At 41.8% G+C, this 71,026-nt stretch overlaps 2 protein-coding genes across 7 annotated transcripts; both read left to right on the top strand.

Annotated features, from left to right (window-relative positions):
- The first annotated feature begins 44,339 nt into the window (after positions 1 to 44,339).
- HAO2 (hydroxyacid oxidase 2) lies at positions 44,340 to 54,780 on the top strand. Of its 2 annotated transcripts, none has more exons than XM_066175521.1 (8): positions 44,340 to 44,427; positions 46,159 to 46,210; positions 46,933 to 47,084; positions 47,852 to 48,135; positions 48,520 to 48,735; positions 50,469 to 50,627; positions 52,254 to 52,323; positions 54,026 to 54,780. In XM_066175521.1, the coding sequence occupies exons 3-8, from the start codon at positions 46,952 to 46,954 to the stop codon at positions 54,079 to 54,081; spliced, it is 918 nt and encodes a 305-aa protein (XP_066031618.1). In that variant the 5' UTR covers positions 44,340 to 44,427; positions 46,159 to 46,210; positions 46,933 to 46,951; the 3' UTR covers positions 54,082 to 54,780. The 2 variants fall into 2 exon arrangements, with proteins under 2 accessions (XP_066031618.1, XP_066031617.1); XM_066175520.1 differs by having other exon boundaries at positions 46,057 to 46,210.
- Positions 54,781 to 59,478: 4,698 nt separating this feature from the next.
- Positions 59,479 to 69,994, top strand: HSD3B1 (hydroxy-delta-5-steroid dehydrogenase, 3 beta- and steroid delta-isomerase 1). 5 transcript variants are annotated; one of them, XM_066175516.1, is made up of 4 exons: positions 59,479 to 59,534; positions 59,783 to 59,992; positions 64,787 to 64,951; positions 69,007 to 69,994. In XM_066175516.1, exons 2-4 carry the CDS (start codon positions 59,839 to 59,841, stop codon positions 69,819 to 69,821), a joined length of 1,134 nt encoding a protein of 377 aa, XP_066031613.1. In that variant the 5' UTR covers positions 59,479 to 59,534; positions 59,783 to 59,838; the 3' UTR covers positions 69,822 to 69,994. The 5 variants fall into 5 exon arrangements, with proteins under 5 accessions (XP_066031613.1, XP_066031611.1, XP_066031612.1 ...); XM_066175514.1 differs by having other exon boundaries at positions 59,480 to 59,534; positions 59,779 to 59,992; XM_066175515.1 differs by having other exon boundaries at positions 59,485 to 59,517; positions 59,779 to 59,992.
- Positions 69,995 to 71,026: the final 1,032 nt, after the last annotated feature.

The following is a 71,026-nucleotide window of genomic DNA, read 5'->3' as shown; positions in this document are numbered from 1 at the left end:
GTGTTTTCCTAAAATGGGAATAAATTTCTACTGTGCTTTTTCACCTCATTTCATGCTGCTAATTCACACTATTTACCTGTGTGTCCTGTGACAGGTAGTATTTTGGTTTGTTTCTTTTGCTAAAGGGATTGTGTATCTCATCCTTTGTCTATAAAAATAGCATATTTGCATATTAAGGGACCCAAATGTGAAGACTGAAAATATAGAAAGTCATAACAATTTATTATTTTTAAATTTATTTTATGACTTTTAAGTAAGCCTAACAATCTTCTTGCACTTGAGTTGTGGTTTCTGAACTCTTTGATGGGCAATGCAGTAGCCTGAAGCTAAAGGGGCATTTTTTTCTGTTAGCCTTTATAGGTGCAAAGCTATACCACTACGTGTTACTGCTAATAAACCAAATTTTATTTTGCCTATATAAGCTGCCTCCAAATATGCTGTGTGCACTGAGCTGATGAGGGAGGGTTTTATGTCATTTTTAAAAAGACACATAGGAGGTCTCAGGTGAAAAGGAAGGAAGGAAGGAAGGAAGGAAGGAAGGAAGGAAGGAAGGAAGGAAGGAAGGAAGGAAGGAAGGAAGGAAGGAAGGAAGGAAGGAAGGAAGGAAGGAAGGAAGGAAGGAAGGAAGGAAGGAAGGAAGGAAGGAAGGAAGGAAGGAAGGAAGGAAGGAAGGAAGGAAGGAAGGAAGGAAGGAAGGAAGGAAGGAAGGAAGGAAGGAAGGAAGGAAGGAAGGAAGGAAGGAAGGAAGGAAGGAAGGAAGGAAGGAAGGAAGGAAGGAAGGAAGGAAGGAAGGAAGGAAGGAAGGAAGGAAGGAAGGAAGGAAGGAAGGAAGGAAGGAAGGAAGGAAGGAAGGAAGGAAGGAAGGAAGGAAGGAAGGAAGGAAGGAAGGAAGGAAGGAAGGAAGGAAGGAAGGAAGGAAGGAAGGAAGGAAGGAAGGAAGGAAGGAAGGAAGGAAGGAAGGAAGGAAGGAAGGAAGGAAGGAAGGAAGGAAGGAAGGAAGGAAAAATTGCCTGCTTGGACAGAGGCTAGATTTTGCTTTGATGAAGCCACAAAGAATGTGAGCACGTACGAAGAATGTCTTATGAAAGTTTTTAGAACCCAAATAAGACATACTACACTTCTCAAAGCACTGACACAGAGCAATCCCTCATGTCCCATTTAGTACATCAGTCACAGTGCATCAAGCACCTTCAATTCATTGCTCTGGCATCTCTCAAGTACCTTCTCTTCAATCCCCTCCTTCAGCCTAGGCAGTTGTCTTTATTCTAGCACGTCTTTAAATGCAGGAAGACTAGGAATGAAGGAAGTCTCGAAGAAATTTCTCTTAAGAAATGCAGGAAGGCAGAAGTAGGACAAAAAACGCTGCAGCTTATATCATGCTAGTGACAATTATTTTAAAGTGATAGAAAATGAAGGACGAAGCAGGAGACTGAGTGAAAGCAAATGTAGAGCCCGTCATCAAAAAAAGGAGCAAGATTGATGCTAGTGAATGCTGTGGCTGTCTCAGATGGCATGCAGGCTACCAGCTGGACTATTAGCTGTGTTATAAATACTTTGTTGAGGGTTTTTTTAAAATATTCATGGTAACTTTTTGAAAGCATTCTTCTCATTTCTGGAGTCACACTCTATGAACTGTAAAGTCACAGTAATGTGCTCGTAGGCCAGGAATTGTTTGGAGCTGGAAGTAGAGCTGGTAGATATTTTTCACTTGAAAACAATTTTTTGAAGAAAAATGGCCTCTTTTGTGAAACCTTCTGTATTTAATGAAAAACAGAAAGCAAATATGTTCCTTGACTCTAAGTTAAGAGTAAATATCATCCCAAAGCAGTGTGAGCTCCACATGAAGGGGGAAATCAAAGAGTGGGAAAGTGCACACACTCCCTAGAGCTTCTTTCACTCAGAACCTGTCATTTCCTCCATAGGGGTGCTTAATTGAAACTGGTGCAGGATACGAATGTTGAATACAGAGGAAAATAGCACTTGCAGGAGGAGGACTGCAGCTGTATGCCTTATCAGAGACTATCAGCTAAGGGCTGATATTGTTGTCCTCAGATTCAGAGTCCATGGTCTACCTGTTTGAAAGATTTGCCCATGCAATGATACTTTCTGGTCACTTTTCATCTTGGTGTTATTCACAGTCTTCCAGTGATTCTGGAATATTTATGGTCTTATGTGGGTTCACAGAGTGAGCCACAGTTGAGGCATTTTCACTCTAAACATAATTACCTTCAAGTTGTCATCATTTCCTAATGTGCTTAGTCTCTGGAGCTAGTAATAATCTGGATTCATCTCCATCATTCAAGTATTTAAGCAGTAAACAGTTTTGGAGTCATATGTCATTGAACATCTCTGTACTTGAACATATGCAGACTCTCAAGGACTAAATTTAATCCCTGGCCTCTTGCTTTGCAGGGAATGTCAGTCTTGTGTGGTACAAGGGAGCTTATTTATTGATTAACTTGGTGCTTCATTCCTTAAGCACGTGGCAAAGACAGACTGATGCTGTGACTGGTTGCATTTCAGTGATGTACTTCTATAAGCTGATGTCTTAATTACATTTCTTGTCAAGGTAAAGGGTTACAGACAGTCCCCAGAGGCAGGTATTTTGAACAGGACCTCTGTGACTTGAACATTTCTTATGGGAAGTTTATCCCAGATAAAGGTCCCTCTTTGGAGGAGCAATAAGCAGAGGCCATGGATCACCTAGGAATTCAGCTGGCAGCTCTGACAGCTGTGAAATTGTCCTATCAGCAGTGTCATTGAAGGGAGTGCCACACAGATCTTGAAATCGAGCTAAATGACTAGGGAATCGCCTGTTGATTTCCTCATGGTGCTTCACATTGGAATAAACTTTACACTTTTCCCTTAAATCTGATCTGGTCAGAGAGCACTGAGAACCCACTGTGTGAAGAAGTGAAGAGAGGGAGGGTGTGGTCCCTTAGGGGTTATCCTGTGCCCACTGTAAAAGGTCCTCACTGCTCTGCAGGGCTGTGTCCCACTGGAAAGCAAGGAATCAGACAAACTGAGTCTGGGAAGGGAAGTCTTCCTTGGTAAGAAGTTTTCACAGCTTGTGGGCAAGGAAAAATCCTAGAAAAGAGGTAGCTACCTGCCATTGTCCTAATTTTTTTTCTTGATTCCTAAATTAGCACTTTTGATGTCCCGGGTTGTTTCTTCTGCACCAAGGTGAGTGTTAGATAGCCAGGGGAGACATAGGGCCTTATAACAGATTGCTATTGCACATCTGAGCTTGTGCTCCAAGGTGATTTTAGTTCAACTTGGCTTGAGGAGTCATGTTATTTCTTTTTTATTTCTTTTTAATTATGCTGATAATTGAAAGGGAAAAAAGCATGTTGTTCATTTCTAAAGGAGGAACAGTTGCAAATAAATGACAAAACTTATCAGTTGAGTGAGAATGATTGCTGAAGCAGAATATGCAGAATTTTTTTTTAGTTCAAAGGCTCTCTTTAATTAGTTCATGACCATCTGTATTTTTCACCTACGAGACTCAGATTTTTAAGTCTGAGCACTGGTCAATTTTTTTTTTAAGTGTGAGAAAAAGTGATTTAGTAATTCCTAAGTATGAGGCAAAGTGCAAACCCCATGCTTTCTGAGTAAAAAGGGATGGAAATGTTCTTATGATAATACAGCTGGAGACAAAAACTTCAAAACAGGCAAAAAAATGTGTCTTCACTGAAGACAGAAGCTTGTGGATGTCTTGGAGAAAACTGTTTTGCTTTTTGCCTGTGTAACAAGCACTCAGGGATCACACTCAGCCTAGGCTCAGTTTGTTTTAAAGTGCCCTTGTGGTACTCTTAAGAAAAAATGCCCACTGGAGGCTTTACTGTGTCCATTGAGTTTTCTGTATATAAATTATTTTTGTGAACTGTTTGTCTGGCACGTGCAGTAGTGCAGGGCACTGTGCATGTGTATTTGAAGTAGAGAAAATGGTATGGCAGAAGCAGGCAGATTTCATTGGTGCTGTAGCATTATGATCACTGCTTTAATAAATGCCATGGCATTCTGAAGGATCAAAATGCTACGGAAATACAAGTTATAATGTAGTTATATAAAATTAGAGCGGCAGTAAAAATGAGAGTGGGCTAGAGCCAGGAGAGGATACATGAGAAAACAGTTCCTAAAGTGAAACATGGATTAAAGGTTCATTTAAACAGGTTGCTGTGTAGCTCTGGACTGACCACAAGCATGTTAAGGCAGCATTCAGCTCCTCTGTAAAACATTTGCTGGTCCACAGGAAGAGTTTGTTGCATTAAGTAATTTATGGGGTGCTAAGAAGTTCCTTAAGCTATTATTAAAAACATACAAAATCTTCCCTGGTTAGGACTCTAGTAACTCAAACTTCTAACTAAGCAGAACTGATAGGGCAGGCCTTTTGATGTTTAATGAGTTCTGAAGCAGATGTGAGATGTGATAGACAGGGGAGCCGGGATGATTTAGTGCTCATGGAACAAAATGATGAGATCCCCTCCTGAAAAAGAAAATGTAGCTAAAAAGGACAGGTTTTCTGGGTTTTCATTTTTTTTTTCTTCTTCCCCCCTTCTTTCCTCTTGGTGCATGTGTTTTTGATTTCCTCACCCCGTGCCTCTCAGTGCTGGCTTGTTTCCATTCAAACACACACAGAACACTGAAAACTAATTAGCCCTGGATGCAGCCACAGGAAGTTAGCCTGCCAAGTCCCCTTTCCCCCACAATTCCTCAACTTTCTTAGCTTGCCTCAGGCCAAGGGCCTTGCACTGGGCCTCTCTGTGTAGGTTGCCAGGTCTAATTTTACAATTTCCCTTCACCTTATCAAGTGTGCCCCAGGCCCAACAAGGGGGAAAGGATCAGAGCCAATGTTGTGTTGTGGGCCTTTCTCCCCCACACCCAGTCCCCACCCACTTCTTTCCTTTTCTGCATCAGTTTTGGGAGTCTTGGTTGTATCTAGTTTCGGTGTTGACTTGTTAATCTGACCTTTGCTAATGCTTTTTAAAGGAACTAAAGAGAACTTCACCATCTTGTAAAACTTGAAAGTCCCTCCTCTCCAAGAACTTTTCTTGGAGGTTAACAAATTTTCCTGAGAGCCAGAGGAGTACAGGTGTCAACCATTTTCAGGCATCTCATTTCAAAGCAGAGCCCACCACAATCCCAATGTGAGAAGCCAGAGTCTGATTAGAGGAACACAGCAGGCTGGATGCCAGCCTACAGTGGGCAGAGTCATGACATGTGCAACTCAACTAGAAATTATCAGTATGGCTGCAAAGTTATCACAGGCTGGAAGCATCTTGGGGTTCTCGACTTGATTCTTATGCTTGGTTGCTGTGGGACATTTAGGAGAAGTCACTTCAGCAATTTTGACATCCCTTTGTAAGCTGGTTATACAGGCTGTAAGCCCTACAGAGAGTACTTTGAGCTTCGTGGATGAAAGGCACTGAAATACGACACCTATTATCAAATAGTGAAAGAGTTGGAGAAGACATCAGGGAACTGAAGCCCCCCTTCCTTCTTCTGTGGTATAGAGGAGTGGAAACTCCTGGCCCTGTTGGATTGTTGCCCATCCAGTCCAGTGTCCAGAACCCAAAAGTCTTCAGAGGAAGATCTGAGGATCCTGTGATACGATAGCTGAGGAAAGAGAAGAGGGTAGTCTGACCTTGTGTCCCAGTGCCATTCAGATCTCCAGGAATTAGGAAGTGCCAGAAGCCCTCAAGTACAAAATGTTTGCTGTTGTTTCCTGTGGCAGCTGTGGATGTTCTTAGTCCTTTTTAATTGTTGTTAGGTTTTGAGCTGTGCCTGTTTCCTGGAGCGATGAGTTCCACAGTGTAATTGTGTGTTCACATCCTCTTTCCATTGATGGGCTCTGTTAGTATTTGGAGAAACTCATGCAGTGTCTGCTGGTCCTGCACCTGCTCTGTAGACAGAGAACTCCAGCAGGCATGACTGAGAGAGAGGGGTCATCTGGGAACCAGCTCTAATCTAAGTGCAGTGCTAGGAACGGCTGCTGTAGGAAAGGAAGAATATCCTATTCTCATTTCATTCTTCCCTGATACAAGACTTGAGAAGAGTTTTGTAGTTAAGTCACATTTTAAACACATTTACCATCTTGCCTTGAATTTCCATGAATGTTCTTCCTGTGGAGCAGGTGGTGGCATCTGACATGGAACAATGTGTGGGGAAACATTACTTCTGCCAGCCTCTTTTCACAGCCTGCAAAATGCCTGTTCTGCTGTTTTATTTAACATTTCATACATTTTTGAAGTGTTAGAGACAACCCAGTTACAGAGAAGTGGCTTCACTGTGTAGGCACACTGTTCTGGAGTGGAGATCAAGCAGAAGCACAAAAATATGATGTTCTAGAATCCAGTTTGGAGCATTCTTAAATGTGTGGTGTGTAACATATGAGTAGTCCATTAAAATGAAAGGGACTACTCTGGTGACTGCTGTAATGCTAAGTTCAAATAGCTTACTGAGCTCAGGCAACCTAGATTATTTTTGGGGAAAAAAAAAAAAAAAACAACTGTCTTCTTTGGGTACAGACAATCCTGCTCATCTGATGTCAGAGATAGCAGGATAGCATAAGTTCTGTTGGGCAATCTTTTTTTCTTCTGCATCTGGACCTGGCTCAAGTGATTCCCAGTGTGTTTGGCCTGTCCCTGTTACAACACTGTAAAATGTAAATTTGGCAGGGTAGTAGAACTAGCAGCTCAGTAACTGACCTATATGCTCTCCCTCTGACTCCAAGCTTTAACACTTCTTGCAAGAAAACAGCCTTTTAGTTTTTTGATCTCTGCCTGAGTGTCAGGACTCTTGGCCAAGATTATCACATCACTATTGGTTGCTCTGAAGGAATCTCTAAACCCCAGTGAGAACAAAACAGCAGGACCACGTGTGTCTTAAAGGAACGAAACAAAGACCAAAGCACTTTTTATGCAAACACCCATATTTCTTTTAGCAGGAGCAAAGCAGTGCAGAAATGGAACACTTGATTAAGATTATTTCTGATTCTTGCTTTGAAGTTTTCTGAGAGGTATTGCTAGTTGTAATAACTTGCAATCCTGGAACCACAGCACACCTGTGTTGTGTCGATTTTCTGAGACTGGATGCCTCTAGTTCAGCTCCTTTTCCAGAATTCTTCACTTTTCCTGAAGAGCAAAAGGAGGAAAACAGAAGTCCAATGTGAGAAGTTTTTCTTCCTTTCATATCTGTGACTTCAAAGAAGAGCTTATATTTTACTAGAGTCCTAGCAAAATGAGCCCATGTGGCTGGTCCTAGAGCTATGACATTTACCTGATTGCAAGTAGAACAAGCTAAAAAATTTCTATCCAAACTTCATTTTGTAAACCTAAATAATAGTTTTCTACTGAAAATGGAAGATTACTCGAAATAATCCTTATTTCTTTAAGTTGTTCACTTTTTCTTCTTTAAACCTAAACAAAAATTTTCAGAGGACCATTTCTGAGTTCTTTGTGGCTAGGATTTTTAACTCTTTGCCAATTGTTAAAAAATTTGTGCCTTGCCTTGCCTCTCTAGTTTGTCCTTTTTTTCAGTGATAGGCTTTTAAAAAGTAAATGTTTAACATTCTCCTGTCAAGTTTCTCCTTCGGAAATCTTCACATTTCTAAAGGTATTATTGCAAAAGTTGCAGTCTGTCCCCTTGTGATAATTCTGTGAAGGATAAATACAAGTGTAGCCATTAGTGATGCCTGAGCATGGTGAACAGCTTCAACTGAGTGCACATGGTTGAGTCCAAGGAGGTGAAATTGCCAGATTTGAATGCTTTAACACAAGAATCAAATTTTAAAACGTGTGAGGAGCTGATCTCTCACCTCTGAATTTGTGATCAACTATAGTCTCTCTCCAGTTAAACAGACCTGAATATACAAGATCTTAATTATCTTTCTGTGTGGTCTTGCAAATTAGTCCAGGTTCCTTCAAGATTCCTTGTATCTAATACAGATGATGGTGATCTCTGAAGCCTTTTCTCTGAAACTGCATTTCTGAATGTCTTTACAGAGACTCACCAGAATAAAATTTCTGCTACATTTTGCCATTAAAATCAGTGTGTAGGAATGGTCTGGATCAGGACTCCAAGCCTGATGAACACCCTCACCTGCTGCTACTGTGTCTTGGAAGATAAAAGGAACAGGAAGAAAGGCAGATATGTTTGTTATCCTCCGTGCTCTCCCCATCACATTTGGTGATGTCTCCAGGTTGGGATGCTCAGAGTTTAGTTTCTGGGTGTTGTTTGGGCATTAAAAACTAGCAGCCTTCTCAGTTTCTCTACTTTCTTTATCCTGTTCCTGCCCTCCACTCCATTTCTGTGCCATCTTTCCTTCATGTGTCTTCAGGCTTTGATCCCCATGTCCCTTATACAACCTGCTGTTTAACACAGGGAAGGACAAAATTCATATTCCCCAAACTTATCAAGCCCCTCCTCCCAAAATCAAGAAAATTAGATAATAATGAGCATGAATCACTTTCAAATTGCTGTACTTGGATGTAATTTCTTTTTTCTCACCCTCTCATTTTAGTTGTATACTAGATCTGGTTGAGTGTTGAATTTTATTTGATTTGGGCACTTTCCCAAGGAACTTGTATTCTTTCAGTAAAAAAACAACATGTGCACAGAAAATAAGACTTGCAATGCAAAAGTACTGGTTTACACAGTTTGCTTGATGCCTCTTTTCTCCCTAATTTTCAGATTTTTGTCTCTTACAGCACCTGTCTCACCACCAGCCCTTTCCTTGGGGCATGATTGTGCCAGAGCTTTAAGTCATCTAGGACTTCCCACTAGAGAGGCACAGGCGCCTGAGTGACCCAACACAGGTCACAGCCAATATTGGCCAATAGAACTGTCATTAATGATGATTCTGATATCTAATATCCTATTGGTATATTAGATACCCACAGATGAATACATTATATTTCTGGCACTTAGTCACAAAAGAACAATTTCATGGTGTACAGTGTACAATGTGGCAGATAGGAACTAGTGAGAGAAAAATATTTAAGCTGGTACATGAAAAGCAAATAAATAAAAAAAATATTTCTCAAAAAAGTGAAACAGATTAATTACTGCTACTCTCTCAGTGGAAAACAGAGACCTCTGTAGTGCAGCTGACATCCTCAGAAAGTCTTTGATGTCACTGTCATCTTGGGTTCCCATTTCTGAGAAGCTGTCTGTCTCACTCTCAAATATATCCATGCATATAAACATGGCTTTTTATTTTTGAATCACATGAAATAATTTAGTATAAACTAGAAAATAACTTCCAAATGCCCTTTTTTGCCTGCACTCTTCTGAGAACACATGGGGAAGATAGTACATACTTTTCTTACAAAGAAAATGAAAATGTCATTGTTTTCCCCCAAATGAACTTGGAAAATTGATTTTGAAAAAATGCATCTTTGAGATCAACCCCTCCCATATCAATACATCAGAAGAGTAACCAGTCACCTCTGCAGAAACATTTATTAGTTTCCATCATGTTGCATTGTTTAAAGATGAGACAGCATACTCTGCAGAGGGCAGAACTTCCTCTTCTCTCCACTTTAATTGCATTTCTGTTCTCTGTATTACATAACTTTAAAGGCATGTTATAAATATTGCTCTGCATCATATATCATGTCTATAATTTATACAGCAGTTTCATGTAGACATAGTCTCCTCAAGAACAAGTTAAACATGGGAAATTAAAATAAAAGAGGCCAATGTGCCCGTTTGAAAGACATTTGGTGCTTCTTTTTCCCCCTGAAGCTAATTTGATGTATTTTGCATTACATGTAGTTGTTCAAAGTCAGATTAGAAAAGCCTGATAATTTTGTTGGAGTCATAAAAAGATTTTTAATGGAATTCTCCCCCCATGTCCATAATTTCACATAATGATTTTTGTTGTATTATTTTAAATTCTAGATGAAATCATGTCTGATTCCCACCCACTGTGAGGTAACCAGATTAACGATAGTGGGAAGCGCCACACTAAAAACAAGGCAGATGTGTGAGCACAACCAACTTCATTCCTCCAGTTTTACATAGTAGAGCAAGAAAGAGGGGTGCTACAGGTACAGATGTTTGCTCTTTTCACAGTTTGCTTCAGCAAGGTAAAAGTTAAACTCCTGTGGCAGAGAACAGGGTCATAATCCAAAGACGTCTTACTCCTTGTTACAAATTCTGCTCCTTGGCAACCTTGCAATCCAGCCTACATTTTCCCATTTGTTTACGAAATTATAGCTATGCAAACTGTCACTTTTATCATTCAGTGTATAAATATATTATCATTTGTCTTCCAGTTGAATCTTTTTAAGTCTACTGTGGATGATTCACTGTAATTTTGAACATTAGTAAAGAATGGAAATACATATTTAACTTTTTTTTTTTCTAACAATAGCCTTACCATTAGCATATCAAATGCTCAGACCATCCACTTTCCTGCAGAGTGGAAGTTCTGAAAAGCTTTATCCAGGAGGATAATTTTTTTGACATCTTCATTTCTATAACACATTGCAATATCCCTGAATTATGCTTTCTTTGGTTTTTGGGGGGTCTTTTAACCATATTTCATTAATAAAATAAGTTTGTGTACTGCATTACAAACTATGTAGTTCAAGTTCCTGTTCCCTCTTAGAGGTTGAGTTCCCTGGCTGGACAACATTTTTCCATGATGTGCTCAAAATCTAGTGATTCCCAGGACAAACTTTCTCAGGAAAGGAAGAGAGTGGGCAGTGCATATGGAGATGGGATGGATCTCATCTAATGGATTCAGTAATATACAAAGCATAGAAAAGCAATGATGGCTTTGTTGATGGCACAGACCTGGGGACATCATGAGCACAAAAAGGGTCGTGTTTTACCCAGGAAAAGCAAAAGGCTGTAAATATTGGTGCATGGAAAGGGGAGGGCAAGATTGTTTCAGAGCAGGAGAAAAACTGAGGGCTTATTTGGTTGCAGGTTGGCTGTGAGTTGCCAGTGGGATATGAATGTGGAGAAAACATATGTCATCCTCCAGTGTACTGAAGCATTTCTACCAGATGTTGACTTTTAATATCATGACACAAGAGTTTAGTGAGAACACAGCTCACGCCTGGCAAAGCCTAAACTGGAAGTAAAACTGCAGAGGATGCCTTGCTGGCATGACTGTGAGTAGAAAACCTGTCTTATGTGTGGACACCAAGATAATTTGTCTTTTAAAACTGAGTTTTCAGAAGACCAGGAAGAAAATACTAACATTCTCTGTGCATAATCCAGGACTGAGCAGCCAGGGTACAGAAGAGCCATATAAGCAGAGTGACCATCCTGGCACAAGAACAAATGGCTCTGAGCAAACATGTGCTATGAATTGGAAGTGTGAGGAAAAGCATCAGTAGAAATAATGGAAACTGGAAGCTGAACAAACTCTAAGATGGAGCTGGTAGATATTTTAAAAGGATTACATGATGTGATTGCCTGCTTTGGTGACTGGGGAGGTTCATTACGGTTCTGCTTTCTGCTTCCTTTCAGTCAGTGTAGCCCTTTCCTGGACACAGCCCTTGGAAACAAAGGCTGAGAGAGAGAGTTCATGGGATAAGACATCTGCCCACACATCAATCTCATGGGCTGTGCCAGAGGTGCCTTTGCACATCTGAAAGGATGGACATCATCCTGTTGTGTCTCAGTGGACTGTGTCAGGCAGTCATGGAGCATCCCCCACAGGTTTGCCAGGAGCCAGGAGTTTGCCAGGGTAGAAAACTTCCATTTCATGTTCTCCATATGACTGCTGCATAGCAGATGACATCACCTTAATGCCCGTGGTCTTGGCTCTCCCCTCGAAAGGCAGAGTGATTAGGGAAAAAATAAACCAAACCTCCTCCCTAATCCCCCTCATCCCTAAAAAAAGTGCAAAAGTCCTAATGAATTTTGTCAACTGAGGAGCAGCAACCCATCCTCAGGCCTCATAATTTGTTACGGATACTTAATTGCAGGGTTGGTTTTCTGTGTTTTTGCTTGGGTGGGAAGCCTGCAATTCCTCTTAAGGCTCTGTAACATACTTTGTGACATGTGGTAACGCTGGGGAGAATAAAGACCAGGAAACATATGTGGCTAGACAGGCAGGGCCAGTCATCCTCCTCCTGCCAAAGTAGGCTGCCTTCATATGTGTTTCTGGCAGGGAGCTGCATGACACCTCTGGTTCCCTCCCATGTCTTTCCAAGAGTAACAGAGATTTTCTTCTTTGCGAAGGAAAAATGAAATCATGACAAAAAGTAATAAAAGCCATCGTCCCAAGGCACTCAGAGGAGTTTAAGACAAGTTGGTGGGTTTCTAGCACAGAATTATTCCTTTGCAGATTATTACTTGTGACTGTATTTTATCATTTTGTATTTTATTTTGAAGTGTTTCATTTCTTTAAGGTGGTGACCTTCAGCATGCTGAAAGCATAAGTGGATGATCTTACCCTGTTTTGTATGGTCCAGTCATCCTTATGCATGTTCCAAACACTATAAGCTGCTCCTAAGGTATTTTGACACCATAGTTTACTAATTAAATTTTTGACTAATTAAATGTTGACTTATCCCTTTAGCAATGCTTGCCTGGGTGTACTCACAGGAACAGTGGTAGTTTCCCTGAAGTGCAGAAGGAGCTGGCAGCAAGGTGGGTGGTGGTGTACCAGAGCTTTCCTGCAGTACAAATCCTGGGAATATGAGTGTCCCAAGCCCTCAAAAGTGATTAGCCCGTTCACTTTTAAATATTTATGGATCTTTGATTCTTGCAAAGGCATGAACTATCTTTCCCTTCACTTTGTTTTGTGATGTCTCTAGTCATTAAATTCTCTCTGAGCAAATAACTTTTTATTTCTTTCTGTTTCCTCAGGAAGGTCTTTGCCTCCCCAGCCTCTCAGCATCTCTTTTTTCTTTCTCTTCTGACCTTCACAGTCCCCTACGGTCCTTAAAATCCTACAACATCACAGTCTCCCCTGAGATCCCTGTCAGCCTTTCCTTGCACACAGCAGGCACAAAAGTTTTTGTAACTACTTCCTCTTTATTCTCTGCGGTCTCCTCACACATCCCTATTTTCCTTATGTCTCATCCTCCTCCTACAAGTTTCATGATCTCTTTGCCAGTGCAAAGTAGTCCCCAGTAACATATTTACTACTCTTTTAATAATTTCTAGTGATTAAAGTGTCATGAGAGGCAGGACTTGCCTAAATAAGTGATAATTCAAAGATGAGACCCTAATTCTCTCTTTAAAAGTACAATCCAATTTGTCTTCCTCCCTAGCTTTGCCAAAACTACAAACCAGTCTGTCTTACATTTCATATATGTGATCTCTTGTCAGAGCAGAAGTTTTCTGGAAAATTTGAGACAAATTGGATGAGGCATTTTTGGACTTGTACAGAAACTAAAGCATTCTTTCAAACAGATTTTTTTTTTTTTACACAATTTTTTGGCATGTCATGACTCAAAAGCACATGGGCTGGAAAATTCCAGATCTGCCAAAATCATGGGTTTTCTCCCCACAGTCTAGGTTTTCAGGTTCTTCTTGGGGCCCAGAGAGTAAAATCAATCAAAGGCACAGCCCTTTTTGGTTGGTTCTCTTTCTCCCTTCCCTGCCTGAGCTGTGGTGTGTACCAAGGGACAGCCTTCCACGTAATTAGTCATCACCTCTCAATTCCAGAAACTGAGGGTTAGAGAGAGACCTGGCCAAACTGAGTCAAGCCCACGGGTGCTCAATGTCAGCCTTTTTTATGGTTACTGAATGGTGGTTTTTGAATGGTTCATCAATAGGTGGTTTTTCAGCTTGAATTCTGAGTCAATAGCACTGAAAGTATTTTTTTTACTAATACAAATTTAATTTTTTCTCCCAGCAAAATAAAACATTTTTTCAAAAGGCCTTTTTTTTTTCAATACTAAAGCAGAGAATTCATTTAAATATTGGGAATTGATTTTTAGTCTTAAGACTATTACCTGTAGGCAAATTTCAAAACAAAAATATTTTGTGGAAAAATCAAAATGTTTATCAAGAAAATGTCAATATTGTTATTTTTCTCTCCCCTCCCCCCTCTCTCCCCATTGCAAAATTTCTGTAGACTTGCTAAATTCAGTATGGATTTATGAATAGTTTTGATTAACCCCAAATGATATTTTTCTGGGCAAATGCGTTAATTATTTGCACCAATGTGCTTCATAGCTCCATTTTACAATCTTTTTCTCTGATGATCTCATCACTGACTGTTGCCTATGACCAGTTTGGTTAAACTTTGAGGTTGAAATAAAGCCATGGATGCCTTTAGAAACTTTGCTTGCTGATTTTTATGAGCCTGAAGAAGCCCACCCCAGCCAGCTATGACATATTTAAGTTTTTTTGTAGCTTCCCTTTTTGGATACAGCATAGGTGGAATTCTCAGTGGATATGGGGGAGTTTACCCTAGCAGTTTTAAACATGGAGAAGGTGACTGGGAGCTCTGTATTTCCTTCATGACAACACCATCAATCAAAAGATTCAGAGTAGTTGAAAATTTCAGGTGCTCTCTCCCTGTGCAAGCAGCCAGCTATTACTATGGGTTTTATTCTTGCCAAGATCAGTTCCAATCAGAAGAACAGGAAATGTTGCATAGAATGCTAAAAAACAAAACATAAAATACTATAAAATGTGCATTGTTTTATCTTGGCTGTGAGAACAGTGGAGAGGAAAGTCTCCATCTTTTCTTTCTCCCTTTTTTCTCTCCCTCTCTTGCACAAACCCTGGGACAACTTATGAGTGGCATGGGTATGATCTGCCATGAGGGCCAGAGCCTTGTGAGGAGTAAATCTGGAAGCAAGACTTACATGAAATTTTTATTACACACAAGTTGACAGTGATGGGCAGTGTAGTGCAATGCTGCCAGGAGAATAGTGTGACTGTCAGGGCAGAACATGATCACAGCTGCCAACACAGATTTCATGTCCTACCCTGGTGTATAAATCGGGCCCTGCACTGGCCTTTTGCATAAGATTAATTTGATTCTAGAAAGGAGTGACATTTCTTCCACAGAAAAATGAGCATTCCAACAACCTAAATTAAATTAAAATTAAGAAAATACCATTCATGTCTGAAGAATGAAAAATAATGGTGAAAGACTAGAATTTAAAGTAACTAGGCTTAATGGAAATTCAGTGAGGTAATGTACAAATCTGAAACCTCAGCAAGTTCAAGGTCTCAACAATCTGTAGCCTGTTTTCCTCTTGTTGCATGTCTTCCATTTGCAGTAATGAAAACAACCCACACAGATCTGCAATCCCTGTGTACATTGACAAGATGAGCCATCAATGTGCATTATATGTGATTATTATATGTGAACATCTTAAGCTCCCACACAGGACATGTGGACATCTACACAACCAGAAACTCTCTTCCAACTCTTGTATCTATGGCAAAATCTTGACCTTTACAGCTCACCAAAGGAACAAAGATTCCCAGATTCCCATTTAAATTCCCCTCTCCATGTACTGAAAATATTAAAACAATTTAATCTCCTTACAATTCCCAGTAGTGCCCTTTAAAGCAGTTTTTCATTGGGAATTGAATACGTACTTTCTGTAACATAAACTGAAATCTGGGAATTGTATGCTGGCAGCATAATGTGAAGGTATGCTACATTTGCTCAGATATATAAGATATGACAAAATTTAATATGTATTAAATTTAATAGGTGCTATGATCTCCTGTGTAGATACACAATATTCAAAGGTCTGCTCCAGAGAACTCTACATTCCCTGCTGGTTCTGCATTTCTGTCCTTTCCAGCATATTCTTATCTCTAATCTTACCTCCCATTTCTTACAATCCAGATTCATTTTATTTTAGCAACATTATCCATATTTTTATCAAGTTCCTAAATTACAGGCAACATATGCAACCTTAGCTCTGGCTTCCCAGAGGTGTCAGTTGGGGTAATTGCAGACTGTTTAGCTAAGCTTTGAGAGAAACAGAACGAAACTTGGATGTCACATTTCTCACCCGGTCAGAAAAGCTGTTTCTTTCACATGCTTACCACTTGAAACTTATATGTAGAAATTACTAGGGAAAAGGTGGATGGGAAGAAAGGATATTTTTATATTTGTGAAAACTCCTTAGACAGTGAAGAGTCATCTATTGCTACCTCAATCAGGGATGTAAAGCATGTCAATGTGTCCGCATTCTAAAATTTACACAACCTAAAGATTACAGGATTTTCTGGGAAGACGTGCTTCTTGATTGCCAGTTACAGCACCCACACGTTGATTCCACTGGTACAGCAGGCTCTGTGTCCCAAACAGTGACAAACTCTAGTTCGTTTAAGGTCTCACCCACTCAGGCATTAATAGAGACATCATCCCCACCTGCACACACACAAAAATTCTGTTTTCTGAATGTACAATGCACACCCTCATTCACTCAGCACTCCCACATCCACCAGTCCTTCTGCAGCTCAAGGAAGTCACAGTGAGCATTCCAGGCCAGTTTTCAGTTGGGATCTTCCAGCTGATGAGAAGCAGGTTCTCTGAAAGTTTGTTTTCTCTTTTCTGTCAAAAGAGGATGTTGAAATATCACTTACTGGGAAAACTATGTGAGAGGAAAATGTCATCATCTCAGTGTGCGAAAACGAACCGTATTTTGCTCTCTGCCTGATTCAGTATTTTTAAAAAGGAGCAAAATTTTCCGTTGACGATGCACTGTTCACAGAAGGAAGGAGGCTGCTCAAAACAAAAAGAGACACACTTTTAGACATAAAGAATCTGCATGAGGTTAAAAGCCTATTTAAAAGAGAAGAGGTAAAATAAAAACTAGACCCCCGTAAACACAGGACACTGATGATATTCCCAGAGATCTTAAAGCCAGAGTAACCCCTGCAATATTGGTAGTGTAGGCTTCACCATAAGACAGGCCAAGGAATTGCACTTGGTTGTTCCATCAATAGAATGGTATCTTCTGCTTTATCTCTAAATTAGCTGTTAGAAATATATTTTTTCAGTTTTTTATTTGAAAGCGTCAGCTTATGAAGTGTTGCTTGGATAAGTGGCTTCAATGGCTATTTTCATGGACAAAAATATGATCTAATTTATACTCTGAGATGATCTTCCTTAGTTTCCAGTCACTCAATTTCCTTTTGCCTTTATCTGTCTTTCACTGGGTATCTTTTCCCCATCAACATACTTCCAAGAATTGCATGACACACAACTTCCACTTGTATCAATTAACCAGGATGATGTCTTCTTGTTTCAGAGAAGCCCATGTCACCAAAGTTTTTATGAAATATGATGGAAATCATTGAGGTTTCCATTCCAAACATAACTTCCTACAATTCTGTGGTGAACAGTACTTCAGCTGAAATCTTTCTATCAAGATGCAGTCTCATTCTAAAACACTGAAGTGTCTTTGTAAGAAGTATCTTGAACAACAGAGAGAACCTGTTTTAAAACCTACAAACAGGAACTAAGCACTTTTGAAATGTGTTAGATCATGCTCCATGGTCAGAATGATAAGTCAAAAAGAGTTACTGCCACCCCACGTAGTTGTCCAGCAGAGGGCCTGGATACAGATATCACTAGTTGCCTTGAGAGGAGAAAAATGTTGATCTGAGAATGCACATTACATGAGGAGTGTGGAGGTGTATAAATTCTGTATGTTGGATGCATAAATTGCATCCTTTTTGTGGGAATCTGGTGCTTCTGTGGATTTCATTGGATAATGTGAACTGGTGAGTCCATTTACCGCTGCAATGGGCCAGTTTCGGGCCTCTGCAATCCTGCTGGGAAAGGTGTCACATATATTAGCTACCAAAAAAGGAAAAGCAAAAGAAGTTCAAGATTCCTTAATGCTGGATCCAGCCAAGGTAATTTCAGAATCAGCAACAATATTGCCAGCCATCTGTGGAATACACACACCTCTGACAGCCAGAGGTGCACTGGTCCAATCACATTTCAAATTTATGAAGCTTTCCTCTAGAAATATGAGTTTTCCATAAAAATTTCTGTTAGCATTTTGTAATAAGGCATCAACCTTCATATATACAGCAGAGCTGCTCAGTCGTCTAAGGGATTAGCTTAAGTTGAGCCACAGTAATACCATTTCGATTTTAAAAATCAATATGGTGTGTATTTTAAGGAATGCATCTTGTATGATAGTTTGCAACTCTGGCACAAGAGGTGTTTGAAAGCCAAATCTGGTCCAGTTGAGACTGGGTATCAACATATGCATGGCTGTGGAATCAGTTAACTACTGAAGTGGCTTATTTAGGCACATGGTGGAATTTCCAGTAGTTGGAGACTTTAAATCAAGACTTCGAGCACATGGAAAGGTTGAGTATCAGGACTGGTGTAGAGAGAAATGGTTTAGATAATTTGTTTTGTCTTTACATTCAAGGAAAACCTACAAGGGAGAAGGATGACAGGAAATCAAGCCAGCCTCATTTGTTGGGAAACCACAGTCCACCCAGAATGAATAAACATCCGGTGGTTATGAAGTGGGAGAAGGAGAGAGAGTGAGGATAAAATGTGGAGCAAAATCTTGCTTTTTCTCTTATTGTTTTGGTGGGGTATGCCTAGGCAGCATAGGGTGCCTACTGTGTAAAATAAATAAACTGAAAGAAAGCATGGTATAAACAGCTGTGTCCAGTGTGCTGGATATCCCTGCAATGTGGAGAAATGAAATTTGTATTCTGTGATATAATTTGCTTCTGTCAGGTAGATGCACTGGTTTTGGAGCTTGAGGAGATGTGTGGACAAAGCACCCACAGCTCTGATGCCTGACAATTCCCTACAGGTTCTCACAGACCTCCTATCTGGGCATTATTTTGTGGCAGGATTTACAGCCATTGTAAATACTCCTCTGAATGGTGTATTTACACCTCCCAGCCCATCACTCACACACTGCAGGTGTGTGATGGTTCCATCATGGACAACCAAAAGACAAAATGGGAACGCAGCAGAATTTAATCATCTGTAACACCCTCAGTGCTATTTTCTGTTGCAAAACACTGATAATCAAAAGAGCAAAACACAGATAATCACTGACTAAACCAGAAGGAATATACAGGGTATATATAGTTAGCCCTGAAATTCTCACTGTCATAGCATATTCACATTGTGATGCTGCCCTGTCAAATATCTTGTGTCTAAATCCTACACCTGTTTTCCAAAGTGAATTTTTAATGCTGCAAATTATGCATCTTTCCATCCCAGAACTTGTTAGTTAATTGAAAAACGATTAGTGTACCATGGAGCTGCACAAAAATGGTAGCAAAATTGAGTGAGAAGCTGAGATTACTGGAAAAACGAATAGATATGGATGGAAAGCCCTCCTGACACCCAAAGTGAATATATTACTTGTCATCTTGAATGACATTTGGCACTCCAAGACCTACCAGTAATTGCTTGAACAAAGAATGGGAATGCTGCATGCAGGGAACTTGAGAACATGGCCTGAGTGCTGGGGGAAAGACAGGTATTATACTAAAATGAGCACTTCAGGAAAACCTTCCTAAGGCAGAAGAAAATGTTGCATAAGAGGCTTATGAATTAAGCAAATGGATGACTCCAGAACAGGAAATGTAATGGAAACGAGTACACCACTTCTTAATTGAAAGTAAACAAACAAACACATCCACAAGAAACTCACATAAGGAGAAAGTTTTGTGGTTGGTATTCTGTTACATCTATCAGGACCCACAGAAGGCATAGATGTAGCAAGTCACAATGTAAATCTAGAGACAAATTCTCTGTCTGAGGAGTGTGGGTATCCAATTAAGAAACTTTACTGTGCTGCTATTAATTATGAAAGAATTGATGGCGGTTTTCTGGACTCACTTCAACAGGGATATGCAGAAGAAATGTTTGTTAGCCAGTATTTTCGGTGTTCCCTTTGTCTGCTTGACAACATATGTTTAAGTAAGAATAAAAATTACAGAATCATCTTTGGTTGATCTTGAATATTACCTAGCACAGAGACTGCCAACAAGCTAAGAGGTTTTTGGCAGAGTTACAAAAAACTGTAGGCCTCTACAGGATTTAAGATCAAAGTTGTAAACCTAAAGGGTTTAGAATTTTTTTTTCAGTGACTTTAGTAGCTTGTGGTTGAGTTATAGCATATCCTTTACAAATCTTTTCAGTTTTGATGTAAGGCATTTTTGTAATGGAAAATCCCTCATGTCTCCGAGTAGGTGATTTCATTGTTTAATTAGAAATCCTTTCCAATCCAAATTTCTTACTCTCATAGCCTTTTTTCTTGCTAAACTAAAGAGCTCTTTCTTATCAGATGCCTCTTCCCCACATACATATTTGTAGTTATAGTTCAAATCTCATCTCAAAACGTCTATTGGAGAATGTAGGTTTGCATTTCTTCCTTTCTCACTATACAGCAGATATTCCTGACCTCCTTTTAGTCATTAAATTATTTTCTGGATTTTTTTTGGAATCCATTCCAATTTTGACCATTCCATCATGGGCGTGGACAGCAGAACTTGAACCATTACTCCAATCACAATATTTTAGGTGTGGGTACAAACTGTTTGGCTGCCCATTTCTGTGCAGAAATTAGAAAGATGAGAGACACACAGTTGTGTAGGCAGCTCCAGGAAGCAATGAAGAAGTGCTCAATCTCCAGTCCTCCAGGGTGCCTCTGGGAAAAGCCATCCTCTTGTTAAAGTGATAGAGGGAGCCTAGGGAGACCAGCTTCCCTAAGATGAGGTTAGCCTTAGTAAGAAACCTTGCAGCTAAAAATTTCTTTGCCCATATTGTCACTACATGATTATCTAGCAGTGTGTAGACAGATTTTCTCAGGCAGCTGATTCAGACAGAACCAGATTTACTCTTTGGCCATGAACCAGGTTCCTGGTTCAAGAACTTTCCTGACAGTTTTCCATGTGGGATGTTATTCTGATTCATGTTTGGTCTGCAGCAATAATTCAGTCCCTCCATACAGTAATTTTATGCTTTTCTAGCTTGTTTTCTTGGAAGATCTCAAAAATGCTATAAATATTAATTGATTTACATTCAGGATGATCCAAGGAAAAAAGTAAATATGACTGCCTTAATAAGATTCTTCTGAGCCTTGTTTTAATGTTACATGTGAGGTCAGTTTCCAAGAGGGAAATAGAGCCAGTTTCTCATGCAAACTACTGAGTCCATCATATGTCTCTATTTGATAATAGAATTATTGTGCTCTGCACTGAAAATTATCTCCTCCTTTGCCTGTGTAAGTAGCCAACCCTATTGCTGTAGTACACAAATACAGCATATACAAATACTGTATTTGTATAGTACACAAATATATATACTTGGCTATATGCTGGAAAGGAACCTCCAAGTATGTGTTGAATAGGGCTCCTTTTTTCAACAGCAGGGTTTTTTTCCTCTCAGCATTCAAAAGAAGAAGGAAACGTGGAAATAACTTCCCCAAAAGCCTAATGGAATATTCCTAGTTCATACTTTTCTCCTTTTGGACCACTCCCCCTTGGTTTGCAGAGGAAAAACTTCAAAAGGAGAGGGTAGGGAGTACTTTTTCAGAATGTTTGTCTAAGCTGTGGTCCTTCGTGCTATGAGAAACCTCTCAAGCAGCTTCAGCAAGAATCTTCTTTCTGCTCCCTTCCACATCCTCCTTTATTCCTACGTCCTCCTCCCCCTCCTCACTTTCTTTCATGTGGATCAAGGCCTGGAAAATGACAAGCCTCTTGATTAATAGATACAGAAAGTCTTCTTATGTAATTTATTTGCTTTCTGCACCTGACTAGAATCACTAGGTTTATCTGGAAAGGAAAATATATCGTCCTTCCTGACTCCGAGTGGCAGCAGAGAGAGCTGAGCATGTGATATCAAGCTGCGCATGGAAAGCAAACAAAACGCCATTTCTGTATTTTGTAAGCATCTCAGGTCATAAAAGTGTCAGCACGCTATATTTCTTGCTGGGATCCTCTCTGTTTTATTATCTGAGCCCTTTCCATTGTGTTGAATGTGCAAGGAGAGTCTCCAAAGCAGGCAACATCTGTTTCCCTGCCATGTTTTTGATTATCAGCTCCATATTCCTTGCAAGTCTCTCACTCACATATTCCAATCAAGCTCAATGGGGGCTTCAACAGTGAGGGCACTTCCTTATCTCCCTTCCCCCAGACTCTCCATCCATCATTCTCACATGCTGGCTCACTAAATGCTGATGCAAGAGGCCTGTTCTTACACTTAGGTAACACACTCGTGACCTCTCCAATTTGTTTTGTTTGCTTAAGTCTAATTGCTGTAAGGATGCCTGCCTCGTGGTCCTTGATGGGGGAGAGGTCAGAGGAAGGAGGCAGGTGGGATAGCTGACTGAATTTTGCTTTGGTACCTGTGGAGAACAGTTTTCTAATGCAGTTTTAGATGTGTTTCCCAGTTTTCTTCCCTCAAGAGGAAGTTTCTTCCCTCATTTCTCAGTTCCCAATTGCTAAATCAATCTCTCTGTCCTTTGCCAAGAAATCTGTTTTACCATTTATGCAGGAATTTCAATCTGCAGATGGGGAGTCTGACAAAAAGAATCAATTAAACCAATTGTCTTTTGCCTACGGTATTACACTTAAAGGATATCTGGCACACTGAGATTTGGGAATGCAGAAATGTAAGTTACATTGAACTATGAGTTGTTCCTCCAGTGATGTTTTGTATTCATTTTCACAGAACTGTTTGTGTCCTTGTGCAGAACAGCATTGAACAGTCAGAGGGTGATGCAACCAGTGTTGCAGTTGGGATACAGAAGTGGCATTCTGTACAAGATAATTGCATTTATTTATTTAAACTGTAGATTTCTACCACCACAGATAACTCATCCATCCATCCATCCATCCATCCATCCATCCATCCATCCATCCATCCATCCATCACAAAGCCATGTTGTGAACCCACATGGCAAAACATCCCAAAATATCTCCTAGATCTGGGGGAGACTGGGCTTCATACTTGCCTTGATTCTTGACAGTTCCTCTTGCAGCTTGATTAATAGGTGTGTGAAAGAGATCAAGGGTTCAGCAGGTCAGTAACAGCACCAAAATGACTCCATGATGAAAGGCGACAAGGACTGAATAAAGAAGAAAAACAAAAGAAAGTGGCTCCTTGCAGAGTACCTGTCACTAAAGATGACTGCAGGAAACAAAAGATAACGGTGAGGAAAAGTGGGGAGAAGAGATGGATGGACACAGATCAGGTAGAAGCCAGACATGGAAGACCCCAGTCTTTGTTGGTGGGCCCACAGAGCAAACTGTGAGTGCAAAGGCAGACTGCTGTGAGAAATTGCAGTGCTCAGGCAGCTGCAAAACAGAAAAGGGAGTGTCCTAGAAAAGGGAGTAGGAATTCCTGAGGAAATAAAATGTGGGGGAGAAGAAAGGGAGCTGCAGTAAGGTGGGATACTGTCAGAGTCAGAAGGTGCAGGGTGTGAATAGCCTGAATGGGAATCATGGGCAGGGACAGAGAAATAAAAACAAATGATAAAAACAAAGGAAGAGAAGGGGGTGAAAATAGAAAATTGTGGTGGAGGAGATTCAGAGTGCTGTGTAGGAAAAAGAGATAGGACAGGTGAGGAAAGAAAAGAGTGTGAGTGAACATGGGGGTGCCCATAAAAGGCAAAATGAGGAGGGGGAGCAGAAATCACAAACAGCAGAAACTTCCTGTCAGGGATCCAGGAACAGAACACACAATACCACAGCTGAGGTTACTCATCCAAAGCCTTAGCTTACATTTCATGCACCCTTTATTTATTAGACATTTTCTTCTTTTTTTTTAATATGAATGCTACCTTCCCTACCTTCATGATCAGAAATGTATTTACATAATATATAATTTCCTGGTTTTCTTAACACTGTATAGAAAATTTTGTGTTATTTTAGTATTTACTGCATGCTTGTGTATGATTGGAGCTAGCTAAAATTATTTCCTAGACTGGCTTCTTAATTCCAATTCCACTACATAAAAGTGTGAATTGCCTCATTAGTTTTATTGGTGTAATTTGTCATAATGTTTTTAATAAATTCATTGGGACATTTTTAGTATTAGACTCTTCTATTTAATACAGGATTTTTTAAAAAGCATAATAATTAGCTTTGCCCTGTAATAAAATACATAGCAGCAAGTTTGCATTAATGAAATCAAATATTTCAGCTTGAAAGTTCGCCTAGAGAAAAGTGCCTAAAGAAAGCCTTTCAGTTATCCTGAATTAAAATTTGAGAGGCGTGGTTGGGGAGGGGAATGTCCCGTCCTGCCCTGTTTTAAAACCATAGGGTAGGAAAAACAGCATGAAAAACCTCGGATTGGATATCTGGGCACCAAAAAGCATCCGGGAGGACACTGCACTTCTAAAATGGGAGATGGGAGAGAAGGTGGCTGCATGTGACTGTTCAAGCTGAACATTCAACAAGAGGCTCTTGAGCATGAATTAGTTAAATTTGTGAAGGATTCATTGTCATTGTAGAAGAAACCACTTATCTAGACAGTATCAGGAACTGAATGAGATTATAGGAAAATGTAGATTATGTTACTGTGAATTAGTGACTTCAGTTTTCATTCATGGATATTTCAGATGTGCTCGCCAGGAAACACAATCCGATAAAAGGCAATGTACTGTGCAGTGGTACAAGGAGAGTTGCTTGAAAGATAGATTAACTCAGGGCTTAGTTCTGCAATGGGTGTAAAAGCAAGAGCCAAGGAACATTGAAATTAAAAGTGCAGTTTGGCCTCAACTTGCTATGTGGTCCCTTACACAATATAAAGGTGCCACAAGGTCTGTCTTGATCTCACGTGCTTGACCTTCCCAGTTTTCTGCCTCATGCTTTGACAACTCTTCTGCCCTGTCTTCTGCATTTGGGAACCTCTATCTTGCTCCTGCCTTCCACACAGCTCTCTTGCAATGCTCCCCCCTGCCTAAGAAGTTTACAACCTTCCTGTACACTTTGTTGTCCCTTCATCTTTTCATCCTTTATGGGTTTCTACATCAAATTTGCACCAAGGGGTAGGTGCAGTGCTTTAACTGGGAGATGTCATATCACCAGTTCTACTGTCTGGGCCTGGTTATTGATTAATATTTAGGGTAGATTTTTATCTGCCTGTTCATTAATATTTAGAGTGATTAATATTTAGGGTAGGTAGGGCAGGCTATGATTATTTTGCAGGAAAGTTCCCATTCAATTTGAAAATACAGTTTCTATTGAGTATGCATGATTGATAACCGCAGAAACAAATTTAGAAAACCTGACAAAAGTAATCATAATGCTATTAAAAGCAAAGAAAGTGTTCTTTGTGTCTAATTTCTATTCTGTTTACACATATTTGCTCATAAGTCCTATATGCCGGTCATTTGTGGTGCAGCATCACAACATCTGCAATTTTATAGCCCAGACAAACTAACTCAGACTGAGAGAAAAGCTCTGGCCATGTTTTGCAGTTGTCGGTGTGCCGCCTTATGACCTGTGCCATTTTATGAAGGGCTCCTGGCAAACTTTCTGTGCTTCTGATCTTGCCTTCTGCTGCAGCTGCTTCCCCACATCATCTGACTGCCTAAATCCAGTGCTGTCTTTGAGCCTTGATGCTGTGCATCTGATCTCACCTGTCAAAGGGTAAGTAGCAAGATCTACAGTATGGAAGCATGAAGAGAAAGTAGATTTTGTCAGACAGAAGCTTTTAAAATAGATTTCAGTAGTGTGTGAGATGAATGGGAAGAGGGATAGCAGTAGGTGGAGCAAACATGACATGAGAACTTTAAAACAGAGCCAGCTTCAAATGTGCCTTACATGGCCCTCTGAGTACCCCCTGTTCCTGTCCTGCACTGCAGGAAGCCACTCACACTGCCTGCTATTTTGTCCCTTCTCCAGGTCACCAATGCAACCATGTCACCTTCACATTCTTCCTGTCCTCACCTCATCTGGCTTCCACCTGCCTGAGGTCAGTGAGATGAATCAGAGCAGCCTTCAAGCAGTTTTGACTTTTAGAGGCACACAGGCAGCCAGACTGGGAAATGCTAAGAGTGCTTTGCTGCTAAGGTTCCACAGTGCTAAGCTGCTTTATCCTGTCTCTTTTTTAGGATAGTGTCAATCATGTTGTAACTCTAGACTCGGGCCTTTGGTTTTAGTAGCACAGTTTAAAATGCTTTGTCAGTAACAGGCAATCTGAAAACTGCCTGAAAACTGGCTTACAATCCGTAGCTCTCCAGAATTTTGCAGAACACATTGCACATTGAACAATTATGTTGATATTTTCTAGATCTTTCGGGCAAGAGGGTGAGGCTCAACTTTCTCATGCCTGCAGGCATGAGAGTACTACCTCAGGGTGATGGGAATGGAGAAAAGCCCAGGAATCAGAGAGCAGGTCACTGGGTGGCAAAATGAAATCCTACTCGGGAAAAGATAAAAACCAAGACATATGGGGAAAATTATCTAAAACACATTATTCACCAAGGGAGCCATGGAAATATGTAGACTAAGAAAACGACCTAAGTTTCAGAGCAGTCTGTAAATTAAACATGAGTTTCCAATGTGTCAGCAACAGAGTTTGGATACACAAAGGCACCACATGAGAGAACATGATAGTAAACTCCCTCTCTACATGCCTGATGTGCCCACACCTGAAAGTTTTGGGGACTTTGAAGTCAGTGGAGTTGGGCCAATGAACACCAGCTGAGCATCTGCCTGTTGGGTTTGGTTATAGCAGCAACATTAGAGATCATTATTGACAAATTGGGTGAATCCAGTCAAAAGGAACAAAATTTATGACTCAGATGGCAAGGCCCACACCTGTAAATGTATATATATATATATATATATATATATATATATATGAGATATATATATGAGAGATAGAGATATATATGTGTACAAATGATTAAGTAAACTCTGTATGATAAATGTTCAAATGTCAGGGAAGTGTCATTTATCCAAATTCCAAACAGCTGGCTAGTTTGGCTGCAGCTTATGATGCACTCTAGGATACATTCCCTAAGGATATTTGTGGAATGGTTGGTCTTTGCATAGATTTGCATAAGAACAAAGGTCTGTGAACAAACATGGGTATGGGAGCAATCCTGGGGCAGCATCCTTGGCATGTCTTTTGTGGTTGCAGCGTCCCTGGACCTCTAGACTTTTTGCATTTATCAAGCCTAACCCTATAAGCTTGACTTCTCTCCATATCTATTTTAGTTATATAGAAGTTTAGCTTGGATGTTGAGCTGGGGAAATGTACTCTCTCAGCATCAGGCCCATCTCATGCATCTCTTTTACTAGAACCTCAACCCAACCCGGGTGGGTCCTTTCTGAGGCAGGCTGTGGGGCAGAGTCAGGCTCTGGGGTATCATCCCTATTCTGTGGGGTAGGTATCAGGGTGGTTATCCAGGTCAATCTTCTCTTATCTCTGAATGCTAAATAGAATATGCCTATTAGCAGCACCAGCCATTGTATGACATCATTAGCATTCAGAGAGGATTTAAACCCTTCAAAAACTGGTGGGGCAGACTCAAAGAGGTGGGTAAAGGGTTGGGAAAAAAACTCTCTCGGTGTCATTTCCTCACAGTAGGTACCATTGTTAAAGTAACTTCAAAAACACACAGTTAGTGTACGATAGCCCTGAATCCATGTGTCTGCCTTCCAGAGGAAATTAAAAATCCATGAGTTCTTCACCTTATTAAGCCATAAAATACACTAGATGACAATCACAATAGCCTTAGTTATAGGACTTATGTTTAGATAAGGGCTTGCAAATGGAAGGAATACAGCCACAACCACATGCCATCCAAACCAGGCTAAGTTAGACCACATGATGCAGCCTAATGAGGTTTTTATATTCAATGCACACAAAAGAAAGTACTAGGTTAGTTAAGAACTGCTATTTCTTTTCCCTTTTTTTTTCTCAGTGCTCTCAAGCCGCATGTTGGGCACCAAAATCTGTCTTGGTTTGGGAAGTTTCCTTCTACTTTTGTCTTCTTTTTTGTTTCGGTTAAGTACTCTCAAGTATCTAACACTTGGGTTTTTTGGTAACTTATGGGGAAAAAAATTTTTAGAGAAAGAAGGAACAAATAATGCAAGTAAAAAACAGAGCTTGAAGCAGCTGCGGGCTCTTCTTTTTTCCGGCGTTCAGAGAAAGAAAGAACGGCTGTTGCTAGCTAGAAGAGTTTCACTGTGGCCAAAGGGATCCAGTCCTAAAAAAATCTACTATCACCAGTTCGGCCTAAATCCTGAGTTTTCTCTGCCACCTGCGAGAGCTGGGCCAGTTCTGCCTCGCCTTCGGCTTCTTCAGCGCTGCTCCTCTTGCTACAGTGTGACCCTGCACCCCCTGCGCTGCCGAAACATCCTGCCCCTGCCTGCCGAGACACCCTGCCATTCCAGCTACCAGCCCGGGACTTTTCCACTGTTTCAGCTTGGTGCTCTGAAGATCCTGCAAGGACACCAAAACCAAACTGCCCTGGGTTTTGTGAAACAAAGCCCTCAAAGTTCTTAGTACTGTTTTCGTTTGTTAATAATGCTGTAGTTGTTTAGTGAATTTTTTTTGTGTTTGTTTGCTTTGTAATACATACTAGTAAAGAACTGCTATTCCTATTTCCCAAATCTTTGCCTAAGAGCCTCTAATTGTAATTTATAATTGAAAAATAAAAAAAAAGGAAGAAGTTTACACTCTCCATCCCAAAAGAAACTGCAGTTGGTTTTTTTTTAATTACCTAGCAGATACCTGTCTTCCCAAACCAAGACAGATGTATGCATCTCAGTAGAGGTGTCTAGATGATTTTTGTTGCTTAGTGTATGACAGGTGAAGTTGCCATGAAGTTCCAAACATTTTCCATTTCCTTTTTACAGATACACTGGCTTTTACAGTTAGTCAAGGCCATCTAATGCCATGTTCCTTGAAATGAAATCCTTAAGATGAAAGTTCCCTGTCATTCTGTATAAGACTATCCAGGACCTGATTCAGAGCTCTGGAATTCAGTTAAAATCTTTCCATTGACTTCAAAGTGTTTTCAGTCATTCCTAGATAATAGCACAAATGTCACTTCTTTCTTTCTTTCTTTCCAACTGGGTTGTCTGAAACTGCACAGTGTATGATTGAATCCCTATGTCCCTTGCATGTCTTGCATGCCAGCTCCCTTTAACACCTTCTGTGAAGCCCGTGATATTAAATGACACACTCAGTTGCTGAAGGCATCTTCTTTCCAATCTGGACCCCAGCTGCTTGAGGTCTAACAGATTGTTCTCAAAGGACAATGTGAAAGCAACATTTGATGTATCTACTCAGTTTAGCTAAACACCTCTAAACAGATGACTATCAAAGTTGGAGAGTTAATCTAGTTTTAGGCACAGAAGCCTCAGCAGCAGACAAGTGATTACAAACTTACCTATTCATTAAGCTTGATAAAGTAGATACTTTTCTTGTTTCTAGTGATTACAATACAGAAGACTCATAATGCTGAAGTGCCTACAGAGTATTTAACCACTTTACTGTCAGAGACCCAGATGACCCACATCACATACACAGATGAATATGAATACATGGCCAGTTCTGCAGGGAGGCTTTTACTCACAGAAAATTACAAACCTTATGAAGTCTGCACTCAAAAAAACCCCATGCTAAAGACAGATAAGCTTCATATGGTGAAAACTCCTGGAGTTTCTGTCATGTTTTGTTGCCACCAGATGATGCCAGAGGTCAATATAGGGTTATTCATCTTTGTATGTGAGATGGGAAATAAAAATCCTGGAGCTACCTCTCTCGTGTCCCTGAAGCTGTTCAGTCTCTCCACCACCTGACTGATGCCAACATTCTCCAGATAGTTTTTAGCTACTATTTAGACCCTATTGTTAGTTCTGGAAACACAAAGTCTGCTAGTTTCATTAACATTTGGTATCCTTATAACAAAAACTTGAAGAACGTGGAATTATCTATCACAAATAAATTATGTCAGTGTTTTTTCAGGGGATTCAATCCCATCCCTGAAGCTGATCTAGCCTGTGGATTGTTCTCTTAAATTCACAGACACCGTTTCTCTCTAGCAGTGTACAATCTACCTGTGCCACCAGCCTCCTCACTTGGATATTTCTATTGTATGTGACAGTGCAAAAAGACAGCACTAACTAATATTTATGTCTGATGAATGCAAAGAGCTGAAGTGGAAAAACTACTTAGAAGAGGAGGCAAGACTCTTTGCCCTTGTCATGCCAGCTGACTGGAGATTGGAAAAAGAGCAAAGTTGAGCAAGTCAGATGAGAGTTCAGTGTATTCCCCATCACAGGAGCAAAATAGCAGCATGTCTTACTAATGAAACCTGCAAAGAAACAAATAAGAAAGCCTTCAAATGTAGAAGCACACTCCAAATACTACAAGCGCTGATGGAGAGGGAATGAGATGATGGGCAGGTAGAATGGAGGAGAGCACCTCTGGAGAATCAAACAATAACTCTGTATCACCCCGACACGGATTTCAGACTCCAACCTGCAGTTTGGATACTCTCAGAAGCTTCTCTGACTATGCCAGACAGTCCATATCAGTCCCAGACACGTGTAGGCAGGTGGAGTATTTCCTCTGTCACAGCTTCACACTCTCTTTCTTGAATTAATCCACATCTCCTAGAGAAGTTCTGGATCCCTCCTGTGACATAATTTTCACTGTCTTTGTGAAACTGAGTGCCCAGTCTTCCAATGTGAAATCCTCTCTCAAAGATAATAGGCGTTATGAAATAATTATGGACTATGACCTGTGGTGAGCCAGGAACACCTTCCATGACTGAGGGCTTGGAGGTGGACATCAGGCAAAATCATGTATAATCTTTTGCAGACCAGAGCAGAGGAGAACAGACAGCAGTGGAATGCACTTAAGAGAAATAGATACACACATGAAAGAAAAAGGCCTTGATATTTAAAATATTTATTGTCTTAAAAGGCATGAAAACTGATACTAGCCATTAACTAATAGACATTCTGCCTTTGTGATGCAGCTTACATCCCTAACTAAAACCACATCTCTCTTCTGACTTTGTCTGAAGCCAGGTGCACAGATGATTAAATTTTGGTCCAGCTGTAAGGAGAGTGTCTCCATCCTGTCCTCTCCTCTAAGCACACACCATCTGTATGATACTTTTTCATCTCCTTTTGCTGGGCTGACATACTGAGCCCATATTCTTCCAGCATCAGTTGTCTTCGTACTGTCAAGCTGTGCAAATGGAAGGGATCTAAGCCTAAGGGGGCAACAGGCTCTGGGAGTAGGCTTCTGCTGTATAAAAGCAGCATTAACTGCTCTGCTTTAACCTTGATGTTGTTCATAAGTGTTTTCACAAAAGAGGTTTGGGGCTCTCACTATCCACTGTTGCCAGCATGACTTATACATCTGTATTCACTACATTGAAATGCTGTGCTGCTGTGAATGTCCTCTGTGTGATTCAGGAAAGGGAAGAGGTTGGCTTTGTATCTCCGAGCATATGGATTCCTTGTAATGAGTGGAGGGTAGGTTGCTTAAAGCATTTTTATTTTATTTTCCGAACATAATTTTTGAGCCCCTGTTCCTGTGTCATAGGCCTGCTTGTAGCAGGAAATGATAAACCCAGACCCTGCCTCTTTGAGGAAAGGATAGGTGAAGAAAAGGACTTCAAATACATGTATGTTTTTCATAAAAAGATAAGACAGCTACTTTAAGTGTGCTGAACATACCAGAGAATAGAAACAGACTCCATTTTTATATATATTTTTTTACTTTTGTTCTTCCTCTGGTCTAAGCCATGGAGCCTAACCAGATCAAATATATGCCATACATTTGACCCACATGCAGATGTTATTCAGACTTAAATCCAGTTCTTTCACCCAGGTTTTCCACTCTAGCAGACATTGAGCCACACAAGATGTATTCAAACTTCCATTTCCAGAAGTTCCTCCAAAGCATGTCACTATTGACTGACCTTACCCTCTCTTCTCTCTTCATTTCCTCTAAAATGCAAAAAGGCATTTTCTTCATCATTTTTCACAAGGCATTAGGATCTGTTTTCTGTTGAGGATGGTGCATTATTGATGTGATTCTGCCCTGTACTTCCCAGGATTATTTCAGGGATGATAGACCTGGGCTGCACAGGGCATAGCCACAAGGACTGAGGCCTTGAATGCATAAACTTTGAGAAGAGCAGGTAGAGAGCAGAGAAAACACCTGATGGATTTCACAGATAAAGAGGCTGATGGTGGAGATTCAACACTGCTTGTTGAATATATCTTGTCAGGAAACAACATCACCCACAACTGGTGTCTCCCCAAGGTACCAGCACAATGCTCAAGAACCCAGACGGACAAGGATAGATCTGTTCTCTCTCTGCTTTACCAGCAGATCACCCACCAGTACTGCATCCGTTTCCATCTTTCAGTCTGATTAGAATCTAGGGTGTAATAGGCCTAGGCCAGGCCAGACAGACATGCCAAAATTTCTAGAGATAAGGAGAAAAAAATTAAAGTGTTGACAAGAAGGCGACTACTTGCCAGTAACATTCTGTCAAGTGTCTTACACCATTATTTGGATGCCATAAATAGCATAATCTGCAGGACATTGTCTCTCAATAAAAATAGAAGCCGCAAGTGAAAGAACATCCAAGGAAGTCAATTGCTAAAGGTGAGACAGAGGATAGAAATTACGAGCTATGCTTTGCAGCAACTTCCTAGCCACAAAGTCCTTGATTTCCTCACCCACCTAAGAAAGCTTGTAGGGAAAAACTGTAGTTCAAGTACAACTACAAACACATATAAAATATAATAAATAATTAAATATTTATGGAGTAGTCCATTTGATTAGTGGTTAGCAGACATACTTAGGTGTAAAGGAAAAGTAGAACAGCAGATCATAGAAAGGCTTCTTCTAGAAGCACCAAGTCCCATATCAAGAAAACTTTTAGTGAACTCTTGCTGTAAATAGGGCAAGAAATATTTTACAAAATGAGCAATTCACATGCAAATGTAACAAACATATTTAGTCTTTTTTGTTTGTTTGTTTTGCTCAGTAATGGTCAATAAATTGTTTAACTTGGTATAAGCTTGTTAATTATTAACTCTGTCACATGTAAAACACAGTCCAAACATGGGACATTAGAGGTAAAATTAGATCTTGGTCTTATTTAAAATTTACCTTAGGGTCATTCTTGGAGTCCAACCTTATTTCTGCTCTGAGAAAGGCTGTATATCCTCTTCTCTCCCACATGGAGCTGGGTGAAAAAATGCGAAAGCATTGCAAATTAATTAAGCATAATGCGATATAAAAACTTTGTGGTGACATTATTAGTGAGATGATTTACTATACTTGAGATTATAATGTTTTCATGGGGGAAAGAATTGGCCTTGCTGGATAAAAAGTAAGCAGGAGAGCAATGCAGTAGCCAACAAGTAAGCAACTTTTCCCACCAACATCCAAACTACCAGGGCAATGGCCAAACTTCAGGCTTCAAGAACAACATAGCTGGAAAATCTATTGAACACTTATAAAGCCCTTGGGACAGAGAAAGAGAGAGATGATGAATGCACAGGACTGTCAGTGGGTTCTCTTTCCAAACAGATATGTTGTTCTGCTAGGTTAGAACCTGTTTACTCTGTTTTCAAGAAATAATCCTTTTCATCAGGACAGACACTTGACCGGAGGATAGGACTGCCCTTGCTTCTGGAAGGAGCAGAGCAGGAAGTGCTACCGGGAATCAAGGCACAGCAAAGAAGTTCTGGTGTCCTTCAGGCCAGCCTGAGGAACTCTTTCACAGGCACCTGCCCCTCACACAAACCTTCCCAAGGCTCTGGACCTCCACGAAAAGGCATTGAAAGGGTATCTTTTAAAGCTTGTACCATGGACCCTTCCGGCTAATAGGACACAGCAGAAATGACATGCAGCAAATGTGTATAAATGGTGAAAGAATGCTACATTTGAAAAATAAGGATTCAACTTCATTGTAAGTATTCCATCTGAAGGAGATTTTTTTCAATGGGCTGAGAAGACTGATAAGAAATTGACTCCTAGAGCAACCACATCTATTATTTTCTGCATATACTTTTCTTTGTTGTAGAAATTCAATACCAGAAAAAGCAAGCAGAATACAAAGCTTATTCCCTCCACTATTCCTCAGTAGCATAGTACTGCATCTTCCCCTGCTGCAGTAAAATAAAAGATAAGACCAGCACTAAAGAGCTGGAAAAAGAGCTGGAAATTTAATTCACAGACAAATTAGCTGCATTGCATTTAATATTCCCAGTGAGGAAATGAAGAGAAATTTATTCTGTTCTTGCTCTCCACAAATTCACCAGAGGGAATGATAACCCTTAATTAAAGAAGACTGATTGCTTTTTTTTTTTTCTTTCCCCAAGCTTTCATTTGCCCTAAAATAAAATGATGAGAAATAAATGGTGCATATAAAAAATAAAAACCTCACTGGAAATGCTGCAGTCATTCAGATTTTTCATTGTAGTAGATAGTACATTCTAAAGAGCTGTCTAATAATATAACAGGAGAAGAGTTCAAATTGGACAAATTCATGCCTGGTTTCAGTGGAGCAAATCCATTCAAGAAAACAAACAAAACCCAAGGAATTCTTTCTGTTCCTTCAGGGTTCATAATTTTGGATAGCTTGCAAACATACAGCCATTTTTTTTCCCCATTAAGACTATTTAAATATGAACAAAACAGGAAGACCTGGATGAAGAAGGAGATGGATGGTAAAGTAGAAAGGAGCCTAGGACTAGAATTATATTGATGACACTTTGGCATGGTCAGACAAAATTGAATAGGAAATACAGGTTGAACAGCAGAACTGATCCAAATGCAAGCTTAACAAAGAGCTGTGGTCATGCCTAGAGAGTTGCAAACTTAAAATGTTTGTCAATATTTAAGGAATGAGATGTGAACTAAAGTCTTTATTTGCAGCTCGTGGTTCTAAAGAAGGCTTATCTTTCCATTTATTTAAAAATGCAAAATAGAGTTGGAAAGTCTAGTTAGAGAGAAGACATCTCAGTACCTTCTACTGCACACTTAGACCAAGAAGGAACCATGAAGAGTCTGATAGCAAGGGGGCTTTGATAATGGGTAGGTAAGGTAGAGCATGAACTCTTGCATGGCTTGTTTCTCCTGGCCTGAATGTAGATATGGTGCTACCTTAGACTGGTCACTCAAAGGGCTAACAACACAGTATTGATGGTCTTTGACACATTTCCCACAGCATTCTGCTGCAGGAACTGTTACTGGTCTTTTCCAACCCAAACAGTTCTAGGATTCTGTGTAAGAAAGAGGTAAATGAAAACTTTTCTGTTTCGATCAAGGGTGCTTTTAGCTCCAACTCAGATCCTTCTGCAACTTCTCCGAAGATGTCTGTTCTGAAAAAAATCAGTTCTCTCTATTTCCTTTAATTCAATTAATTCTTTTTCATGAACTTCCTTCTTATACATTGGCTATTTAGTGTACTTAGCAGGCTTTGGTGAGGGACTTATCAAAGCAGATTCTGTCTACAGGGCTGTCTTCGACAATCTGCAGCTGATCCCTTCAGAGATATCCAAGGAAAGCTCTCAGAAATACTTCTCTTTACACAAAGATTTTGACTCACTCTTCAAGTGAGTCACATATGAAGAATGAATTCTCTACTGAATGTGAATGATTTGTCAACAGCAGAATTTGCCCTCTGACATGAGCACATCCTGGTCTTCTGGAGCTGTGCTGTTCACATTTCTAGGCTTAAAAAGTATTATGAAGCATAAGAACTGTGTTTCCCTGGATGTCCCCCAGGACCTGTTTTAAAGGTTGGCTTCATAAATGTCACCTCGCAGTCTTCAAGTCCCAAAGAGGTTCCAAATGGAAGGCTGCACGCAGTGAATAGTAATTCAGGGTTTCCATTTTTGATTTCTGCTAGGTATCATCTGATTTCAGCAGCGTGTAATATTTCACTTTTTCTATTTGAAACAAAATCTTATGCACAATTACTTTGACTTCAGACATATCTTCTGCATTTTCCCCCATGTGAAAATTTTCACCCCTTTCTTCCCATTGAAAAGCACTGCAGGATGGCTTAATTGTCTCTGATTTTTGCTTAATCTCTAGCTGGCCGTGCAGAGCCCCTAGCAAGACTTTTCTCCAGACATTTGTGATGAAGTACTAGTTTTGATTTCTTTAGCTAGTTCTCCTCAGACTCTTTAGGATTTTTGCTTTTAATCTGCCTGACAACACTATTCTTTTCATTTTATTGGTTTGGATACAATAGACATCTTTTTGGAAATTGCCTTTTTACTGCTAATAAAGTTGCTTACTTGGCTGTTCATTTGTGCTGGCCTCCTTCAATCCATTCTCCGGCCTTTCTCAATAGGTCATACACAGCGGTGTTATGCTTACAGTCTGGTGTTCTTCAGAAGTTTCCATGCTGTTTGCTAGGATTTCTCTTTGCTGACCTTTCTAGACTCTTTTTAACAAGCTCCCTCGTTCCTTCATAGCTTTTCTTGAAGCAGAGGACAATGGCACTGGCACATTTGGCCTGCAGTGCTCCTCTAGAGCTGGTGAAGCTGAGCCCTCTGTGGTCACTGTCACGGAGTGGAGCTTCCACTGGAAGGGCTGGAGCCACAAAGCTGGGGACTGCCTTTGCTCCTGTGGGCTCAGACCAGATGCTCCATGGAATTATTGCTGACAGAGTCCAAAAATGTCATCTCTCTTTCATCTGCTGGTATGACATTTGTCAGTCTCCAGGAGGGCTGTTGATGTCTCCCATTGCTACTGTTTTTCCTGCTTCTCCCATTTTTTGCAGGATATTGAATTCAAGGCATTCTGCTATCCTGGGTCAGTAACATTATCTATCATAACAATAATCTTCCACTTTAGGCCTGGAATTTCAACCAGTACAGACTTCATGTAACTTGAGATAGTGAACTTGTAAATTTGTTTTGATGATGAGCCTTCAATGAGGTGGAAAAATGCTCTGCCTCCTGCACAGTTTATCTCTGTATTATATATCCTGTGTTTAGTGTCCCTTTAACAGTCTTTGCTCCAGGCTTCCAACATGTATGGTTGATCAGTGTCTGCATTTTGGATCAAACATTCTGCTTCCCTATCTCCTTTTTGAGATTTCAAATATTATGTAGAAGTAAGTGCACCACTACTTTGGTTCTTTTATTGGCACCTTGTATAAAATCCATTATGTTTGTTTTCCTTTGCCTGCTGGATTACTTGCATCTTCTGGATTGTCATTTTCTTGAGGATTCAGAACTTTCCCATTTTTTATTTCATAAGTATACTCATGTTGAGCCTGGCCGTTTCCACACCTATCAGCTTGCCTCAGCTACCTGGGTTTTCCAGCCTGTTGGGGAATATTTTAATTTCAAAATTACTGCCTGGGGCCTTTATTTTGCTAAGAATGTCTGAGAATGTTTTCAATTTGCTGCAAGACCAAGCAATATCATGAAAGAGACTTAGATATGTTGGATGTTTTCAAATCAGCTGGACTTGATGAAATTCCTGCTAGGATACTGGGAAGATTGTCTGAAGCAATGCCAGCACTAATAGCTGATATCTTTGAGGAACTGTGAGGTACAGAGATAAATGTGTTGCCTCTCACATTTTTTTTTTCAATAATGAGGGGGGCAGGGGAAGCAATAGTTGAACCTCCAGAAGTCAACTACAAGGTGAGTGGCAACCAGGGTGGATTTATTAAGAACAAATCATACCAGACCAATCTAATATGTTCCTGTGATGGGACTTGTGGCTAGGGAAGAACAGCAAAAAGATTATTTTAACTTTAGTGATGCTTGGAACATTGTCTCATATGAGCTTCTAAGAAGCAAGCTAAGGAAATATTGTCTGTATAAAATTTCCAGCAGTTGAGAGCAATACTGACTGAAAAATATAATCCGAGAGTAGTCCTTGATATTCAGACTAAACTTGGTGATTGACATCTCTATTGCTAACTTTTTAATTAATCATATAATACAGCAAAAACATACCACAGAATATATTTGAAGGGTTTGAAATTACTTTAAATGATCTTGACGATCTGGAGAAATAATTTGGAAAACCTAGCATGCAGGCGAACAACATCTTCTGCATTTAGCTTTCCATCACCAGCTCCAGGTGATTTCAATTCCAGGCCTAAAATGGAAGATTATTGTTATGATAGATAATGTTACTGACCCAGGATAGCAAAATGCCTTGAATTCAATACCCTGCAAGAAATGGGAGAAGCAGGAAAAACAGTAGCAATGGGAGACATCAACAGCCCTCCTGGAGATTGACAAATGAGCTGGACAGCAGCATTGCAGGGAGGAATTTGGAGGTAGCAGTGTGTCCCAAGCTGAAAGCTTCATGCAAAACCGCTGCAAAACAGAGAAACCCCTCAGTGGAGCATTGCCACAGATCAGTGAGCAAACAGGGTCACACTGCCTTAACTCAGCTGCTTCCCCAACTCTCAGAGTCAGTGTCAGCCAGGAGAATGCCTCTGTAGTGGGCTGGTGGGGATTGGGGCAGCCTCTGATCCCATACTGTGGCCTCTTGAGGGCAAATTCTCTGCTTTCAATAGAGGCTGAAGCTCTGCTTGGAGTCTAGAAATTAGCAGTAGTAGACAAGCCAACTTCCAACACACCAGTGGAGGTTTGCTTTCCTGAAGGCATCAGTTCTGGTGTTCCAGAGCCCTAGGCTCAGCTTAAGCTCTAATTCAGTCTCAAGGGTAAAAGCAGCCTCTCATTTGTACTTTTGAGTCCACAGTCTCATTAACACTGAGATTCATAAAGATCTCCTTTATTTTCTGCCCTACCACCACCACGAAATCTCAAGGCTGAGGTGGATCTTTCACAATAGAGATTCTTCTTGACACTGTTGCTCAAAGGCCTCCTTTTATACAATATCAGTTTTCTCTGTCTATTTTTCTCTGAGGTGACTCCCTGGATGTATTAGGGTGTCCCTGTCATGTATTTGGGATGGAGTCTTTCTACATCATCTGCCACCTCTCAACACTTTTAGCAGAAAATGGGTGTTCTTTGCTAGGTGGTTGATCTCTGAGATTTGAGAATTCTATTACCCTTAGCCTGACTTTTATCTGAGTTGAAGAAGAGATGAGACTACTTCTTTGTTTGGAAGAGACGAACAAAAGTGTTTGTCTCCTTCCTTCATCTCAGGATGGAATGGCACATCTGAAGAAATAAGTAAGGAACATACTGCTGAGTAATGAACGCAAAAATACTATCTATCATCACAGCTGAATAAACAATAGTATTGGCAAAATCTGTCTTCTTTGTTCCATACGAGGGCCAGGAGAGGACCCAGCTGGAAGATCATGTCCAGTTCCTGGTGCTTTAATTAAGGGGGATGTTGAACAGCTGGAAAGTCAGAGGACAGAATTTGGGATGACTAGAAATCTAGAAAATATGGCTCATGATGAAAAGCCAAAGGAATTTGCATAACTTGCTTTAGAAAAGAGACAATAGAGGTGGTGGCCCATCAATGAGCTTTAAATATTTTAAAAGTAGACATAAAATGAAAGGGACTGAATCTTTTTTGTGCCCATTATGGCTGGAAAATAACTGAAATTACAGGAAGGGAGATCCAGATGAAACATCTGTAAATTCTCCTTGTATCATCAATCGATGAAACTGGTTTTCTTTGGAGAAAGTGGCATGCATCTCCATGGGTGGAGACAGGCACAAGCATAGCTAATTCTCAGTTCAGGAACAGGAGTGGACTAGATGGCTTTTCCTCTCCAGCCTACTTTTCTATTCTGCTGTGAATGTTATCCAGTGGCTAACGAAGACTTAGTCCTCACTGATTCCCAAATGGTGCTGCTCATAGCAGGATCACTCCCACTGCAAGTAGAAGCTACCAGGACTTTTTCCAGCTGATAAAATGGAAGGGGGACATTAAGAGCAGAGCGCTCCTTGACTCAGATAGGGCCAGGTCCCAGGTACCTCTTGTTTCTGTTTTTAATGTCCTCTCTGGATTTGAGTGAGCTACTACTTTCACTGCCAGCACCACAGTACTTTAAAAGAAAGGCAAGGAAGGAAGGCCACAGCTACAGAATCCTAGCTGGCCCAGCAGGCCAGGTAAGGCTACGGCCAAAATAATCCATAGCTAAACCTACATGAGGGTATCTCATGATTAATGTCATATCCAGCTGCCTCTGACTCCCTGGCTTCAAGAGGGGGACATCTGTCCATGGAAGTCAAGGGGAAAAGCCCAAGCTGAGTCATGTCTGAGCTCCTCTGCTGCTCCACCCTGTGTGAGCTCAATGTCTTTGGAGACAGCTTTGGCAGCAGCTGGTGAGAACAAAAGGGTGTTCTGGGAAACTACTTCTGTAGACCTTCCTCCCCAACTCTGTTCTTGCTCACCTCACACTTCACCCCTATTTTTCATAAATGCTATAAGTTGTACTTATTTGTGGAGTCCTTTGCCTGATAGTAGTCTTTGATGTGTACCTGAGGGGTACTGTATGTTTTCACACTGAGAATATACAGTCATTGTCCTCTCTCCTTCAGCATTTCCCAGCAACAGTTCAATGACTCTGCATCTGCTCTCTGAAATTCAGGGGGTTTTATGTTTTGTTGTTTGCTCAGCTGTGACTCTGCTTGCACACACCCTCCCTGCTACCTGCAGGTTAACCCTCCTCATATGATCCAACTGGGTCTCCTGCATCAAACACTGATGTGATCTTTCCTCCCAGCCTATTGGACTTATACAAGTATTTCTGGTGTCAGAGTTTACAGCTCCAGGTCTTTTATGAAGAGGGGTAACCAGGGGAAAAGACTGCATTCTCTCTTCAGTGCCACAAAGCACTCCAGATCTTCCTCATCTGAAGAAATACAATAGAACAGACTTCCACAGTAGGACACAGAAGCATGCTCCTGAATTCTTCTGGGTTTTTTGTGGGGGGAGAGAAAGGAGGAATGAAAAAAGAAATTGTAAGGACGAGATGAAAGAAAGGATACCACAAAAAATTCAGATCAATGCTGAGCATAAATCAAATTCTCTTCTGGTTTTTGGAGGCAGAGGTTTTTTGCAGAAAGAACAGCCAAATACTTGGTAGTCTCCTAGAACCCTAGAAAAGTGTTTCACTGGCTGTCCCCTTCTGCCTCTTACCCAAATTTATCCCCTTCTCTTGATCTTTCTACTCCCCTGAAACCCTGCCATCCCAGGATATCCCTGACATCCCAGGAAATCCCTGCCTGTTTTGTTTCCCCCTGCTCTGTCTCTGACCTTGTTGCCTCTCCATATCTGTCCCTGCGTGTCCCTGGATGCTGTCCTGTAGGTCCTTTTTTGAGCCATTATTTTTCTCTTCCTCCTCCCCTTCAGTGCTGTTTAAGGTTGCATCCAACTCCGGGTGGCACAGGGTGAGGGAGAGTGGGGCACAGCCAGCCCTTTTCCCTCTCCTCATATTTGAGGCTGAGCTCCTATGGCAGAAGAATGCTCTGCACTAGGCAAGTCTTCAGCAAAGATAACATCTGGATTTCAGACAAGTTCTGCAGACCATGTGCAAGTGGAAAGCAGTGATTTACAGCTAGGTCAGATCTGACAGCATTTTCATATGGCCACCAAGTACAGGCTGATGTCTCCAGGGATCAACCCCCGCTAATTTCAGGCCCCTGCATGAAGAACTGAACTGCAGTGAAACCACTGTAAGACATTTTCAGCGTGGGCCAACCATATTTTTCACTAACCTCATTCTTGGAAGTTGCTGACCAACTTTCAGTGAAATGTTCCCAAAATAAAGTTCAGCCCAACACAGAGAACAATGATGGAAAATTTCAGCCTTGAACAATTAAAATATGAAAAAATTAAAAGCGACCAAAAAACAGATCTTATAATCAAAACTGTTAGGCAAGGTTAAATATAAGATTTGTTGCCCTCTCCACCTGTAACAGAGGGATGGCTATTTAAGTATTCAATTTGGGAAAAATTTCCTTGCACGACTGACATGCAAGGAGAAAGCATTTTCTTTCTGAACATGAGGAATATGCCCAAGAAAGACATCTGATAAGGAGAAACAGTGGTGACCGTATGCAAACTGTTATGTGATCTGAATTATATACGTTTCTTGAAGTTCACCAGATTCTTCACTAAAGTGTCTTAAAGTCTCGGGCTGTACTGAGCACTAATGGATGCATCAGGGAGAGAGATGTCAACTTGACCCACGGTGATTTGCCATCTGTGAAAAGCAAACAAATACAACCAGCTGGGGGAAGGAGCATTGTGACCGTAATAGGAACTGGAGCACAGATTTACAGAGGATCTTTGTGTTTGGACTCACGAGCCTTTGACTATGTTAGCATTGAAAAGTAAGCAGCTGCAAAAGCCCAGCTACACACATCTGTGCAAAAATCAAGCTTTGGCTGTTGTCTGCTTGACATTCTACCTGCAAGGGTGGACCAGATGTGTAACTATTTCCTATGCTATTTTCCTTAGTTTGCCAAAGATGACAGCTAGGTTTCCAGATAGGTTTTTAGAGAGTCTTTCAAGGTTTTTACCATACTCCAATGAAAAGGCTCCAGGATTTTAAAACTTGTCCACTTTTTTCAAGTATGTACAGGGGTTATAATAAAAGATACTCTCTCTGTGGCAAATTTTGATTTTCTCAGATTACAGCTTCACAGCTAAATCAGGAGTATTACTGGTATCCGAGAAAATACCACTTTTGGAACGAGAAGTCACAGCTACTTTGAATTGAGTCCATTTCTGAAAGAAGAAAATATATGTAGATGCAAAGTACAGCCTCTTAAAAGCCACAGCATAAACATAGAGATTTTCCCCCTCTCCTGATCCAAAATACAGTAGTCACAGACTATTTTTAATTCATGTAAAATTATGATAATCATGAAAGCATAAACTTTATGGTTTGCTGAATTGGCTGCAATGTGCATCCCTACAGTAGGGAAGTACTGAGATCAGCATAATGAGAAATATGACAGAGGACCCTGCAGACAACTTGTAGGCCGAAACAAACATCAGGCCAGACCAGATGTAGCTGCATTTACTGCTGTGCTGTGCACCAGAAAATGTTTAAAATAAGGCACAGGGAGTGAAGATTTCCAAACATATTAGCAGTACTCTGGTGATGTGACCGTAGCGGTTTTAAGGCCATAGTGCTTTGAAGGCCAGCAAGTACCGAGTTCTTTTTACTGCTTTTACCTACATAGATTGATATATACGACCCAAACCTGACATCTAGTGGAGGAAGAACGAGGGCAGGATTTTCCTTGCCTTCCCAGGGATGCAATGGGCTGTGGGCATGCAGAGAGAGCTCTTTTCTCTTCAGAAGTGACCTGAAGGCCGTCTGCCACACGGCTCGCCCTGGGCAGGGAAGCAAACCAAGGAGCTTGTGGGCACTCCAGCTAATTGTTCACACCTTGTCTAGTTCACAACACCTGTATCCACAGCTGTCCATGCCAGAAGCCAATTCCACAGTGTTGTCAGCAGATAATGAGCTCTGAAGGCTGAATTTAAAGAAGTTTCAAAAGACAGTAGAGATGCCCATGTCTGGTTGAATTTGGGTGGGGTCTTGTGAATGCATCTAACAGAAAGAATAGGTGTTCACTACAGCTGCACAAATGGGGTCAGTGACCTACAATTTCTGCTGTCACGAATGTCAGGTCCGCACTCTTGGACCAGACCAGCCAGTTCATGCCTGATCACGAGGCTGCAGCTCCGTTTAGCTTCCAGCTTTTTCCCAGCACAGTAGTTCATTCACTGCCCCACCTGGACTGCTTGAGTTGGGAGGCCAACAATACTTTCGGGAAGTTTTAAAAAGTTTCTGCCTTGTCCTCTGCACCTGCCACAGTAATATCTCGTTTCTCAGTTAGCAAATATCAAAACTTCAGTCTCTTTGAAATGCATGGAAATGTCGAAGACATGAACCCTAAAAGTTAAAAGAAGCCAAAGGCCAAATAAAACTGTCCAGTGTTTATTTTTCATATCTTCCATATTTAAATCAGTATGATAAATTTGTTGGTACCTCAGTCCTGATGAGGGCACTTACAGGCCATTAAAAATGGCAAAAGACATTCTAGTTGTTTTAGTATTTTAGTTGTTTATACACTGCAGGAAGCAAAAAACATCTCCCATGTGCTAGTAAAGAGTCCAGGCTTTGTAGCTGGGAGTTGTACCTACCCACATTGTCTGTGAATCATCGTTATGGGAGGATGAAGCAGCAAGTTACCAACAGTTTAGAGGTTCATTAAAACCCCTGAAATACTGTTGCTTGCCTAAGTGAATGCACAGTCCTCAGCCACTGCCAAAGAGCTCGGCTACAGGGCTCTGTCCCAAGCAATCTCAACACTGATGAGGTGATGCATGTTTTTAGAAAGGATTTTCAATCTCCCGATAGCAAAACAAAGTTAGTGTTATCCAAACAGTACAAAGTTTAGCACAGGATTGAGCTTTACTCTCTGGTGGTTGCTCATTGACTGCAGAAGAAACAGAAGCTACTCAGTGAAAAGACTTCCTCAAAATTCTGTTTACAGCTTGAAGGAGAGGCTCTCACCTCCTGAAGCTTTCCCTGAAATCCCAAAGTAAGTCTGAACTGAGGTCTGAACTGGAACACAGGACTGGGTTTGGGTTGTTTAAAATTCCTGTTTATTCTGCCATGACAGGACTTGTGGATGATGATTTTGACCTTTCTAAAAGTTAGAAAAGCAGAAGCTGTGCTAGATGGTTTAACGAATGTCTCGGTGTATATATGAAGACTTGTGCTATCAGTGCAGTTCTTGAAGTCAGAGAAAACAGGTTTGGGATACTTGCAATCTCTGCTACCTAGTGCCTGTCAGAGCAGGCAGAACAATATTGAAGAAATCAGTTGCATTTCTTCTTCCTCTTCCAACGAATTCCTCCTCTTGGGCTCTTTACAAGCAGAAAATTGTGATTCCTAATTTTCAAATGCAGACACAGATACTCCTGTCAGTGAGAAGCAGGGTGCCTGCAGTTTGACAGGTTGTTTCTGTGTACATAACCTGCATGTATATCTGTGTCAAAAGTGACCAACATGGGACACATGGGGCTGATTTTGATTAAGCTTGCAACTCTTGCTAATCTGCAGTGGGAGGTAAATCCTGAAACTTGGGATATTTACTTCTTCCTGTACATTTTTTAGAGAAGTCAGACCAAGCCACAGCTGTTTTAAAATTTCATGTTTCCACATACCTCGGTAAATACCTATTTTAATCAGGACTGCAGAAGTAATTGCAACAAACAATTTAGAAAATTGACTTTGTCTGTGTTTTGTACGTGTTTCTGTACACACGGGCATGGTTTGCCAAAACATTAATTTGCATAGCTTTCAGTTCTTGCTACTTCAAAAGTATGTAAGTGCAGGCATTTTCTGGGCAGCATTTATGTTGGTTTGATTAGACATCTGGGTCACACCACTTCCATTCCCTGAAAGGCTGAGGTTAGTTCTGAGAAACATGTTTCATATTGTGGAATTTGTTCTTTGCCAGTGTTTTCTCATGGTTTGTCCAAATTCTGTATGTTCCTTTTATAGTATATATCAGTGCTCCAGCATGTAATGCAAACACCCAGAAGATATTTGTTACAGAAGAGAAAGGAAGATCTGTAGAAAATGTTTTGTTTTTTCCATAGCACTGGCCTTGACAGTGACTTGCTCTCAGGGTCTGGACATAGTTTTGCAGTGTGTTCATGCTGGAGCAGGTTAGATGTAGACTCTGTATTTACTTGTTTCCAGATTTCATGATCTTGAATTCCATCACTGTGTTCCATAACTAATTGTTCAGTCATGGAGCCATCCTTAGGGGTAATCTAACAAATGATGTTCTGGGACAACCTCTGAGCAGAATTAGTGGAACAAATAACACAGCTTGTTTTAAGATGGAACTTATGACAGAATTACACAATTGAAATAGCAGAGGACCTAAAATGCCCTCTCCAGGCTCCTGTTTAAAACAGAATGAAGAGAGGCATAGAGATGCAAGCTTCCTCCTACTCTCATGGCTGCATCTGCAAGTTTTCCTCATACTGGGGTAGAGTATTCATAGGCCAATGTGCAAGATAGACTGAGACAACCCTCAGCAGCTCTTCTATAAAACAGATGGCTCCGAGTTTAAATTCAGTGACATTAGAGCCCCTGGAAGAGAGAATGACAGTCCAGAGATCTAATTTCTGCTCCACGTTATTCTTTTCTTCAGGGTTCCCAACACCTCTCTCAGCAATGGCTATGGTGTGTGTCTCTGACTTTGAAGCTTATGCTAAGAAATATTTACCCAAGATGGCTTGGGATTATTTTGCAGCTGGAGCAGACGACTGCACCACGCGAGATGAAAACATCCTGGCATATAAAAGGTAACGTGAGAAGGAAATGAAGGAGGTTGTGCAAGTGTTTGGACTTGACAAGCAAAGACATCTAAAACCTTGTCCTTTCCAGGGGGTCCCCAAGCTAAATGCAAAACCTGAGCGACATGCATTGTATGCTCTGATGCCAGACTGAGTATGACACAGGTTGTATGAGTCTTTAGGGATGCTGAGGGTACAGGCAGGTGCTAGGGTAGGGTGGGCATTACAGGAAAGGGCATGAGTAGCTCTGATAGAAAGAGATGCAACAGGGAGCTCTTGGTGAACAGCAGGAAGCCTGTGTGCAAGTCGGGTGGGATTTGGGGAACATGCTGCAAAGCCTGAGGGCAGGCACACTGTACAGTGAGGACAGACACACTGTACAGTGAGGACAGACACATGAACGGTGAAGCAGAAGGACACAGCCTGGCTGCAAGGAGGAGGAGCCTGGGGGAGGACAGTACGAGAACAAGATATGGTGAGCTGAGGTGGGAGATGCAGAAATTATGTACTGTGGCCAGTAAAGCAGGATTAACGGTGATCAAACTGCTTTTGAATTGACCTCTAAAAGCAAACAGAAAGGACAAAGGGCCTTTGTTATATTTTCTTTTATTATAATTTTATTATTTGCTGTTTTCTTCATTGGCTCAGATTCCTGCTTTGCAATCAGTGAACGAACACCTGGTTTCCATGAAACTTCAGCAAACTCACTGAAGGGGCTTTTTGCCTTACAGAATTCGTTTCCGGCCACGTATGCTGCGGGATGTATCTGTGATGGACATTAGGACTAAAATCCTGGGTTCTGAAATCAGCTTTCCTGTGGGAATCGCCCCTACAGGCTTCCACCAGCTAGCTTGGCCTGATGGAGAGAAAAGCACAGCCAGAGGTATTCTTCTGCTCTGGTAGCATGTAGCAAAAAGGGGGCTGTAGAAAACCTCAAGGATCTGTTAGGATGACTTGAAGTGTGACTGAGAAGAAAAGTTTTCAGGCTTGAGGGGGCAAACTCCATTCCCACTTTCTGACACCCTGCATAGGAAGCTGTATAGATGTTGCTCTTCTTCTCCAGCTACCTCCATACAAGATCAGCCCCATGGAGTCTGCTGCAAACTGAAGACAAGAGCAGTGGACACATCATACCAAAAACCACATAAGGATTTCAGTCCTGGGTGCTCTAGATGGGTTATAAAAGTGGTGGATGGGATACAGACTGTGAATTCCTTGTTACTGGTTAGGAAATGTCTTCCTTGGAGGAAAAGATATCCCCTTTTCACAAGTCCTGTTGTGAGTCTGGAGACCTGACACCTAGAAAAGTTTTTTCTTCTGCGTACACTGAATAGATTTAACAGTACATTCCTGAGAGGACTCAGTCATAAAGATAAAATTCATGCTTTTTCTAAAAGTGTAGGTGCAAAATGAAAGCACAGCTTGGTTAATTACCTCTCTCTTTTCTGCTTTCTTAACCATGGACTAACTGGAGTGCATGGTAAATGCAGTCATTGTTAATCCTGGGGTGTAGCTTCCCTGTGCTTTGTAGGATACACATGAAATCAGGAGTTGGGGTGGTCCCTGCCAACAGTGAGTGGTTTTGTATCTGATGTCTGGCAAGACCCTTGGAATGCCTTTGTTTCTGATTCCTTCCCAATGCCTCCCAAGCGGCCAGAGCAATGAACACCTGCTACGTTGCCAGCACCTACTCCACCTGCACACTGGAGGAGATCTCCGCGGCCGCGCCCGGTGGCCTCCGCTGGTTCCAGCTCTACATCCACCGCAACCGGGCAGCTTCCCAGCAGCTGGTCCAGCAGGCGGAGGCCTTGGGATTCCAGGCCCTTGTCCTCACCGCGGACCTGCCCTACACCGGCAAGAGACGCGACGATGTCCGCAACAGCTTCCGCCTTCCTCCCCACATGAAACTGAAGAACTTGGAAGGAGCCTTTGAGGTTTGTAAAATGAGCCCGTGCTTTCGTTCGCTGCGCTGGCGTGTACCACATGAGACAAAAACCACTGGGTAACTGCTGCCTTGGCATCGGCTGTACCGGGGCAGGGAGTAACTTCTCCCTGCTGGGTCGGCAGCATCCTGGCTTGACCTCCTGCCAGACTGGGTTCTGTCTTCAAAAACCCCATCCAGCTGCCTTAGAGACACTGATCTCCACCCCCACTGTAATTATTCTCCTCTAGAGACATGTGACATTTCTGGAGCTGATGAACATGTCCATTGGCAAGTTTGATTAATCTGTTCTAGGGCAAGGAAAAACACCAAGGGACCTGTGCAGCAGGTTGCAGCTCGGATGAGTTTTCCTTTTGCTGTTTAATTTTGGCTGCAGGGAGATGACTGGTCTGAGTATGGACTGCCACCCAACAGCTTGGACCCTTCTGTCACCTGGAATGACATCTACTGGCTGCGGAGCCTGTCACGCCTGCCCATCATCATCAAAGGCATCTTGACAAGAGAAGATGCAGAGCTGGCAGTGAGACACGGAGTTCAGGGAATTATTGTGTCCAATCATGGTGGAAGGCAACTGGATGAAGGACCTGCCACTGTAAGTGAGAAAATGGATGTCCCACATTTTTCCTATTTACAGTCTGTACGTTTGCATTAACCTGGGTATCTCTATGCCCAGGTTTGTTTGTACACTTCTGGTGGACTTGACTTTGTTCAGTGGCCATGGATGTGTGTGCAGATATACTCTAGCTTTAAACTGGTGAGATCCCTGCCTTGGCATGGGGGCTACCCACTGAAATATTTCCTCAGCTTCTTGGGAGGGTTCTGTAGGTACCACAGAACCCATATATAAGTGCAGATAAATCACTGGCCTAAGTCAGGAAGAGTTCCTACCACTGTCTCCCTTAGCTGGTGCAGTGCACTCAAACCCTGCGCACTGCAGCAAAAAGAAAACAAAGCTCTGGAACCAAAATTGTACAAATGAGACCATAATGTATTCTCATTGTTCACATCTGTCAAAACATGCAAAACAATGCAGCTAGATTTAGTGAGAGGTCTGCTTGCGTATTTACAGGCTCAAGTCTAAGCGGGAATTTATTGACTTACGTGAGCCAGAGAAAGGATAACTTATCTGGAGAAAAATTCCCCTGCTTTTTAATTTCTACAGAGAAATCATGCATTGTTTGGACATGTGTGTATTTCACTGGCTTAATTTGGCTTCTGTCAGTTTTTCCAATTGCTCTTATTTTACAGTTTTGCATTGCACAGTATCTTATGAACTTTCTTTTCTTGATTTTCTTTTGTTAAATAAAAATAGGTACCAGGGAATTCTCTTCTATTCTACGTCAAGGCTGACAATAATGAATAAAAAAAATAATAAACTCAGTGCTAAAGGCATAATAACAGAAATGGCATCCACCTTAAACTGTTCCTCTACCCTAAAAGTAGTTTTACAAACACAAACAAGGCAGTAGATACCTCGTTGGGCTCTGCTATTCTTCTCGTGCCAAGTCTGGCTCTTGCTGAGATAGTCCTAGAAAATTTCAGCCTGAAGGTTTCCAGTTTGAAATTCAGAAAAAAAGGAAAAGATTAAAAGAAGGCGAAATGTATAAGACACTGCAGAAAAGAGCCTTTTGGTTTTGCTCTGAAGGAGAGTTAATTATGTCCAGTGCAATGTTCTGCCCCTGGTTGTACTGCCTCTGGGGCCAGACCCAGCCTCTCTGTGTGGTGTTGCCCTGCAATAACATCCAAGGCTCTACTCTGTGCTGAACTCTACAGAAAAGACCTTAGGGAATCAGGAGACTTAACCTGGAGGAAATGATTGACTGTGATACACAGCAAATGAAACCCTTCAAGGATGCTTTAGAGGGAGGCACTCAACAAGTGGTCACCAGGATTAAGTTGAAATGTAAGGTTAGGTAGTTTGAGCAGTAGAGGTTTGATATCAGCCTTTTTTGCAAACAGCTGTATTATTCATCATTGTCTCAAATGAAAGTAAAATATTGATGCTAGTTATTCCCATTGAAATTTATATTTAAAATCTTTCATAAATCTAGTGAAACTTACTTTTTCACTAATCAAAAGTGATAGCAAAGAATATCAGCATAAGCAAAGCACTGGAAAATGGCATTAAGTATCTGGAAAACAGAACAGGGAGCTGCACATTATTCCGCAGCTCCTGGTGCTGAGCTATTTGTGATGCATTGTCACTTTAATTTTGAGAACATATCCTACTAAAGCACTACATCCCTGCCTGTCTCTTTGGAATATAATCTCCTTCTCCTGGGATCAAAAGCTGCCCTCAAGGTGAGACTGGGTTCTTCTTTGCAGATTGATGTTCTGGTTGAGGTTGTGGAGGCAGTGCGAGGCAGAGTTGAAGTTTATGTGGATGGTGGGATACGAAAAGGAAGCGACGTGTTAAAAGCACTGGCACTGGGAGCAAAATGCGTCTTTATTGGAAGACCAGCTTTATGGGGCCTGGCTTACAAGGTGAGTAAGGAGCTCTGAGTTCATCTGCCTGATTCTCACACTCTCCAGCAGTCCTGCAACAGAAGTGAGAGGTTTTACTGGTGGAGAATATATATTTTTAAATTTTATTTTGCTGAATTTGAAGTGGAATCACCCCAAATTGAATGAAACCCTGGTATTTCCTCTGATTTAAAAATACCACTGAATTTCACAATTTCCTGGGACTTTGAACAATGGGATATTGAAGGTGATGGCATTGTTTTGTGGCACTTGATTTCTTGTTGTTGAAGTTTGGTGCTAAAATACTTTGGGACTCAGGACCATCAGTGCTTTTGAAAACTGGAGCTGCGAAAGATAAGGGCTGACAATTCTATTTGCTTTCAACAAATACCTGGGAAAAATACATGGTTTTGGTAGAACAATTTCAGAGCAGTGCTATGAATTCTTTGAAAATACATATAGAACTCCATCCCACAGATGGCTGAGACAATTTGGACGAGACTGAGCATGCTGGAGCTGCATGGACTTTCCGCTGCTATTTCAGTTCCAACTTTGCTGTTCCTCAACTCCAGGCATATTTCTATGATTCAGAGTGCCTGTGATGCAGGAGATAAACATAATATAATTAAAATTAAAATATTATTATACCAGGTGGGGGGTTTTTTGCTAATTCTTTTGCTTTTTACACTCTGGATGGAATTTTTCAAAACTTTTCTCTAGAAGAAAAGATACTTTTTTAAATGGTCTAGACACATTTCCTTTCCTTACTACTCCAGTAGTAAGGCTTTGAGCAAGAAATCACCTGGATCTCCTGAAAAAAACTGTAAGAGTTTGCAGTACTGTTTCTTTTGCCAGTAAAGATCAAGAAAGGGCCTAAGTTGAAAAGCATGTTCTTGTGAGTTGCCTGCACTTTTCCCACAACGGAAACAGAAAGGAGATGGGATTTGTGGGGTTCAGTTGTGCTTTGGTATTATATTCCATAGAGTATACCTAAAGATGTATCTCAGTGGCATTACCAAAACACACAATAGAGGAAAGGCATAAATAAGTGCTAACATTATCTGCACCCAGAGCATTCATTATTGCAAGACATAAAAAGAAAATTTAAGAGAAAAAAAAGTTTTAAATCCTCCAGTATTTTATAGTAAGATCAAAATCTTCTATACATTTTATTGGCTTTTGAGCTTCTTGGTGTCACTTACACAGAGAAAAACACATAGTCTATTATTTTTTAAAGATTCAGTCCAGTATTTGAGTAAAGTACAATTTCTGGAATAGTAACATATATAAAACTCTCATTACTTCATTAAAACCTGTCAGCATTGTAAGGTTTGACATTTTAAAAAGCAAGCCCATTGGTGGGGGAAAACTGAAAGCTAAAAAAAGAGAACTGACTACAATATGTCAAAAGTGAAAAACAGCTTTGTTTTCTTTCCCTGTTCAGATGTAGCCCAGAAGGAAAAGCATATAAATTCATCTGTGATAAACTGAGCAGATCCATCATATAATTTTAATCATTCATCTGCATGACATAATGGAACTGGCACGGATTTAAGGGACTATCCCAGCTGTCAGGGTGCAGGCATCCTGCAGCACTGCTCTGTGCCAGTGCTGCTTTTACCCTGACTGCTTTCTCTGTTGGTGCAGGGTGAAGAAGGCCTTCAGGATGTCTTGCGAATTCTGCAGGATGAGTTTCGCTTGTCTATGGCCTTAGCTGGTAAGTATTTTGTTTGTAATGGATGTTACTGATGTTTCTGCATGCAAGCCCTATAAAATCAGGAGTGTGATGGATGGGTCACAAAAAGGGAATCCACAGGAGCTGTGATAGTTCTAACTGCTATACTTGAGATTCTCTGCTTCCTGTGAAACCATTTGGCATTCCAGCTGTCACAGCAATGAAGTTTGCATGGAGGGAGTAGGTCAGAGCAGCTCTGTGACCCAAATAAAGAGATGCAAAACTGCTAAGTACAGCCAAGCAAAACGTGGAATCTCCTGGGAAATGCAACATATGTTTTCTAGTATTTAATTAGTGTTTATCAAGGTAAAATGCAGCTGATTTTTTTTCTGCATGAAGAGTTCATTAAAAATGCATGCAGAGTTTTTCTCTGTGTTAGAGAATACAGTCTGTAGGTGATTACACGTGTTTTAAAAGCCTTTGTGTCTCCACCCAGCTTTTACTCTCAGTCTGCATTTCTCACTCCTGCTGCCCTGTTTGACCCCCTCACCAAGCAGCAAATTTGCAGAGCCCAGTGCAAGCTCCAGTTTTAATCTTGAACAAGAGGGTTGTGGGCACTGGAACAGGCTCCCCAGGGCAGTGGTCAAGCCACCAAGCCTGACAGAGTTCCAGAAGCATTTGGACAATGCTCTCAGGCACATGGTGTGATTCTAGGGGTGTCCTGTGCAAGGCCAAGAGTTGGACTTGATGATCCTTGTGGGTTCCTTCCAATGCAGGATATTCTCTATATTATGACATGTAGTACTCAAGTGGATAGCAACACTCACTGGGAGACTGGAGCTGAAATCCTGCTTGCCATAGTGTGGTTTCATTGATTACTTTTTCAACTAGTAAAGATTCTTGGATTTTTTTCCCCAGCAGACTTTTACAGTTCTTTACATGCAAAAGGGCACAGGATTCAGCAAGAGCAGCAAGTTGGGATCCCTTTGCTGAGGCTGTGAAATTTGTTGAATCATACAATCTTTTAGGTTGGAAAAGACCTTTAAGATCATCAAGTCCAACTGTTAACCCAGCACTGCCAATTCCACCATGAAACCATGTGTCTTACTGCCATATCTATGTGTCTTTTAAACACATTCAGAGCTGGTGACTCAACTGCTTCCCTGGCAGCCTATTCCAATGCTTGATAACAATTCATGTGAAGAAATTTTTCCTAATATCCAATCTAAACCTCACCCGAGCAGAGGATTCAAGGTGCAGCCTCACCAGTGCCCAGTACAGGGGGATAATCACTGCCTGGTCCTGCTGCCCACACCATTGCTGACACAGGCCAGGATGCCTGTATCACACCTGGGTACACGGCTAGCTCATGTTCAGCCAGCTGCCAACCAGCATTCCTATTCCACCCATATCTGTCCAAATGAAAAGGCAATGCAAATCTTCACCTCTGGCCATTTGGCACCCAGCAACCCCTGTCTTTTCTCTGTGTTTTTCTGCTGACTTGGCTGCATCAGATTGCACCCTGCTCAGCTTGTTACAAAAATAATTTTTTTCATGTTTCTAACTCCTCTTGTCTGGGGACTCCAGTGCTGAACCTCAAGGCTGAAGATACCACTGAGGAGTGGAGATATTGAAATACTAACCTATCACAACCTGGCACGTACAAGACTGTGATTCAGACCAGCCGGGTTTCCAAGCTTCTTCCACAGACCTTTCTCTCTCACCAGTGTTTCATTTATTGCAGGCTGTGCCAGAGTCTCAGAGATTGGCCCACACCTGGTTCAGTTCTCAAAGCTGTGATCGGCCTCCTGCCATGCCCACCAAACAGAGGGAGCTGAAGCTAAGGTCCCAACCAGACTGAAGATGAAAAACGACGTGCAATAAGTATCTGATAAGGCCTTCTGGAAACTTCTGAAGAGACTAGGAAAGGCTCTGTCTTAGCAAAGGCTGTGCTCAGCTTTTACTGAAACCAATGAATAACTTAACAGTTTGGGTAATTGTTAACTGCTTAAATTTGCTTTAAACTGGCTGTTCCACAGCTTTACCTATGTTGTGTCTTCTTCTGAAGTTCTGCTGCATTGGACAACCAGAGGTGGAAAACACTGTGCCTTGCTTTTTCTACTTGTCCTGCCAAGTCTCACTGCCACCCAATCCACACACCTCTCCTGCTCTGGGACAGTGAGTGCTGTGGCTGCTATCTTCCAGAGATTTGGCTTTTCCTGGATGTATTCATAACAGATATAGAAATGAGATGAATCAGCTACCAGACACCCCAGCTATCTTTTGAAGGTGGAGGCAGTTCTTGCCCACTGCTTCGAAATTCAAAGCAGTGAAGGAGTGGAGCAGAGCTGTGGGGCAAAGAGCCAGCTCTCAGTGGTGCAAACCCCCGGGCTCACCCCGCTTTGGAGGCAGCAGGTACCCTGATCCCCATTTCCCTGGCACGTGCAGGGGGAGCCATGCTACCAAAAAGGTGACCTTTTGCATAAAGCCTACTTTAAATCGGCCCAGAGGAGGCAGAAGGGAGAAGCTAACCCTATTAGCTCACTCTGTTTAGGCTTTAATTTCTCTCAGAGATAACAGTGTCTGCAGTGATCTTCCAGAGGCCTTCACACAGAGGCCTTCCTCTGTGTTCCAGTAACAATAAACCTTGTCGGCAGACTGACAGCCCAGCAGATAAGGCTTGGGAATTGCACCACATCACACACGTTGATGGATTTCAAGGATGTACAAGAAGAGAATGAGACAACTGGGAGTGCTCAGTCCTGCGAAGGCTAAAGGCAGGGGGAGGGGGGATCACATCACTGCCTTTCACTACTCATTTGGAGAAGATCCAGTCCAACTTCTTGGATGTGTGCAGTAAAAGGGTGAAAGGCAATGGGCACAAGCTGCAATGAGGAAAATTCCAAGTAGAAATCAGTGGGTAAAAAATCACCATGAGGGCAGTCAGATACCACAACATAGGGTTTGTGAAACCTCCATTTTTGGAGATACTCAGAGCATGCCAGGGCAAGCTCTGGGCAAGGTCCAGAGCAACATCTCTGACACTGCTGTAAGAGGAGGTTTGCACAGAGATCTCCAGAGGCTGCCTTTAATCTGAAAAAAAAATATCTGTTTTTATCTGAGGATATCACAGAATCATAAAACAAGAGCTGCACATGAGATCTGTACCCTGCCATACCACTGTGCTGCCATGACCAACCACATGGAGCTGCAGAGGCAGCACATGTATCTCTGTGAAAAGCTGCAAGAAAGCATTTTCTGAGTGAAAACCAAAGATATTTGGTGAGTGAACCTAAAGTGAGAGGTCACAGAGGTCAATCAGGATGAGAGTCTATTTAACAAGCTCAGTTTTTCCAAGATGTTGAAAGTTTTCTATGATTTGGATGAGGCCCGAGCCAATGCCTACCAAAGTTTCACGCCCCATTGTCTGCACCCAGTTCTGCTTTATGTACTTGTTTGTTGTGTGTCGGACACACATTCAAGCAAGGTTAAATCTTACAAAAACCTGTCCTCAAAGATTGTAAACTTGTAGGTTAAGGACTAATAAACCCTGCTGCTTCCCAGCATCCCTGGAGGATGGGACAGAGAATCAGTCTGCTTACAAGGGTAGTTTATCTACAAAATGGATCCAAACAGAAGCATTTTTCTTTGGCATATGATGCAAATTTCTCCAGCCTTTAAATGTATGAGTGACTCATCAATTTCAGATGAGGAAATAGAGTTCTTCCTAAAAGTAAAGGGAAAAGGAGACTAAATGTTTGTTTCTAGTTAATTGCCAAAATCATGTGCTGTCTAATAAAGCAAAGACTACTACAAGAAGGCTTTTTTGATCTTGGAGATAATGTCTTAGAGAAGTGTTTTTTGATCTTGGAGAAGTGTTTACAATCACCTTCTCCATTCGACTGGAAGAATTTTGCTATTACTGAAATAGGAGATATTTTCTTTGTCAGGTTTGAGGACACAGAAACACTGAAGCCTCCTGAGGTGGTTTTCTTCACACCTTGTTTGAAGTGACTGAATTGTCTTACAACTCTTCTCCACTATGAGAAGTTGTATTTATTCACAATCCAATACAGGACTGCTGTCCAGAAGTTAATTATTTAATTTTTTTTCCCCTCTTGTCAATGTATGACTAGAAGAGAGGCAAATGTTTCCAGGAGGGAACAGTGCCTCCCACCCTGCTGGGCAAAAGTTTTCCTGGAGTAAATCTACATCTCAAAGTCCAGCCTCTCTTCCAGACCTGCCAGCATGTAGGCATCTTGAGCTTAAAGGCTATAGTGGTAAGAAACAGATTGATTTCTCACATGAGAAGAAACATGGCATTTTGTGTGTGTCTGTGTCTTTCTGGTCACAATTACTCTATATTTAGAAATCAAAAGGTCTAGCTAAATAATGAGTATGCTTTTGCTTTTCCCTGCTTCATTTCTCTGAGATCTGGGCAACAGGCCAGACTTCAGAAAGTCCTTTCCTGAATTAAAATTCTTTCTGGACAAATAGATCTGTTCTCCCTTTTTAAATTCTGGATACACTGGCTGATAGCACAATCAGGTTACCTGGTTCCACAATTAAACAGCATTGCCCTCTATAAAAGTACAGTTTTTCCTATAAAACTTCCACGCCCTGCAATGTTATTGCAAATCATCATTCCAGTACCATGATACAGTTTTTCCTAATGCTGCTGGGAATTTTCCCTTCACTATTTCTCTTTCTGTCTTCTCATCTCCACTACACTCCCTCCCAATCTATTTGTCCCCTTGTGACAAGGCTAAGGAAATACATTCTCTGACACTTGCAGTCATTGCCCTAAAGTAACTGTCACAGTGAGCACCAGTAAAATCAGAGGAGCAACTGTTCCTGGGCCAGCAAATCAGGGACAGGAATGGCTGGAATGGCACACGGTGTATTGTACATATACTAAGCACTCCACTTAGTCCATGTATAGCATTTCTCCAGCACTCATCGAAATGTACAAGCTCTGATTTTCTGAAACTATGCTCTTAGTCATGCAGTCCATTCTGCAGCAAAATGTCAGATATTGGTGGCTTCATTTTACAATGAAGCCAAAGGGAAGGAAGACATCAACACAGTTAAAAAATGTCTATGCCTTGACACAGAATGCACAGTTGGTAAAATTTTCAAATGCTGCTCAATTATGTTTGAGTCTGCAGGTCTCCTGCCTGTGCAATAACTCTGAATTTCATCAAGTCCTTCCTGGTGGTCAGGGGTCTGTGGACTTTGGCCTTGGCGCTCCTTGGCACCGTTCTGGGCCGCACAGCCCATTCCAGCATCTGCCTCCATGTCCTTTGGGGAACACCAGAGCTGGTCTTGTGGTCTTGTCTGCACAGCAGGAGCTGTCATGGCACTCAGCAGCCCCAGCAGCAATGTCAACAAGAAACAAGAGGTGAAAATGTTGTCTCTAGGTGAGACTGCAGGAAGCACCAGCAGGTCTGAGCTGGAACTGAGCAAGTTGCTGCTGTCTGACCACTGACATTCACACACAGCAGTTCAGGTGAAGGCTGCTATGCAGTGATGTATAAAATTCCCTCAAACTAAGCCAAGCATTTGTCCAAGTAGTACCTAAGAGGACAAAGCACAGCAGCAGTAAATCTCCCTGAAGTCCCCTATGAAGCACTGACATTCTCATATCAGCACTACCCCGGCTCGGCTTGGTCATTCTGATAGGCAAGCTTGGTGTACAAGATTGTTTTTTATACTAAGACGCTATATGGTGTTGTCTGGTTTTATAATGCCTCTTAAAAGCATTTCATTTCCTTTTTGAAAGCAAAAATGAAGCCCTGTTACAGAGAATGCTGCTTGGAGCAGCAGGATTCAGCCAGCTATTTTTCCTTGCAAAGTGAACAAAATTAATTTGCAGCAGCTTCTGATAAGAATATACAATGTCAAGGTCCTGACTGTGAAAAGCCAAGGAAAGAAGCACTGATAATAATTTTTTTAAAGTTTTGTTGGGGTAAGGAATGGATTTTCAAGGACGCTGGGATTGAAACAGTGGCCAAAACTTCGTCATCTGTGTCAGCTAGAAACCTTTCTCCTCCAACAGAAATTAGTTTCTTTCCTCCTGTCACTTGCAAGGCCAGTTTTGCTCTAAAAAGCTAACAGTGTGGGGATGCCTCTTCTGTAGCTTTTCTCCACGTCTCTCTTTAATGAGTGAAAAAAACCCATGATAGAATAAAAAAAGGAGATTAGCAGTTAGTGGCACAAATGGAAACAACGCATTTTTAGAGATGCATTCCAGCTATGCCCCAAATCAGGAATCCCTTTTCCAGTGATTTCAGCCTAATTAATAGTGTTGCTGGACTTTGTGATTTCCTTGTTGAACAAGGCAGCTCCCCATTTATCATCCTGCTTCAGCAGGGATGTCAGCCTACCCCTGTGTGTGAGAGAGAGAAAATACAGCTGCAGCCAGCGTGTCCTGACAGACCCAGGAGGGCAGTGCTGGCATCAGGAGGTTCAGGATAATGCCCTGCCCTGGTCTCACACTACAAAACAGTTTTGCTAGAGCTGGAGTGAAACCCCAGGGAGAAACACCTGGGCATTTTCCCTGCATGTTGGAGATGTAAAGCAGTAATGACACAGATCATTGCAGAGGCACAAACAACCTTACTTTAAATAGGTACTCTTGCACAAGACATTTCCAGAGGTGAGTATTTCCCTCCTACGGCTTGAATTTAACTTTGATGGTACATTAAACAATTTCATCATTTCAAATGCCTGGAATATTCTGAACAAATACAAAATCCCTGAGGTTAGTTTCTGATCTTGCACAGAGAGAGTGAGAAACCCATGTTTTAATGGGGGAGCCCATTATCCAGAAAATACACAGATGTAGAGTCCACTCCTCAAACCACTCTAGATTGCTTGTCCTGCTATTTATATTTCATTTAAATGCTCCCTACCTTCAATATTGGCACAATATTGGCACTGTATTACACACACAAGTACAGCTAGAGGGAATTATGAACAAGAGGGTTTATTCTTTGGAGATTTAGGGATACAGGACCACATCTAGGCTCAGACTTCACTACATCCAGAGCCTTCCTCTTTGATGGGGGTGGTGTGGAATCATCACATTCTTTTGCTGCAGAAGAGGCACTCAAGAGGGAGGGGAGCAAAACGACCGAGGTGGTGCCCTGTAGGATATAAATACAGGCAAATCTCCCCCACAGTCTTCTGAGTTCTAGAGAGGTGGAACCAAGACTGAAGGCTGACTTTTGTGGGGTTTGTTTGGCACCAAGGTTGATTTTGAGCATTTTCAGATTTGTTAATTGAGTTGGTTTGTAATGATTTGTAAGAAGGTTTTCTTTGCATAGAAAAAATATGTAGCCTACATCTGAATAGGAGTAGCTGGCAAAAATAAGACATGCTTAAAAAATTGTTCGATGTAGGGATTAAAGTCTGTTTTTCAGTAGTCTCTCTTTTGGTAACACCCTTTGATTTGTAAAGTCTCCAGAGGTTGATGTCACATGTTCATTCCGTCAGGCAGGAAGAGAACCAAGCTCCAGAGGCAGCGAGCTCACCACGGAGAAGCAACCCAGAGCAATGTCCCTGGCTGGGGTGAGCTGTCTGGTGACGGGAGCAGGAGGATTTCTGGGCCAGAGGATTGTGGGCTTGCTTCTGGAAGAAGAGGAGGCCCTGGCTGAGGTCCGGCTGCTCGACAAAGCCTTCAGCGATGAGGCACTCGGGAGATTTGAAAGTAAGTGCCATTTCATGAGGAATGTGTGCTGCAGCTCTAGGTGTTGCTGTCCCTCATGGGTAGCTTGGAAGCTTTACCTCTCATCCAAACCAGCTTTGCAGAAGAGGTTTTATCTCAAGGAAGCCTTGCTTTATCCCTCCCTCTCCCTCCAACACAGAAATCAAATGCAAAATGTGAAAACAAGAGGGTTTTTTGTCAGGCCCTGAGGCTTCCATATTCTGTTCATGCAGTAAATAGGCTGTCTTCAACCTGACTTCTCTTAAAACAAAACACACAGAGCAAAATTAGTGCAAAAATCTCTCACTTCTTCTTGGGGAAAAGGAAAATTCAAGCATTGCTATACTGGGTGGGATAGCAGAGATAACCAAAGCATGCTGTGCTGGGCTCTGGTGAGCCAGACAGCGAAGGCAGTGACAAAGTTGTGGGGGAAAATTCTAATGGTTTTTTTCAGCCTGTGATTAATTTGATTAATAGTGATCTTCTGGCTCAGAGCTGTGGTGAAGTATTTTTTAAACTGCTTTTGTTAATAACATAATTGGAGTTTCCTATTTAAGCAAATGCTAAACAGAAGAGACAGAAACCATTTGCAAAGTGCAAGGCGGAACTCTGGCTTCTTGAATGGATTGGAGACAGCACAAGAGAGTGATGTGCCCAGTGTCAGAAACAGTCTGGGGCAGGGAAAGCAGCTCAGGGTGTTTTATTTTAAATGTCCTATTTATTGAGATACTGAGCACATCTATAAAAAGGCTCATGGAGGCCTAAATTCAGTCAGGTTCATAAGTCCTTACATTATATTTTCTTAACAGTAACTTCCTCCATCACATCTTCCTTGCAAGGCTCCCCTTCCTCTATGCAGGAAACTATTTGGGAACCCTTAAGGAATATCTCCATAGGATTTGCTGAAGAGCCTCAATCACTCTATAGAGCATTTAAGTGTCATCAAGGAACAGCAACTGTGCACAATAAACCTGGTACTAATTCCACAAGCCTTTATCATGGTTTTACACAACTCAAACTTCTTCTCCATTAAATCTGACTCGGCATTTCACTGAGGATTTCTAATTGCCCCTGAGCCGTGCAGCAGCCCTTCCTGCTCTGGTTTCCAGAGAGTTTCCATAGAAGCAAACCCAAAACCTGCATCTAGAGTAGAGGCTGAAGCAGTAGGAGAGTGTGTGGTTTAGCAGTGATGCAGCAGTGTGGAGGCATCTACACTGCTTTGGGCCAGGAAAGCTTTGTGGGGATAATGAGCATCCTGGGGAGTGAAAACAATTGTTTGTGTGGGCACAAACTTGGCTGAGCTGCAGCAAACGTTTTGATGTTTTATTTTTTGCTAATAGTCAAGCTCTACGCCCTTTTTCCTTATCCTCCCTTGTTCCTCCAAGGAGCACTGCCCACACAACCCCTCTCCTATTCTATTAACATCCTTCTGCCTATCTGAGAAGCACAGGAGGTAGGGGAAAAAGCAGCTACCAAAGCCTTTTCTTCCCCATAAATAGGTAGTAGGGACCACAGGCTGTCATTGCAGATGTGTTTAAACAGATTTGAACCCCTGTACTTTGACTGGCAGCTCCTCTGTCTGTATCAGCCCTTGAGGCTACATTTCTTCTAGAGTCCTCCCAGTCCCTGTGCTCACGACTACCCAAAATATTTCCCTGCCATTCTCTTTCAAGCCCTTCTCTACCACAGTGACTCCTATTCCAAGTTTGGAGCTGCTACAAAACATGTGGGTGGGGCTGGAGTCTTCTGACCTGCATTATTTTTACTACAGGGATTTTTACTTGCTAGCAGATGTTATCTGGATTTCTGGAACAGCCAGGAGCAGAGCTGAGTGGGTTTTTTCTTCACTAATCTCTTGAGCACCTTGCACTTGCAATATCTTTGCAGAGTCAGGGCTGTGGGTAGTAAGACAGAAAAGTATGTGCAAGTCACAGGTCTTTGTGCCAGAAAGCCCTCAGGGGCACTCCTCTTTTGTCCAAACAACTTTCCTGCTGAGAGCTTGACCATCACACTCAGTCTGCATAGGACGGTGGCATTTGTGGTCTCCCACAGCCCCAGGGAGTCCGGGATGATCCAGTCAATGTCGAGTGCTGTGAGCTGGAGTCTACCCAGTTACATTGTGTGGTTAAGGATGGACATCACGTTGAACTTTGGTGCCCTGGGTTTCTTACTTCCCATCTCCATGCGAGATTTATCTTCCTGCCTTTCCTGTGCTTCCACTTACACAATTCTTTTTCTTTGTTGTTCGCTACTGCATTGGCACTTCTGGAGAAATCAAAGCTCCTATGCTGTTCTCAAGTTTAGGGCAAATAGTCTGACTGTACTGCTGAGTCAAAAACTGCTCACAATGGGACACTGAATGTTATTGAGAAATCATTGCATTTTTAAGCAAAAACTATCCCACAGCAAGCAGGGAGTTTACTTACAACTCGACACAGAAACCACTGTGTCCTCTTTCCCAAGCAAGCTTTCCCAGTGAGTAGGTACTTTTTCATAATCACTTTATGCAAAATGGAGAGCTGACTTGAATTTATTCTTTTCCTGCCCCTCTGACCTACCCACATGTGTTCTTTTAAAGCCTGGGAAATGGTTTGTGTAGATGAAAATCAAGTTTCTCTCTGCTGGCCATCTCAGACTGAAACCACTGTCTGTCAGTCATTTCTTTCCTCTCTTTTCTTCCAAGCTCACCTGTAGTTTTCTCTTCACCCAGAGCAAAAAAAAAGGACTAATCTGCTGATTTCTGACATGCAGCTGATACTGCTAAAGTGAGCAAGGCCCATATTATGCTTACCATGGCAATTTCTGCTGGCTAAAATGGAATAGAGGAGCAGATTTCCTGACTCATAGCACACACACACAAACTGCCTGCCCAAACAAGGCACAAAGCACCTGGACAGCAGATTTCTTGTGAGCAGCTTTAAAAGGGACAGGCTTCTTCTGTACTTTTCCTGAAAGCTTTGATTTGCAGGTGTAAATCTTCCATTTTGCTAACCCCTTCCAGGGCACTGTGATAACTTTGAAGGGGTCACATGTCGGAATTTATGTTGTGAAAACTTTCTGTCTGTTCTTGGGATTATTACAATCCCACAAAGCCTTATTCATGGAGAACATCAACCTAAGGGCAGTACAAAGACTAGTATTTATTAGAGCAAATCCAGCTACCATGTGCTCAACAAAAAGTCCAGCCCTAATCTGACACTTCTGCATCCGTGCAAGTAGAGGTCAGAGTGAAGCTTCTGGAGATGGAGTCCTAGGAAATAAATGCAGTTTGTAAGATAAAGGAGCTGAAGAGACCATGTGGCAATGACTGTGCTTGGAGGGCAGCAACTCTAGATTTAATAACAGTTTTGCAAATGTTTCACAAATCTTAAATATCAGACCAACTGTCTGGTGGAAAAAAAAAAGCCCCTTAAGCCTGTTGCATCAGAATAATTGTTAAATTGATACAGGGTTACATTCTTAGCATGCTATAGAGAAAATGAGATAAAATCATTTTAAAATATATTCCCACTCAGTTCCAGATCCAAGAGCTGTCTCTCTCAGTGTTTCATATTAAAGAGTTGGGATGAAATACTGCCCGCTGTGGAGGTGGTGGCAAAGCACTGGGATACACAAGATTTCAGTCATGGCTGAAGCTAAAGGCTGTACAAATTCATCAGGTTCCTCTCTTATCTAAAAGGGCCATTTGATTATGCTGGAAGAAGACAGAGGCTCTGCCCGTGCTGCAGAGTCCCTGCCCAGTAGCTGTGCCTGGGGAGCCATCTAGTGCAGCCACAGCAGAGCCTCCCAGAGGACTTGCTGCAATGGCACCACCTCCTTACAAGTTGTGGGTCATGCTGGGAAGGTCCCCTCCTCTGGCATTGCTGCAGCCAGGCCAGCTGATTTCCCTGGAGAGCAGCACTGCCTTGGACTGTACATTTTCCCAAGTGCTTGCGTGGTGCTGGCTCATGTTTGTGTAGCTCTGGGCTGCAGAAAGAATCCTTCTGCTCAGCACAGCTTAGGGAAGGATGGCTCTGAGACACAGAGCTCCTCTGGGGTCACACACTGCAGCTGCTGTGGAGGGAGAGGGTTTAAAAAGTAGCATTTAATCAGGCAGGGCTGAGGTAGCTCAGGGGAGGAGTCTTGAGAATTCAGATATGAACCAGAAAGACGTGCAGGCTAAAAATGACCCCACAGCACAGACACTGAAATGGAGCCAGAGCTGGGGTTGGAAGAGACACTCAAAGTCCTGGCCAAGGTACAAGAAAAAGATGTCAGAATTGTATGTAATTGATTAGAAGAGCTGCAGTACAGGCAAGGTAAAGGGGCAGAAAGTAGGTATGAACACATCCCTGTGCTCAAATGCTCTGGGTGGAGAGAGATCATTCATCAACTTGAAAACAGGAACATGCAGTGCCTGTTCAGTGCACTTGGGTTAATACATCTATGGCCAGCCAGCCACCAGAACCTGCACAACTAAAGCTGCTCCTCTGTGAACTTTAACACAGTCACAACGCAAGGAAGCTTGCTAGCAGTGGAAAAGATTTCTCTTAAAAAAAAAAAAAATTAGAAAGAAACATGTTGAATATTGGCTCCAGATCTATGGTATGTGATGCAAACTAAATCTCTATAGCAGTGTAGTTAGCATTTGACACTAGAGTCCTGGGGAAATACCTTCTGTTTCACAGCCTGAAAATATTCCTGCTGTTCCTGGACAGTCAGCACCTGCCAGGCAGTGTCAGTCCTTTACCACTCCTTCCAGTGCTCTTCTTAGGGTGCCTGTAAGGTCTTGTGCTCTGTTTTCTGCTGCCCCTGCAGAGTTCAAGGGTAAGACTGAGGTGAAAATCCTGGAAGGGGACATCCGAGATGTGACGTTCCTGCACCATGCCTGCCAGGGGGTCTCCCTCGTCATCCACACGGCCTCCCTCATTGACACCCTGGGCCTCATCGAGAAGAAGCTGCTCTGGGAAGTCAATGTCACAGGTGAGAAGCTGAAGCACCTTTCTAAAACCCACATCTCTGTCCTGATCCCTGTCTGCTCAGGAAAGGGAGCACGTGACCCCTGGTTTTTTGAGCCAGGGTAACTGGGCTGTTCTGCATCCTGCACAGACATACCCAGGGGTGCAAATTCTGTGTCTATGCAACCCCAAGAAGTCTGGGCCTTTCCACACGCAGTCTTCCACTTCAGGGCAGTGCAGGATCTTACTTAGGTAAGCCCATGCTGAGATCTGCACAGGCTCTGCCTTCAGTGGTGATAGTCATAAATCCATGCTCAATGGAACTTTCTCCTCTGAAATGCCAACGGTCACCTCAGAAATCGGTTCTTATTCTCCCACCCCACATGGCATCACTGCCTGTGTACATTTTTCAAATTTTACAAGTACTGCACACTTTGGTTGCAGTTGCAGAAATGTTGCACTGACAACATCCCAGAGCCTGTGGCTCTCTCCTTGCCATTCTTCTTCTTCTTCTTCTTCTTCTTCTTCTTCTTCTTCTTCTGCTTCTGCTTCTGCTTCTGCTTCTGCTTCTCCTTCTCCTTCTCCTTCCCCTTCCCTTTCCCCTTCCCCTTCCTCTTCTCCTTCCCCTTCTCCTTCTCCTCTTTCCTCTCCTTCTTCTCCTTCTTCTCCTTCTTCTTCATCTTCTTCTTCTTCTCCTTTTCCTTCCTTTGCCATTAAGTCTGTGTGTGCAAGTAGGTAGCTGAGAGGGACAAGTACTCTCCCACCTTGAACTCATAATTTAAAATTCCTCAACAAACTCAGAGCTATGGGAGGGAGGGGTTTCAGTGACTCAGTGATAGGATTTCCCCTTCCACTAAGGAACCTCCATTCTGCATGAAAGATCAGATGAAGGGTGAAGGTTTAGAATTAAGAATGGCCCACGTAGCATCACCTACCAGGAAGTTTAAAAGTATTTCCTAAAAGAAGAAGTCTGTGATGCCAAAACCCCTCAGTGCCATTCAGAGAACTGGTGCTGCCTAACCTGCATGCACACTGGCCTCCCTGGCTGTGTTGCTTCAACAGCTTGGGGCAGATTTGGGGAAGATTTTCTTATTTACATGAGCAGCTTTCCCAGTTCTTTGTTCCTCTTTGCCACAGACAAAGAAGGATCATACCATACAGGCATCACTTTCACAAATATTGGCTGCTCACCAGTGTTCAGAGGAAGAGAGAATTCTTGTTTTTCACATATACCTTAAAAACAGTGCATTTTAGCTGTTTTAGCGTGGCTCATTGCCTGTACCATTAGCTTCCAGACCCTTTCATTTCTGCTCAATCAAAGCCACAAATTGTCAGTGATCAAAACACAGAGCCCAGTGGGCAGCCTCTTAGGCCCCTATCAGGAGGGAAGAGCAGAAAGGCAAGCTACTGGAAACCTGTGCACTGGGTAATATGAAAATAGTAATTTAAAAACAGTAATTTAGAAAGAGAATTTTTAAAGCTCTGTCTTAATGACCATACTCCCACCACAATCTGTTTTTTCACAGCAGAATGTGCTGTTTAAACACATTTTCTCATGAGGAAAAATTAAAAACAATTAAAAAAAACAACCAACCAAAAACAAAAACAAAAACCAAAAAACCAACTAAACAAACAAACAAAAAAAATCCCCAAAAAACCCCATCCCCCAAAAAACACCAAAAAACCACAAACACCCAAAATAAAAAAATCAACAAGCTACTATTAAAATGTCCCAAACCCAGAAAGATCTTTAGGTCTGACCCCCCATTACTCACTCCCCTGCCAACAGTGTCTGCCTGTGGGTGAAAAAGGCCCACTGAGCCAGCAAGGATTAGCTGACAACATTTGCTAGAATGAAATACCATCCACAGTCCTGCTCCCAGAGCCAAGTGGCTGTGAGGTCAGTCAGCGAATACTGTTGCCCTCTCTTCCCTGTTTCCTTCCATTTCCATTCTGATGATCTTCTGGTTTTCTGACCAGCCAGGGCACTGCTATGTTCTTCATAGGCTTGCAGGAATGAAAGTCTTGTTTCTCCAAGAAAATAGAACTTGTGTAACATAAACCTTTCAAGAATCAGATGTGGATGTTCACGAACCAGGACAGAAATGAACAAGTTAAATTTGCCTTGATGTAGGGCTTTCCTCCATTGCCACACAGAGCAAAAATATCTTTTTAGGAAGGAAGGGAAGCAAATGTTTAAAAGGAAGGAAATTGAGAAAATAATTATTATAATCTAAACAAAATACCTTGTGTGAACCAGGTCCTCAGCCAGAAGGGCAAGCACACCATGGGGACCTACTCACTGAATAAAGCATGTCATACAGTAATACTTTACATTATTACATGCTATATGAAGGATAATTAGATTCCCATTACTGTAGGAATCTTTAAACTTTTACATACAGTTCTAATTTGCAAATAAACCACATTTTATTTGGGTGAAATTCATCTTGAACAGATACCAACTGTCAAGATAATTTTATGTTCACTTTTTTCTAAAACTTGCTATTTCATTTGATATCATCAAGACCTTCTGCATTTGATTACTTTCCCTCATTTTCTAAACAGAATTGACAGCAGGAATGTAGCTATTATTTTAAAAATAATATAATAAAATATTTTTTTTCCAGATGACCCTGGCTTGTATGTCATCTAAACAGGGTGACTCGCATGAACTCATTTTTCACATCAATTTGTTCCTGTCTGTGTAACTCTTTTTCAGTGCACTTCCCTAATTTTTCTGAAAGCTTCATCCAGCTTTGTTTTCCATTTGTTTCAATTTCTTTCTTTTTCTTGTTCAAGCTTGAAAAGAGGAATTTTGGTGCCCTAACAATATTCAGTTCAATAACTCATCCTATTTTTCACTCATTAACTAGTCCATATTTTTCTGCCAGTGTTCCTGGCTCTTCTGAACCTCTTTAATTTATTATATTTGTTGCAGTCACACTGGTCTGCATTGTGCTGCCTTTAGTTGTTGCTGTAACAGACTGAGCAGACTTGGAAGATCTTTTATGTGCCTCACTGCTGGTGTTTGATTATATCCCCTGGATTTTAGGCTACACTCTTCTGATATCATATCAGTCATTTCAGTTTAATGTTCCTTTACCAAAGGTGTTTCTAAATGTCTTTGAGCTGTCTTCTCTTCCAAACTCACTGGCCTTTTTACACTTAATTTCTCTCATTACACCATGCACAAAAAATAAGGCAATTTCTGCCTCAAATCTGGGTAGAAAAAGAAGATTCTAATTGCAACTATAACAACACAACTTATTAAAATATTGATTTCCCCCTTCGGTGTGCTTTCCTCATTTAACCTTCTTGGCTATTTAAAAGACTTTTAACAGCTGACCTCTGCTGCCCCTGATGAAAGCATTAAAGGATTTTAAATGTAAGAAACCCTGTACTGCTGCAAGGAAAAGCCAGAATATGCCAGAAAAGGAGGCATACTTACACAAGCCTCTCTTTTCTCATTGCACTTTATGATCTTTGACTACATGTTATGGTGTCTTGCTTCACCATGTTTCTCTTCAAGCCCTTCTCTTTAGTCAATGGAATACTGGATAGATTTACACTGGGTGTGAGTGCACTCATTTAGGTCCCATATTAATTCTGTCCCTTCTTAGCAAACCATCCAAGAGCATCCTCAAACCTGAAAAATATGGGCTTCACCACAGAGCAGGGAGGATACCTAAGGAGAGGGGCAGCTTCTGAAGGTTCTTTGCCTTAAGCCAACTCCATCCAACCAAGAGGCACAAGTCCCTGAATCTGTGGTCAGTACCCGTGCTAGGTTAAGGAAGGGCAAAAATTTGATTCTTGGTATAAACATATCTCCACAACAAGCAATTAGGACCAAATATTCACCCTTGTTTAACTCTGGAAAGTGCACTGATACTATTTAGATACAGATTCAGAGCAGGTTCAGTGTCATTGAATATACTGCCATGTTCAGGACAGGATTGTTCCAGCTTCAGGAAGGGAGATCTGGCTAAGCTCAGGCCAGAGATGCTGTTTCTGATCTGAACCCCCCACTTTTTTCTGGTTAGGGGGCCCTAGACTGCGTTTCATGTTTGTTTTCTGAAGGTACTCAGCTGCTGCTGGAGGCATGTGTCCGCTGCAACGTCCAGCACTTCATCTACACCAGTACCATAGAAGTGACAGGCCCAAACTGCAAAGGTGACCCCATTTTCAATGGTGACGAAGATACAGCTTATGAGAGTACATCCAAATTTCCTTATGCCCAAAGCAAGAGACTGGCAGAGGATTCTGTGCTGAAAGCAGATGGCCAGGTGCTGAGGGATGGTGGCACGCTGATGACCTGCGCCCTGAGATCCATGTACATTTTTGGGGAAGGGTGCCCATTTCTCCAAGGCCATCTGGACAAGTGCCTGCTGAACAAGAACATCTACCTGCGCTTCTCCAGGAAGGAGGCTCTGGTGAACCCTGTCTACGTGGGCAACATCGCCTGGGCACACCTGCAGGCAGCCAAGGCCCTCCGAACCCCCCAGAAAGCCAAGCACGTCAGGGGCAAGTTCTACTACATCTCAGATGACACTCCTCACATGAGCTATGCTGATCTCAACTATGAGCTGACCAAGGAGCTGGGGTTTGGGATCGAGGCCCAGCTCCCTATGCCCCTGACACTTCTCTATTACTTCTCACTGCTGCTGGAGATCGTGAGCTTCCTGCTGCGGCCCTTTGTCAGGTACATCCCCTCCACCAACCGGCACCTGGTCACGCTGCTGAACACCCCCTTCACCTTTTCCTACAGAAAAGCACAGCAGGATTTTGGCTACGTGCCCCGCTACACGTGGGAAGAGGCCAAGCGGGGCACTGGTGAGTGGATTGCCTCCGTGATCCCCCAGCGAAGGGTGCACTTGCAAAGCAGAACTGCCTAAGCCTGAAGAGGAGCTGAAAGCCAGCTGAGCAAGTAGAACCTTGAGCCAAAGGAGAGCTGGGTGAGCAGCAGCAGCAGCACACTAGAAAGCATTTAAATAAGTACTTTGTGTAAGAGCCCACTGAAACCCCTCACCCCCAACGTCAGAATAAATAAAAGTGAAATGTTCATTTATTCGTTGAGTACAGGCTGATGAGGGTAATTCTACTGCATAGTCCATACCCACCTCTACATCTCTGCAGCACAGAGACTTATTTTATTAAGACTCCACACAACCCATGGTGTGAAGACTTCAGCCCTTCTTTCACTCCATGCCACCTCCAAGGCTTTTGTAAAACACAACTTGGGCTAGAAGAATGATTACACTTCACAAATGAGGACCACTCAGCCACACCCTATTCACTCGGTATTTGCCAACCTCACCAAACAGGCAGCAGGCAGAAGCCACCTGATGGCAAAAGCTGTAACAAATCTTGTTCACTTTTTCAAGGGTGTTGTGCATTTCATGTTCACCTGACAGTAAAACTTTGAGCACTGTAAGCATCGTGAGATCAAAAGTACAAAGTTGGTGCAATGCAGTTTTAGTTAGTACAGTGCGTGGAGGGAGAGAAGGGACAGATTTGGTCAGGTGAATATTTTTTTATACACCCTCATTTTGCAGTAAATCTGGTGGGTGTCCAGCAGAACGACTTCAAGAAAATGAAAGGGAGAAAAATATTGCAGGGCAGCCTTGGTCACTGAAGAGTTCCCACTGCAGAGTCAATGCATTTGTGAATATTGAGGAAAAATAAAGAGTGCTGAAAAAAATCCTGCTCTTACCACATTTCAGCTGGGAACAAAGGCTAACTTTAGCTGATAGGTACACTTGTGCTGCCCCTGTGCTTCTCTGATGGCCACACGAGCTTCTGCAGAATGTGTAACTTGACTTGTGGGCAAAAATACAGGTCTTGTCTGAACAAACAGATGTAATCCAGAAACATTTTACCTGACTCAGTACTAATGTAAATAAATCACATTTCCAGGGATGCTGACAGCTTGAAGTCTGTGCTGAGTTTAATTATTCAGTGTCCTAGACATTGGATAGTCCCACTGCAAACATTACTATGTGCTTTAGTAACACCTTTGGTTAACTGTGTAAGATCTGAAGTAGTAGAATAGCAGACCCCAGAACTGTCACCCATATTCTTGGGACACAGACCCTCCAAG

This window comes from Chamaea fasciata, unplaced genomic scaffold (assembly GCF_029207755.1).
Source record: "Chamaea fasciata isolate MVZ Bird 193981 ecotype frontalis unplaced genomic scaffold, bChaFas1.0.hap1 SCAF_2, whole genome shotgun sequence".
In the NCBI taxonomy this organism is placed as follows: Eukaryota; Metazoa; Chordata; class Aves; order Passeriformes; family Sylviidae; genus Chamaea; species Chamaea fasciata.
The sequence above is the reverse complement of the archived record's forward strand: the minus strand, read 5'-3'. Positions and strand labels throughout refer to the sequence as shown.

What these genes read in the sequence shown, in the direction of transcription:
- HSD3B1 (XM_066175516.1), top strand. Translation starts at nt 59,839, where the DNA reads ATGTCCCTGGCTGGGGTGAGCTGTCTGGTGACGGGAGCAGGAGGATTT. An exon ending in GGCACTCGGGAGATTTGAAA is followed by an intron (nt 59,993 to 64,786) that starts GTAAGTGCCATT and finishes CTGCCCCTGCAG; the next exon opens with AGTTCAAGGGTAAGACTGAG. An exon ending in CTGGGAAGTCAATGTCACAG is followed by an intron (nt 64,952 to 69,006) that starts GTGAGAAGCTGA and finishes TGTTTTCTGAAG; the next exon opens with GTACTCAGCTGCTGCTGGAG.
- HAO2 (XM_066175520.1), top strand. Translation starts at nt 46,080, where the DNA reads ATGGCTATGGTGTGTGTCTCTGACTTTGAAGCTTATGCTAAGAAATAT. An exon ending in AGAGAAAAGCACAGCCAGAG is followed by an intron (nt 47,085 to 47,851) that starts GTATTCTTCTGC and finishes ATGCCTCCCAAG; the next exon opens with CGGCCAGAGCAATGAACACC. An exon ending in TATGGGGCCTGGCTTACAAG is followed by an intron (nt 50,628 to 52,253) that starts GTGAGTAAGGAG and finishes CTGTTGGTGCAG; the next exon opens with GGTGAAGAAGGCCTTCAGGA.